Source organism: Gadus chalcogrammus, chromosome 7 (assembly GCF_026213295.1).
Source record: "Gadus chalcogrammus isolate NIFS_2021 chromosome 7, NIFS_Gcha_1.0, whole genome shotgun sequence".
Taxonomy (NCBI): Eukaryota; Metazoa; Chordata; class Actinopteri; order Gadiformes; family Gadidae; genus Gadus; species Gadus chalcogrammus.
In genome coordinates, this window is record NC_079418.1 from 3,148,442 (window position 1) to 3,220,251 (window position 71,810).

The following is a 71,810-nucleotide window of genomic DNA, read 5'->3' on the forward strand; positions in this document are numbered from 1 at the left end:
TGAAATTTGATTTGAGTTAGATTCCTTGTTTCAGATTACATATCTATTTCTATGTGTAAAACTAAGGCTGAGTTCATGTTTAGGCCTACAAATAAATAAATCTTAATGTTTGGATTTTCAATGAGAGAGGCATGACAATTAGTGTCTTCTTTATTTTATTTTGAAAATCGATCTGAGACTCCTTGTTTCAGATAACATATGTTTAAAACTAAGGCTGATTTCATGTTTAGGCCTACAAATAAATAAATCTTATTGCTTGGATTTTCAATTTGAGAGGCATGAGAAGTGTCTTCTTTATTTTATTTTGAAATTTGATCTGAGTTAGATCAAATCACATATATATATATGTGTGTGTGTAAAACTAAGGCTGAGTTCATGTATAGGCCTACAAATGAATCGATCTTATTGCAATAGCTAATAAGCCTAAGCTTTAGGACACTTTCAGATTCAATATGGGTAAAACTTAAGTTCATAATAAATATTGAACATGTCCGGCCCTCGACTTGGACCCATTTTTTTATTTCGGCCCACTGGGTATTTGAGTTTGACACGCCTGGTCTAAATGATCACTGTATAAAACAAAAGTTGAGACATATGGCATTTACTTGGCATTTACTTTACTACTTGACTATATTCGATGATGTGATGGTAATGACACATTTACTTGACATAGTTAAGAAAGTGGCAAAAAATCTGAAATTCCCTTATCTTTTGGTCTCAACCCAGCTCATAACGTTGCTTCTGACTGAAGGACAATTAATATTAGGATAATTTAATGTATACCAATTAGTCAAATTTGGAATTTTAATTTTCAAAATTTCAGCAACCCAATTTGGCCCTTAAAGGGGTAGTTCGGAATTTTGGACATAGGGCCTGATTCCCAAGTGAGCATTGGTATTCTATATCACTGGAGACAGTTTTCAACCCATTTTATTCAGTCCTTCTAGTTGCGGAGTTCTCTCGTGCTAGGCTAGCGCAAGTGAACGGGAAAAGCTAGCCTGCTATTAAAAACAGTCTTACCCACTCCACAGTACACCCGAGGTCAATCAATAATAACACCAGACTATAGATTTAAATGTCTGTTTATAGAATAATGTTAGAAATAAAACCAACCTTGCATTGCATTGCATTTTGAGGGAATTGCTGGGTCTCAGCAGCAGTGTTATATTCCTGGTAGTAGGCTACGGCAGCGGCGGACTGATACCTAGGTTACCGGTTAGCGTATTCAATTAAAAAGATATGGCCACGTTTGGATGCATCGCTAAGCCCTCCAAACGTGGCCATATCTTTTTAATTGAATACGCTAATTCCTTCGTTCACTGTACTCGGCGTTTGTAGCATTGACAGCGGCAGGTAAATAAACTAGAGCCGGTAACCTAGGTATCAGTCCGCCGCTGCCGTAGCCTACTACCAGGAATATAACACTGCTGCTGAGACCCAGCAATTCCCTCAAAATGCAATGCAATGCAAGGTTGGTTTTATTTCTAACATTATTCTATAAACAGACATTTAAATCTATAGTCTGGTGTTATTATTGATTGACCTCGGGTGTACTGTGGAGTGGGTAAGACTGTTTTTAATAGCAGGCTAGCTTTTCCCGTTCACTTGCGCTAGCCTAGCACGAGAGAACTCCGCAACTAGAAGGACTGAATAAAATGGGTTGAAAACTGTCTCCAGTGATATAGAATACCAATGCTCACTTGGGAATCAGGCCCTATGTCCAAAATTCCGAACTACCCCTTTAATCTGAGAAATGCCCTTATATTGATTTTTAAATTAAATGTTTTAATTAATGTAAACTTTTCTATCGTTTCAGATTGTGAGACTTGAAAATGGATCTAAACTGGGATCTCTGTGTTATTTGCCAGCAAGACACTCGAGAACCATTGAAGTGTCCCCTAAAATGTCCTGGAACCAGTAGTGACAAGAATGATGCATACACATCATTTCTGACAAATGTAGAAGAGTTCGGGCCATTGATGATCTTCCAGTCAAACTCTGTTTTGGGAGTGATGAAACGGCTGATAGTTTTGCTTCACATTCTGCTTCCTGGCACAAATCTTGCCACCTGAAATTTAACAATTCCAAGCTGTCCAGAGCAATTAGAAAGAAAGATGGCCAATCAGATGAACCTGAACAGAGGCGGCCCACAAAGCGTCAAGCATTGGACTTGCAAAAGTGCTTATTCTGTGGAGAAGAAGGAAAAGAAAGCGATGTGCTCCATGCAGTGTCAACATTTGATGCTGACAAGAATATCCGGGCCATGATTACAGAACTAAAAGATGCCCAGCTCATGAAGAGAATAGTTGGAGGAGATCTAATGGCAATGGAAGCAAAATACCATCTGACATGCCTGACCAAGCTTCGAAATCGCTACCGTAGTCACACTCGGAAAACAAACCATACACCTGAACTCACAGATCAGAGGATGAATGAGTCAAGAGCATTTGTAGAACTGACCAGCTATATAGAACATTCTGTGGACTCTGGAACTCTCCTTTTTAAGCTCTCTGAAATCCACTCCATGTATGTGAATCGTCTTGGGGAACTCGGCATCAATAAATCAGTTAATAAAACCAGACTGAAAGATCATTTGCTCGAACACTTCCCAGAAGCACAAGATCAGTTTGATGGGAGAAACACTATTATCATTTTCAAGGAAGGAATGAGAGACATGTTGACGAAGCACTGAAGAATCGAGACTTCAATGAAGATGCTGCTATCCTGGCGAAAGCTGCTATAATAGTAAGAAAAGACATATTCTGCCACAAAGGTTTTAAATTTACTGGTTCCTTCCCAGCAGAATGCCAAGAACACTCTCTGCCCTCAAGCCTCAAGTCCCTTGTCTCCATGATCTTGAATGGCCCGAACATCAAAGATCAGGACAAGCATGAGTCCCAAGCTAGTCTCACCATCGGGCAGGGCATCATTTACAACACAAAGAAGATAACCTCTCAGACTTCTGTTAAGAGCAGACACACCCTGGAGCGCGAGCCACCCCTTCCCATCTATATTGGCATCAATATATATGCACTGGCTAGGAGCAAGAAACTCATACAGCAGTTATATCATATGGGAATCAGCATTTCGTATGACAGGGTTATGCAGATTGAGGACTGGATAACAAATTCTGCTTGTGAACGCTTTGATGATGATGGAGTAGTGGCTCCAGCCTGTCTCCGGAGAAGTCTCTTTACGGTTGGTGCCCTTGACAACTTGGACCATGACCCCAGCTCAACCACTTCCCAGACCTCGTTCCATGGGACTGGAATCAGCCTTTTCCAGTTGCCGACCAAGAGTGAACCTGCTGAGAGCAGACCTCCTCTTACAATACCACCTTCAGGAAGTGGAAAGAATTATCTTCCTGATAATTACGCCACAGTCCCTGCCGTATCTCTGAAGACCACTGCTGTTGATGTGCCGGAGTGTAAGGTGTTCCCAGTCCGGAGCAACTTGGAAGAGGCTGTATCAAAGGAGGACAGCTGGGTCAAGTATGCACTGCCACTTTTAGAGAGGGGAGAGCTCATTAAGGGAGATCCCATCGCATGGGCTGCCTATCACTCCTCTATGCAGCCTCCGGACGAAGACCTTCCAGCACACTGCGCCCTCCTTCCTTTGTTCCATGAGAAATCTGCCACGCCCGCTATGATAAAGCATGGCATGGACGTCGTGAGGCAGGCGGTCGAATATCTGAACCCAGGACAAGTCCCAGTCACTACTTTTGACCAGCCCCTGTTTGCCCTGGCCAAATGTGTACAGTGGAAATGGCCAGACACACATGGCGAGAGAGTGCATGTAGTTATGCTAGGTGGTCTGCACACAGAAATGGCCCTCTGGAATACCCTGGGAGATGTTTTGGAAGGTTCTGGATGGACATCAGCCCTTACAGAGGCAGAAATAGCATCTTCTGGCACAGCTAACTCATTTTTAAAAGTTGCACATCTTGCTCGAACAAGGCATGCTCACCAAGTCACACTCCTGACCCTGCATAAACTCCAGCGGGAGGCATTCCTCCTGAGTGACGGCCCCAAAGATGAAGACTCTTTCAGGATTTGGACAAACTGTATGAAGGAGAAGAGTCCCACTTTCATGTATTGGGACTTGATCATGAGGTATGAAACCCTGATTCTCATCTTTGTCAGGGCTCACAGAGAGAAGAATTTCCCGTTGTATGTAAGAGTCTTGGAGGAACTCACACCACTGTTCTTTGCATTGGATCATGTGAACTACTCCAGATGGATGCCCGTTCATATCAGAGATATGAAGTCCCTGCCTACTGCAATCAAAGAGGAGTTCAAGGAGCGTTCTCACTGGGTGCTCTCCAAGACCACCAATACATTCTCTTCAATTCCTTTCGAACAAGCACATGAACAAGAAAACAAGATTGTCAAAGGTTCAGGTGGTTCTGTTGGGCTTACAGAGAATCCTGCTGCCTTCAGACGGTGGATGCTCTCTGGACCAGAATTAGCCAGACTAGTGAAGCAGTTTGAAGGAGTATACCTCCCTGATGAGGAAACAGAGATCTCCACGAACTTCCAGCACCATGAGCAGGGTCTCTCGACACAAAAGACTTTCCAGAGACAAGTTTCCAGCCTTTCAGAAACCATCAAGCGAAAGTGGCAATCCCTTCTTGGATGACTTCCCTGATTTAGTAACTCTTGACAATCGCAACTGCACAGATGAATCAGTAATAGCCACAGTGCGCACTTTGGAGTCCACAGGCAAGGAAAAGTACCAAGACTTTGTCAAGAAGGTGCTTGATGACCGCACCCACTCTATCCATGACCCAATCAAGAGAAATTCTCTGCCGCTCTTCAGAAAATGTCATCACAAGCAAACATCTAAGCAGGGAAAGAAGATCAAAGTGCTTCAGAATAATGTAGCCCTCTTTGGCAGGCTGTACATTTCAATGCAAAGCCGGGATGGAAACTTGGATGATTTCTTTGTACATGAGATACAATCTTTCCCACCTTCTCTGTCAGACCTTGGCACACTTCACTTACCAAACACAAAGTCTCAACTGCTCCAATGTCTTGACCAGCCTGGGCAAGCAGAGCCACCTTCAACCTACAACTGCAAAGTCCTAGATGGTGCCGTCATCGTCCACTGCTTGCCCACAACCAGAGTAAGCACATTTGATGAGTATGCAGATGCAATATTCATCCCTTACCTAGAGAGTCAGCTTCGGGATGCAAAAAGATTGGATCTTGTTTGGGACACTTACACCACAGACAGTTTGAAAGAGTCTACCCGAGAAAAGCGAGGCACAGGTGTACGAAGGAAAGTATCAAGTCATACCAAGCTTCCTGGCAATTGGATGGACTTCCTTCGGGACTCAATGAACAAGGAGGAACTGTTTGGTTTTTTGACTTCCAAGATTAAAGAGTTTAGCTGGCCACAAGACAAGGCTGTCTGTGCCACATCAGGGCCAGCTGTGGTATCCATTGGTTCCAGCAGCCCCATGAACAACTGCAATCAGGAGGAAGCAGACACAAGGCTTGTAGTCCACATTCTTCATGCACTGGAACAAGGGGAGACGAAGTTCCTGGTACGTACAGTGGATACAGATGTCATTGTCATACTTGTTGGCACCTTCCATGACATGCTTGCGACTCAACCTTTGGTCGACATCTGGGTTGCTTTTGGTATGGGCAAGAATTACAGGTTTTACCACAGCAACACCATCTGTGCAAGCCTCGGGGAGTCACGATCAAAAGGCCTACCTGTGTTCCATGCATACTCTGGCTGTGACACGACCTCTGCATTCAATGGAAAAGGCAAGAAGTCAGTATGGCAAGCCTGGCAGTCTTATGAAGATGTTACAGAGACATTTGTATTTCTGGCCAACCATCCCTTCCAGCAGCTCGAACTGGATGATGAATCATTCCAGAAGCTCGAGAGACTGACTGTTATTCTGTATGACAAAACCAGCCCTTTGACCTCAGTCAATGAAGCAAGAAAGGAACTTTTCTGCAAGAAGAATCTGGCAATGGACAAATTGCCACCCACCCAGGATGCACTGCTCCAGCACCTGAGACGAGCAGTGTATCAAGCAGGAATCTGGACTACCAGCACACAAACACAGCAGGTGGTTCCTTCTCCACAACAGTATGCCTGGAACAAGGTATCCAACTTATGGGTGCCTGTTTGGATGACAACTCCAGAAGTTTCAAGAGCGTGCAGGGAGCTCATTAAATGTTCCTGCAAAGGAGACTGTTCCAACTGCAGCTGTGGCAAAGCAAACCTGGACTGTTCACCACTTTGCAAATGTAAATGTGTTCTGGACTTCTGAGAGTGTTAACTGTTTTTGAATAAATTCTGAGTTCTTTCCTGCATTGGGTCTGCGTTTGAGTCCCTTCCTGCAATTCTTAACACAGGCTGGACAAAAGCACCAAACATGCCCTGCTGCCCCCACCCCCCAACTCCCCCTCCCCACGGACTCTCCCCCACCCTCTGGTGATAAATAATGTTTGAGATATGGCACGACATGTGAAAACTATGGTGGCGGACAACACCAAAACACAGATATTGTACCACTAAACACCAATAAAATGTGTTAAAATCATTAGTAAGAGCAACCATAAAAAAAGTCTAGGCTTGTTTTTGTTTATACTAATTAATGGATCTAAAATGTATTAGATGTAATTCGTTTTTAATATATTTACACCCTGTCTGTGGACAGAAATGGGCCGAATTCTGAAAAATGGGCCCAAATTCTGAAAAATACCCTTAAATATTAAATAGGGAGGGGGGAGGGGTGGCTCCTAGGCTAAAAGTGACTACCAAGCCCTAAGGAAGCCTCATGCAAAATTTGGTGCTTTTGTCCGCCCGGTAACGGTAATGTCGAAAATACTCGTTTAGCCACATGACTATCTACCATGGTTAACAAATCACAATAATTTAATAACAATTTCTTTCCCTTAGCACCTCACCATGGTGCAGGACCGCAACAACCGTTGCCAAAACAACTCCCTGCATTTAACATGCGGAGAGTTACTCAAGGTAAGGACTGATCTCTGAAATATTAGTGAATAGAACGGTCCCATGTGTATTATCAGTCATGATTAACGGATGACTGATTTAATGCAATTCTTTCCCCCTCTTGCACACCGCATGCCATCCTCCACTATGGGCCAGGAACGGCAGTCCCTCCTCTCCTCCCTCCACCTCCGACATCAACCCTGAGCCTGCGGCCAACAGAGGAGCCTTCTTCAATCCCCGCCATCGGACCAACATGGCGAGGGGGAAGAATGAATGAGTCCATTCCCTGCTCTGGTAAGCAATAACTGGCAAATACTGGAGGATCATTCTATGCTACAGATTTTGGAAGAAATTATGACAACTCTCACATATTTTCTTCAAACTTTATCAATAACTAAAGTCAGTATTGTGAGTAATGAGGATAAGCACTGAAACGTGATGTATTTCACACACTACATTTTAGCTATATTTCATGTTTGTCATCAGCGGCTGATGACAAACATGAAATTGAAAGAAATTGTTATTAAATTATTGTGATTTGTTAACCATGGTAGATAGTCAGCTCCTTGGTTTAAACCAGCTCCTTGGTTTAATGCAGAAACTCGCATTTTGAAGCGAAATTGCAGGATTCTTGAACGCAAATGGCGCTCGACTAAACTTGAGGTCTTTCATCTTGCATGGCATAATAGTCTGATCACCTATAAGGGTGCGCTGACTATCGCCAGGAACGCCTACTTTTCTAGTATCATTAATTTGAATAGAAATAATCCTAAATTTCTTTTTGACACGGTGAGGAGTCTCACTCAGAAACAGAATCAGACCGTAGGCTCCTCGATCTCGGCAGGTGAATTCATGGATTTCTTTGAGAATAAGATTCAATCAATTAGAGAGAAAATTGATGCTTACCGGGCGGCTAATCCTACACATCCTGTGGGGCAGGATGGGGTTCTGCCAAGTAGGATGGTGAACTCTGACGCAACTCTTTTGGAGTTTAAGGCGATTTCCTTGGTGGAACTTGAAAGGGTGATAGAGGCCTCAAAGCTAGGGTTGCCAACCGTCCCGTAAAATACGGAATCGTCCCTTATTTGGCAATTAAATGTTGCGTCCCGTATTGAACCAATACGGGACGTAATTTGTTCCGTATTTCCATAAATCTCCAATACACATGTCTGTCACACACACAAATACTAAATCTAACAATGATCAAAACAAAACACAGGGAATACGGTACTACGGTCAGCAAAATTGTCGCGGCGGGATCTACGCAAGACCCGCTCCGGTCATCTGTGTGTATGCGCATGCGTGTGGTGGTCACGGTTGCCTAGCGACAGACACCACACACCGGCGCTGCTCACAAAACCCGCGCCTTTTAAAAATGCCCACTACACCCGGTACTCCACCACGTCCTCAAAAGCGTAAACGCTTGCAGAAATACGGACGTGAGTGGGAAGACGCAGATCCTTGGCTGGACAGCGTCAGTGGAGATGTTTACAAGGCAAGTTGTAAAATATGTCGGCGAGTGTTTTCAGTGGCGCACGGTGGTCTGTCTGACATCAGACAGCATGCAACAGGAGAGCAACACTGCAGACACGAAAGATCACAGAAGACCCAAGCGTCAGTGTCACAGTTCTTCATACCCCAATCATCTCCTGAGGTTGATACGGTATGAGACATTATGTTGTGATTGATTTCCTATCTGGTTGTGCTTTTGCCAGAACATCGCAGTGCATGGGCAGAGCCTATTTTAGTAAACTGTTGTGGTTTGATTGATGTTTAGGATGTTGAGTTTCAAAAGTTGAATGAACGACCATTTATTTAATATACAGAAGTATATAAATAGTATATATGGCCACTTAAAGAACAAATCATACTAATGGATTAACAGTTAATAAATAAATAAATACATTTGTTAAAAGAAAACCTTTATTCTTTAATATACATACATTTCCTAGATCATCCCAGCATCCACTGGATGTGTGGAAAGGATCTTCTCCAGAATGGCCAACAAATGGAGTGAATGCAGGAACAGGTGCTCCACAGAGCTCATGAGAAGTGAGCTCCTGATCACTCTCAACTTTGAGCAGTCCTGTTCAGAGTTTTACAACAGCGCTTTGAAAGACAGAGTTACTCAGTGCTGCAAGGAGTAACAAGAAGTACACCTGGAAAAAGAAGTAACAGTTTTGAGGGGAGGAGTAATGTTGAGGGAAGGAGTAATGATTTGCACTTTCTTTTTTTACATAAGTTTATAAGTGTTTTTGTTGTTTATTTGTACTGGTTTTTTTTGTACAATTTTTCAAAGAGAGTCCCTATAGTTATGCACTTAAAAAGTAACATGAAGTTCTCAGTTTATTTAGTTTATATTTTAAAAGTTCATTGCTGCACACGCCACACAAAGAGATTTCATTCAAGATTTAATTGACTGCACTTTATAAGAGAATGTTATGTGGTAATAAAGCATTTCAAGCTTTAAGTATGACTAATTGCTTTCTTGATCAACCCTTTACTAAAAACACCAGCACAAAATAAAACATACCACTAATGCGGGCGCCCCGCCCCACAGGAGTCGGCCCGTGGTGGGCGTCCCTTATTTTAATTTCTGAAAGTTGGCAACCCTACTCAAAGCCAACAACTTGTATGTTGGATCCGCTCCCTTCTAGGGTTCTTAAGGAACTTTTTCCAACGGTGGGGCCTGTTATCCTCTTGCTTATGAATCTTTCGTTTTCAACAGGAATTGTTCCTTCCAATTTCAAGGCTGCGGTGTTAAAACCGCTACTCAAAAAGCCTGGCCTAGATCCTGAATTAGTCAGGAACTATCGGCCTATATCGAATCTGCCCTTCTTGTCTAAGGTACAGGAAAGGATTGTAGCAAAGCAAATTGTTGACTATTTGACGAGGAATAATCTCTTCGAACCTTTCCAGTCGGGGTTCAGGAATTTCCACTCAACTGAAACTGCTATTACAAGAGTTGTAAATGACATCCTTCTTGCTTTGGATAAAAATACAAGCACAATGCTTGTGATGTTGGATCTGAGCGCTGCGTTTGATACGATTGACCATAGCACTCTTCTTCACCGTCTTGAACACGATGTTGGTTTCGGGGGTACGGCTCTTGGTTGGCTTGAATCGTACCTCACAGATAGAACCCAATTTGTGCTTCATGAGGGTGCAGAATCGAAGCATTGTAAATTGCGCTTTGGCGTACCACAAGGGTCGGTTCTTGGTCCATTGCTTTTTGCAATTTATATGCTTCCCCTCGGTGACCTTATCCGCGGCTTCGGAATTAGTTTCCATTGCTATGCGGATGACACCCAGCTCTACATTCCTGTAGATTCCGGGGATTCTGCCCAGATTCAAAAGGTTGAGTCCTGTTTGGCTGCTGTGAAGGGCTGGATGTCACAAAACTTCCTACAGCTTAATACTGGGAAGACAGAGCTGATGATTATCGGCTCGAAGCGGGACCGGGAAAAGTTTGAGGATGTCTCTCTGTGGTTGGATGGCTTCGCCATCCCACAGAGTGCATCCGTCAGAAATCTTGGTGTCTTGTTTGACCCTCAACTATGCTTTGATCAGCATATAAGAAGTATAACTAGAATTGCCTTTTTCCATTTGAGAAACATTGCAAGAATCAGATCAATGTTATCTGTAGTGGATGCAGAGGCACTGATTCATGCGTTTGTCTCGTCAAGACTGGAATATTGCACTGTTCTCGGGATTACCGAACTCTACTACAAAGAGTCTACAGCTGGTACACAATGCGGCAGCTAGATTGCTGACCAGAACAAGAAAGTTTGATCATATTACACCTATTCTCGCCTCTTTACATTGGCTACCAATAACTTTCAGATCAGACTTTAAGGTGCTATTGCTAACCTATAAAGCCTTGCATGGACTATCTCCATTGTACCTGAAGGACCTGATTATTCCTTATAGTCCTTCTCGGTCTCTCCGGTCTTCGGGAGCCGGCCTTCTTTCATTGCCGAAGGTTAAAAAGAAATCGGCTGGACAGAGAGCGTTTGCCTATCGAGCCCCCTTTTTATGGAATAGGCTGCCATCAGCGATCAGGGAAGCTGACTCTGTGGAGCTATTCAAAGGGAAGCTCAAAACGCACCTCTACAATCTTGCATTTGGAGTGTGAAAACAACAGATGCGTAGTGAAGACTACTCTGTTTGCTTGTGCTTTTCTTATTACATTATACATTCCCACTATGTACTTTTCCGTTCTAATTCACTATTCTGTCAGTTGTAGCGTGCTGCGGGTGCTGGACTGGATGCCTGGACTCTCCTCATGGATAACCGGCCAGAACCCCATCACCATTTTAATATAATGTACATGTATCTACCTGTATGCCAATTGTGGCACCCATTGCACTCCTGACCATCCCTGGAAGAAGGGATCCCCTACACTGCGTTTCTTCTCAAGATTTCTTCCTTGCTGATTCAAGGGAGTTTTTTCTTGCCCGTGTGGGGGCATGGGTAAAGGGGGGTGTCACAAATATTTGGCCTGTTAAGCCCTTTGAGACTGTAATGGTGATTAAGGGCTATACAAATAAAATTGAATTGAATTGAATGACAAACCCCCCCCCCCCCCCAACATCTATCGACTGTTTTGGTAAACATGGCCCAGCATCACAATAGCACTTCAGTTAGACTTTTCGTTGCCCCTTCATGGAGTATGGGTTTGTGTGACTTTAAATAAGGGTATGAACTTACTTATTAAACGTATTTAATTCAGTTAGTGACATCATGTAATTCAAGTAATAAATTAAGTATTTATAGCCTACTGTCTTTTAGCCAGCAGTCTTATACATATTGTCCAATAGCTGCTTAAACACAATTTTACAACAATGTCCTTCTCTCATGCTAAAATTGGACTTGACCCAGTTTGGTTTCAACACATCAACTTTTCAGCAAATCCAAACACACTGTTTTCCACACAACACAAATACCTATGGAAATCCAATGGAATTTTGTGTTGAAAATAAAGCTGTGTGTACAGATTCACAAAGACAGAAATTTGTTATGCTAAAATTGTCTGCAAGCAGCTGTACTACAATTGTCAGTTTGATTATTGGTTGCCCATTCATGTAGTTAGTGACCTTGCTTTGTAATTGAGAGTACATTACAATGTTAAACCAGTACATGGCAGCATAAGCCTGTGGATGCTTCACAGCCAGAGCCCCAAGAAACCATAAGAGTACTCACAATTTCATACCTTGTATAACTGCAATAGTCTTTTCAGAAGACATGATGCACTGCAAAAAAAAACACAGTTTCTGTTTACTTTAAACACAAATTTATTATGCAAGTAAAATTTCAAATATCCATAAATAGTACATAAAAAATATACATTAAAAAGATAGACTCTTATAGGAACTGAATTAACATTACAATTGCTTGACATCAACACAAATATTTACACTTCAGCTTCAAACAATATGAAAAAAAATCTCAATTTACACTGTTCATGAATAAAAAGTTTAATTGCTGAAGTCTAAAGTGCAAAAAATAGCTCCAAGTAACAATCAAAATGTAAACAAAGAACAGAATTTACAGTGCAATTGCATACAATATCAATGGATCCACATTGTAGACATCAATAAAAATATACACTACTGCACAGTTTCAAACAATATGAAGAAATCGTTATGTAAACTGTTCTTATAGAGCAGTAAAGACTTAAATTGCAAAGTCTAGACGCCGAGCCTTCTTGGTTGCAAAGTCACAAATCAAATCTTTGAAATCTAATGAGCGAACCAACTCACTTTCAATTGAAAGTATTGCAAGGCTATTCAACCTCTCTTGCACCATGGTCGACCTGAGGTAGCTCTTGATCAGTTTAAGTTTACTGAATGCCCTTTCCCCACCTGCAACTGTAACGGGCAGAGTGCAAAAAATCCTTATAGCTGTGCAAACCTCTCCAAAAATGCTATGCATCTGCATTTTATAAATTGCATTGAGCAGATCAATACCAGAGCAATCAGATGGGAAAGTGGCAGAAAATACATAGTTTAGATGCCTGATTTCACTCTCAAACTGAGGTGTGAGGTCCTTGTTGTATTTGTGTATTAGTGGCCGGCACACAGCAGCAACATCACTCTCCCTCAACTTTCCAACTTTAATGATGGCAGCAAATTCCTCAACAATATTTGCTGTGCTTTGGAATCTCGTGTCCAAGTCACTAATTATGTGATCCATGGCACGGTAGAAGACAGTGTTTCGGAATGTGTCTGCCGGATTGCCCTGAACGTTTTCTTCTGTGCGTGCCTCATCAAAAAACCTCTTTTGTTTTCTCTCACGGCTAACTTCCTTTTTGAAATGGGGAGGTATCCCCAGTTCAGTGGCAATGAGTGTTGCCTCAGGAAGGAGGGAATCCCACTCATTTCTGAGATTCTGCATTTCAACTTTGAGGGACTTTGTATTGGCTGCCTCCACCTCCAGAGAAATTTTCCCTGACTGCAGTATCACATTTCTTTGGTCAATTGCATGCAAAACTTTCACCCAAATCGTGAGGAGCACAATGGCATCAAATGTCATGAAATACTTTTGCAGACCTACAGCTTCTGCCCTGGCATCATTGGTTAGGCTGCATGTACTAAGTATTTTACCAAGGGCCTCAATGACACTTGGTAAGTGTTTGGCAATGGGCTTCACTGCATCAATTCTCACACTCCAGCGAGTGTCAGACAAGCTGTGGACAGAGCAGCCAGTAGCTTGCTTATATATGGCCCATCTGTGTGGACTGGCACTTACAAATCTGTAAAGACAGTTGATGAAGCCAAAAAAAGTTGACACTTCTTCGCTTGATCCTGCAGCATGTACCCCAATGAGATTCAAAGTATGGGAAGCACAAGGTGAAAACGTGGCCAGATTGTTGGTCTTGAGAATTTGGGCTTGTACACCTTTAACTTTCCCAGACATATTTGCGCCATTGTCATAGCCTTGTCCCCTGCAATCACTGATATCTATGCCTAGTTCCTTAAGCATATTCTCTATCATTCCAGCTATTTCACTCCCAGTTTTTTTGTGAAATTGTTTAAATTCGGTAAACCTTTCGGTTATCTGCCATTCATTTTCATTCTCATTGTAGTGGACATATCTAATTAGCAGAACATTTTGCTCTGCATGAGAAATGTCAGGTGTGGCATCACAAATAATAATGTAGTAAATGGCATCCTCCCTTTCTTTCAGAATAGATTTCAAGACCCTTTTTGCACAAAGCTGAATGAACTCATTTTGAGAGTCCGAAGACGAATAATGAGCAAGTCTGCTCCCCTTGGTATTGTTCCTGACTTTGTCGAGGTGGTCCTTTAAAAGGGGGTCATAATGGGACATCAATTCCAATGTCCCCAAGTAATTAACATTGTGGACATCCCCTAATGTTTGTGTTTTGCCCCGAAAAGGCAAATTCCTGGATGCCAAGTGCAGTGTTACATCTAAGAGGCGTGTCAAAAGAGCTACATTTTTCTCGATTTCTGACAGCATCTGGCTCTGTTTGTGGTGGTCTACACCTTTTGCAGCATTAATAGAGCACTGTAGATTTTTCCATTTTAGATAACAATCTCTGTGTGCCCTATTGTTCTCATGGCTTGGTAATTTGTTATACATGCGACGCCATTTTACATCACACATTTTGTATCCACATCCACCCAGTGCGCTTTGAGAGGGCTTTTTTACCTCAGAGGCAAAAAGGACACAAGGAATGCAGAACAGTGTGCAGAACAACTTTCACTGTAAATTAGCCAATCCCTTTTTGTCTTTTCCCTGCCATTTGCTGCCTTTGTGTACCTCAGGTACTCTGGAAAAGCTTTCCCTTCAGAGTCTTTTGGAAATGGCTTTGACTCTGTAGTAGCTAATTTCCTGACAATACCAGTTCTGTCACTGTCCATGAGCTTTGCTGGCCACAACCCTGGATCATTTGACAGTAGATCCTCGCTTTCAGACTGGCAAACTTCCATTAACCCTGCCCCCTCCTGCTCTTCCTTACTCTGTGTTGCGCTGTCATCTGTACTGCTGGTACTGGTCCTGTTGTCCTCATCATGGTCTGATGAGGGGCTTGGCTCTGTATCAGTAAGCTAACAGATTGGTAATGTTAAATGTATGCAGGTTACAGTTATGCATGCAAGTTAGGTGTAATTCAAATTAACTCCATGATTTATAGTTTAAAAAGTGGGAAACATCACCCTTAAAAGAAGGGAAACATCTTATTGTGAATAAATATGAAAGTGACATTGTAATCTGTGCCATTTCCTCACCATCTGAACCGCTGGTCCTCGTCCTGTCCTCCTGCACTTCAGCACTGGTGTCTGGACTGGACGCTGCAACATCAAGGCCTGATGTGGGGGCTGGCTCTGCATCAGGGATGTGGTTTAAGATGGGATTTAGTTAAATGCATGGCACATTTAGATGCATGCAGGCAATGAGTTACAATAATGAATATGCAAGTTATATGCATTCAAATTAACTTCATTCTTAATAGCTTTAAAAGTATAACCCTGTGAATAAATATGAAAGTGACATGGTCCTCTGACATGGTCACCTTCTGCACTGCTGGTCCCTGTCCTGTCCTTCTGCACTTCAACATTGGTGTTTGGAGGAACATGGCATGATGAGGGGCCTGCCTCTGTATCAGGGATGATGCATGCAAGATAGTAAATAGGTTAATGCAGGAAAAGGTTAGAAGAATGCAGGTTTCAATTAGCCTATACATGCTTGGATGCATTTCGTTAACTCACACTCACTGGCCTTACAAGTAACAAGAGTTACAGTAAAAGAAAGAAAAACATTATGTTTTCTCGAACCTAACGACTGACCGTTATTAGCAATACTGAAATATGATCTAGCCTAGAAGGCACCCTCATTCAAAACTTTCATCCTAAAGCAACTAACATCCTACCAAACTAATGTTGCTTACCTCCTTCTCCGAAATGGGATCCAGTCGTGGTGGCCGTGGGCGGATCTTGTCCTCCTCCTGAAGTTGAAAATGCACATATTTAAGACACCACCCCGTTAGGTTATTTTGAAAAAAATATTTTGCATTAAAAGACTAGTTTATCACGGTCGTTCGTCCACATTTGCCGTTTGTTCGCTGTGACAATAAAGGTGGAGTTTTTAAATAGGAAACTATGCTAACTAGCATGCTCTCTTGGAGGCTAATCCAAGAATTCTGCTTGTTAGCCTACCATTTCATAGAGTTTGAAAACGCAAGGTCATTGAGTGAGCATACCTTCTTTATCGGCGAAAAATTGAGTGACCAGTTGCCTGCCTCTTTTGGCCCTCTCCTCTTTCTCCCGTCTTTCCTTCAGTTTTTGCCAACCTGACTTCATTTCTGTAGCTGTCACCACCAGCTCACCATCATGTGGTTAAGACCTGACCTCAGCCTGCCCAGCCGCTCTGTACACCTGCTGCCAGTGCCAACATCTCACATTTCAGATGCTGTTCGATTCAACGCATCGCGCGTTGCGGCTGAACCATTTCGCAAGAGCTCAGGGGGAAGGGCAAATGACAATATGTTAAATAACTAACGAAAACGTTATGGAAATCGACAGTTGTGAGTTTAATAAGTTTATTTCCAATTACCATTTCTTTGTAATGAGACATTTAAAAAAAAAAAAAAAAAAGCCAAGAATATTAATATTATATTATTAATTGCCATCCGCGGGCCGTGGGCCGTGCTGCGTTGGGCTGGGCCCTTAGAATCAGTACCACTTTTCCCCGCCAGGCAGCGCCCCTGCTCGTGGCAAAGGTCAACTACCTCTGCAGCAGGATGAACAGCACCCCGGGGCCAGACGTTGAGATGCCTGACAGTATTAATCTCCCCTTGGAACACCTGGAGGCAGTGGAGGCATTTGAGGTGTTTCTAAAAGAACCCTCTAACTACCCAGCTCGACAGAGAGTAGTGAGTCTTCTTAATATGAATGGTCCATGCTATAATGCTATTAGGTATATTGATTGAACCGCCTTTTCCCAGATTGTGTCAGTGAGCGACAGTCTACCTGGTATGACATTGTGTGTAAGGTGGCACATGTCCATGAGAGTGTGAGCCAAGTACATGTTTAGAAAAAATAAAATTCAAGGCAACAGGATTTTTTTCTTTAGAGCAAAAAGTACAAATATAGACGTTTTTGTTTTTCTACATTTCGGGATGCATAAGCTTAGAATTGTTTACCTTGCTGATATTTAAAAAATATATGTATATTTGCCTTTTAGATTGCTTCTTTGGCCACAATTGGAGGCCAGGATTTGAAGAGGGTGACTTGGAACATTCTTGGCCGGCTATACACAAACGACGTGTCCCACCAAATCAACTGGAAAGGTGTGAACAACAAAAAGGCCTTCAGCCAGATGTCGGCAAAGAGCTTGCTTTTCACTAAGTATATAATTCAAAGTAATATTGATTGTCTGGCCAAAAAATGCTTCCTGACCTATTCTTTCACAAAAAAAATAATAAAGGGCCGAGGCCAAATTCTGGCACAATCTTGGGCAAAACAGTGCAATTGTGCCAAGTAGCGCATTTATGGTTTAAATTGTGAGAAATCACAGTAGTCATGTCAAGAGAAACACACCCCGCCGTTCGGCAGTGGTGTGTTTTGGATTTAGTCTTCTCCAAATAGAATGTAGCCTACAGTATGTCTGTTGGACCCTACAAAATTCAAAACATTACAAAACCACCCCGATTTATCCATGTACAATATATGTGCTCTGATCAGGGAAACATTTAATACAACTGATATTGTTTGAACATTTTGGATGTCCTTTTAATCATGGCACACCTTGCCCTGATCACAAATTCTTAATTTACCCAAATTCTCAAATTCTTAGTTTACCCACTTCTTATTTTGATCCCCACAACCTTCATAACTTTGCAAGTCAGGTTTTTTTTTTTTAGGTGCATGAGCCATGCACCTCGTAATTTTTTTAATTATTATTATTTAATCTCCTTACCTATTGTATTGTGTTAGCCTACTTTGCTTTGAATGCTACATACCATAAACATATTTGTCTGATGGTCTGAGGTGCTGTGAGGAAAAACTCTATCACAAAGTCTGTCACCGATGCGGAGGTAACCAAGCACACCATCAGGTGGTTTAACCTGGCCATGGATCGGGCGACAAAGAGACGAGGAGGTGTCCGTCCCCCGACATGTCCCTCACAACATAATCAATAAAAAAAAAAATATTGAACGTTTGATTCTTGTTGTTAACCAGTTTTTAATTTTCTGATATTTTAGCTGTGCATTGCACAACATTTCATTGAATTTCATTGAAGATGTAGCCTAATATATAAAATGTATGCACTATAGGCCGGTAAAGCACTAAATGAGTTTCTCACCACAAAATGAATGTAGCCACATGCATTTAACAGGTTAGCAAAAACAGAATAGGCTGTAACCGGTAACTTTCTATAAATGTCCATTTTCCATTGAGAAGTTATTACTTTTGTACAGTAAACTGATGTTTTGAATTGAACCTTTTCTGTTAGGCCTATTGTATTGTAAGGTTGAAAATATGCAATGCAGATTTAAGCTTTAGGGATATATTGCTGTAGTAGTCCTAGTTCTAGCGATAGTTTTTAGTTTTATCAAATAGTTTAGTTTGATAAAACTAAAACGTACCCGTCACGGAGGTAAGGTTTTAAGGCCGATTTATGCTCAGTTACGTAAGCGTAAGCGCAAGCGCAAGAGGCCCTTGCGCGCCCTTGCGCACCCCTTGCGCGACTTCTCACGTCTTGCGTGCGTCGGGCGATTTTTCTAGACTTGCGTCATTTTTTACGTAAGCTTTTACGCGAGCCGCGCAGCCTGCAAGGCTGTGATTGGTCTGCTGGTCTGGTTACTACTTCCTGTCTGGAGTATCACATTTCCTGTTTTCATAGTTAGAGTTAACTTTGCTGCCAACACATTATGTCGTTTTAAAATGTAGAGAGATATGCACATTTATACAACCCCAATGATCAACAACTTCATCACCCCTGTTCCTCTGTCTGTTGCCATCATTCACTGTGTATGGGGAGAACACGATCTGGCACATAAACAAACCAACGACTCCCACAGACAAAGACGTCATTCTCGAGGTCGTCTTCAACGAAAAGCTTTACTCCACATATTACTCCACCTACTGTTCTGGCTGTAAATTGCTTGGCAACACGCGCAACACGCGCAACCTAAAAGGGAGCATGAATTGCTTTGAGTAAATTTTGCGCAACAACGTAACACCAACGCTGAAGCATGCAGCCGCCTTTAGTCGTGGATGCGGAGCGGAGGCAGCGCGGAGCCACGGCGGGTCCGCGATCCACCTCCGTGGCGGATCCAACGCGGCGTGCAAGTGGACCCCGATACGGGTCCGTTTTGCGGGCCCGTTCCGGAAGCCGCAATACCTCCGCGGCGGATCCGGCGCAGAGTACTTTTGCTATGTGGGTACCATACAGTAATTGAATTGTGTAAAAGTGTGAAATTACTGCACCTTAAAAATGACCATGAATTAGCTATACTCTCATTTGCATAGTGATTAACATTATGAATTTCAATTGTGTATACCAACTGTATGTTGGCTGACATTTACCTAAAACTTTTTTTCCCTCCATTCTAACCAAGGATGCCTGTTTTTAAATTCCCTAGCCTGACACCCAGTCTGAAAGGCTGGCCAGGGGTTCTCATCTAAAAGTAACAAGCAGATATAAAGTGGGATTAAAACATTGTCTTCTGTTGACTACTTATTATGTGGTTTACACATTAATATGGGAGGACTGGACACACACACACACACACACACACACACGCACGCACGCACGCACACACACGTGAGAAGGAGGGGCTCGGCCCGCCAACTAACGTGCAGAGATGCAGGGGCAGCTTCGCGCTTCATAACAGAGACAGGGCAGAGCGCGTAGCGGGAATTTTATGAATGGTGAATGTAGGAGATAACTTCCCCTGCTTTAAGTATTTTATTGCAGTTATACCCAACCGATATTTCCGAAAAATAAACACAGAAGTGAAAGATCTGTCACAAGACGATTGATACGTATCCGTGCACATTTTTAAGTGGGTATACGCAAATCCTGGTGCGTTCCTAGTGGGTATACGGCGTATACCTGCGTATCACGTAGACTACACCACTGGCTGAAACCTTACTTGAGGGGAAACAGAAAGAAGAGCTTTGTGACCAAATAAAGCAAATACCCATGTCAGCATCATCAGCCACAAAGAAAAGTGAAATGTTAACCCAGGATGTGCTAGCCCAGCTGGATGAAGCCATTCATAAGGTGTGAATGCTTAGCTGTAGATGAGTCTACTGATGTGTCGGACAATGCTCAGCTGTTAATTTATGTAAGGTTCTTCAACCAAGAAAATAAAGAGTTCTGTGAAGATGTGTTAGGTGTAACTCCCCTTGAGACCAGTACAAAAGGAGAGGACATCTACCTGGCCATTAGGTATTTAAACTCCCGGCAGGACAAGCTAGAGCTCAGTTCTCTCACTGAACAACAGAAAGTGGGGGAGTTGGATAAAAGAGGGAAAGAAAGAGAAGCTAAAACTGTTCAATTGTTAAAGGGACACTGTGTAATATTTTGAGTAATGTATTACCTCAAATCAACATATTCATTCATAAATAAGTCCTCATTGGTGTAAAATGATCTCTGCCAAAAATCTCACTTATCCTCCTGAGCGAAGAATAATTAATATTAATATCAATATGGTTACATAGGACGGGTAAGCTTCATGGAGGCTTCCATTTTCTTCCGGTCTATGAGCTGCCGAGAGGGACAAAAAGCACAACGTTGTACAGGAATTGCAAACGCGTTTTCACTCTGAGCCAGCGTGACGGTGGAACTTAGTTTAGCGAGACGAGTTTTACCGGCAAATTTGAACATGCACCGCATTTTTTTGAAAGACCATAGTTATGCCACGCCACAGGAGAAGGAATCATCGTCGCCAAAAAAACGGAAAAGAGCGTTAAAAATGCAACGTGACCAGCGAATACAGAAAAGGAGGGTAAACATCGGAGTCGCTTTTCCAAGGTGGAAAGAGCTGATGAAGGAGAACGATTTTGAAAGGGATGCCGATGTTGCCTGCTTTCTTCTCGGCAGGTAAATCGATGTCACTGTCTAAAGTACAAGCTTTTGTCATTGCTTGGTTGTGTAATTCATTACATAGGCGGCACAACAGTGGAACACTTGAACACTAGCCGCGTTTACATGGACACATCTATGCCGCATAGATTTCTATGCGGCATAGAAAATGGTCATGTTTACGCCTCATTCGGAATACAATTATCTGTTCGGCATAGATTCTATGCCGAACAGAATAGGTGGTGTAGTCCGTTTTAAATCGCCATGTATACACTTATTCCGCATAGATTGGGGTTTAACTTAGAGCAGCCGCAGTTCACTGAGCTCCGTCGGTACTTTTAAGCACACCAAACTTCACCGCTATCAAGGAAAGTGGATTTATTGCCTGATTCACGTCTTTGTTATCACTCCGTAAAAGTAGTCCGGCAAGCGTGTCCAGTTGCTAAGCGACGGGACATGGGTGTTTATTAATGAGGTGTCCGCGCGCGTCCGAGATAACTGTAAATGAGTAGGCTACTACTAGTACTTTTGCAGGCTGAACGTTAAAATACTTCTTTACTTAGAGAGATGGCAGCTGCAGTAGTGCGCAATTGGACCTTCGAGGATTCCTGGTCACTAAATTCCCGTAAGACCACTTTCTCCCACCAGTCTTGGCTGCGGACTCGCATCCAAATTCCTCTTGTTTGCGGCGGAGCATAGGGTAAATATAAAGATCTGACGAGAAATTGACGTTGCTGCGCTGTCCTCCTCCTTCTTAATTTAAGGAGCAGGCAGAGAAAAGCTCTCTCCTGCTGTGCTTTCATTAAAATCACATTTAAAATCCCCGATAGTGATAAGACACTCATTATGTCGCCGCCGGTCCAGAGACGTGTCAGGTGTGCACGAGAGACATAACGGACACTTTTGTTACTACCATGTATACAGTACATTCGGAACACATTTAAGGAACAGATCTATGCCGCATAGATCTGCCATGTAAACGCGGCTAGTGTTTGGGAGTAACAGAATACATGTAGGGCCTACCAGCGTTACGTATTAATTGTTTGTATGTTCAGATTTTAATTGGACCCCAGGAAGACTAGTCTGCTGCTTCTGAGACAACTAATGGGGATCCATAATAGGGAAAAAGGGCAAAAGGAATAAACAAATAAACGGCAATCCTATCAAGATCTTCTCTTGACTCTCGTTCTCCTCTTCCTCGTCATCCTCCTCGCCTAGCTCCCACCGATCCACTGCCTCTCTGTCCTCTCCCTCTCCCTCTCCCTCTTCCTACCATTACTAATAAGCACATAGTTCATGCGTTCTAGTAGAGTAATATAAACTCTAGCCTACTAAAAAAAAGTTATAGGCCTGCTATTGCTGATTTAGATTGAATTTTTCTATTTCTCAACTGATTGCCTCGACAATGCAACATTAAAAGTTACTTCCGACGGGCCGTTTGTCCGACTTTTCAAAAAGGAGGCGCATTAGGCCGACGGTTCAATATGCCGAATAGGCCTACAAATAAAAAGTATTATACCTCTCTCTCTCTCTTTTATCATTTTTGCTCTCAGAGAGAGAAAGAGATACACAACTCTTTATATGTAGGCCTATTCGGCATATTAAACCGTCGGCCTAATGCGCCTCTTGTTTGACTTATCGGACAAACGGCCCTTCGGAACAATGGGTTACGTTTTCGTAACATTGTTTAAATAATGACTATCGTGAATGATGACTGAAATAATTCACTATCTTACACCAATGATTCAATGCCGTTTGAAGTTTGTTAAAAATAACGAACCTCATCATTATCACTCGCATGACTCGATGAGGTAGTAGGTGTCATGTCACAGCTTCTTGGCACATACCGCCCACCGTAGTTTTTGGACAAGCGAGCACTATTAGTTTGAATGCAATATACAATTGTACCACTAGATGGGAGTAATTTTTACACAGTGTCCTTTTAAGATGTGTTGTGTTATGTTTTTGAAATTGGTTGAAACTGTTAAAACATTCACAAAGAAAGAAACAGGGGAAACTCAAGCAGCTGCTATACTTTATTTTATCTTTCAAAAGAAAAGTATATATTTTATCTATATTTGAAGATTGTTATATTTATTTTCACCATTTTGATTTTTAAATGTAGCCCTTCTTTTCCTTGAAGAGATTAGCTTCAGTTGAACTTCCTTTTATAATACATATATTCAGTATAATTGAGTATAATTGTATAAAAGTGACAATAAACATTGTCGAAATGTTATTGAATTGTTCTACCTCTATTGATCTGACAGTCAGTTGCTGATTACATGCAGACGTTGATACAACTACTAGGCTACTTCAATATATATCACACTGAATGATAACGCAAGTTAGACATGATGTTCCGGACCTTTGCTTGAGGAAATTTTCTCTAACTGGACCTATTTGAATTTTAGTTGAATACCCCTGGCCGAGAGCATGGTTTCAGACCTTCACAGATTCAGGTGCATGTTCAGTCTGTGTGTGTTTTTATTTTTATTGTTTCTTGTTGCTGTTCCAAAATGCTCTCTCTTTCTCCAGATCTGCTGTTGCAGATGATAATGTTCCGTTTCATGTCTGCTGTTGCAGATTGTAATGTTTTGTTTTATATCTGCTGTTGCAGATTCTCTGTTCTTATATTTTGTTCCTTAAAGATCCCATGCCATTCTATTTTATGGATGCTTTAATATAGGTATTAGTGGGCCACAAACACAGTATTCAAAGACGTCCCCGAAATTCAGCCGTGGTGCAGAGTTACAGTCACTCCGAAACAGTCGCACATTGAGCTTCCCCCAAACGCGCTGTTTCGGTGGGCGTGTCAAGGCAGGTCAAGGAGGGGGGTGGGGGTGTGGCCCTGAGCAGCTTGTAGCCACAGTACCATGCGCTCTGTATACGGTGGGCGTGTCAAGGCAGGTCAAGGAGGGGGGTGGGGGTGTGGCCCTGAGCAGCTTGTAGCCACTGACAGTACCATGCTCTCTGTTTACGGTGGATGTATCGCAATGGCTCGTAGAACTCATATTATACATAGTTATCTATATCATATATAATATATATAGGCTATTATCACCTGGCCCTGAGCAGCTTGTAGCCACGGTACCATGCGCTCTGTTTACGGTGGATGTATCGCAATGGCTCTTAGAAACCCATACATAGATATCTATATCATATAATATATAATATATATTATCACGGCCAAAAGCTGTGTGAGCCTCCAGACGATAGGTTATTATGAATCTCAAATGACCGCGTCTACTTCAGATTGATGTGGAAGTGGAAGAACCAGAGACGTCGGAGAACCCGACGAAGTCCTTTGTGATTCACTATATCGTCTGGACGCGCACACAGCTTTTGGCCGTGATAAAAGCTGCCGCCGGTCGTCTCCGGCGGGAGACGACCGCGGTCAACAATCCCTTTCTCCTCCATGTCGTGGTTCATGACTTCAGGGAGTCAAAGCCAAAGTTCCTTTCCCCCAATTCATTCTCAACCATGGCTGAGATAACCCCCACTACGAGTCTAGTTGTAGAAATACCATAGACGAGAGTCCGACGTGTTATGCGCCATCACACCAACAGCAGAACGGTTATCCAAATAACAAGGAAGTGTACAACACTTGCGTTACAGTCCTGGAGCTCTATATCTAAATAATATCATATAATACATAGATATCTATATCAAATATATATATTATCACGGCCAAAAGCTGTGTGCACGTCCAGACGATATAATGAATCACAAAGGACTTCGTCGGGTTCTCCGACGTCTCTGGTTCTTCCACTTCCACATCAATCTGTAGTAGACAGAACCGTGCGCTGCCTGCTGCCTGCTGCCGGCGCGAGGCACCACCGCCCGGCTGCCCGCTGCCGTGGTGCCTCGCGGCAACCGGCGGCAGGCAGCATGTCGCAGTTCATGTAGTTCGATGTCGCTCTGCCATTGCATTCAAAATTCTGTAACTAGCCTGTTACTACGAACTAAGCAACTACCGTACACGTATTAGCATTTAGCACTAGCTCAATCACGACTCCTTCAGAATTCTTGTGGGTGGTTACGAACCAACCAAGTGGGCAGGGCCATGAATAATAATTTGACAACGCTACGTCACAGTGTCACCTTATCCAGATCGGCTCATTTCTTCTGCCTTTTTCCTTTCATTGCCTATTGCATTCAGCAGACAAACTGCATAGATTTCAAACTTACCACAGCTCACAAACTTATTCAGACCTATGTTATTTAACAAACAACAGGAAAAATGTGATTTTAATGGCATGGGCTCTTTAATCCACTGATGTTAATGTGTTAAACTGTGTTGTCTCACAATTTACCTTGTGTAAAGCAAGGTGTGTATATATATATATATATATATATATATATATATATATATATATATATATATACTCAACATATAAACAAAGCTACACATTTACTGGGACATACACTTGACCTTATTTTATCATATGGTTTTTCTGTTGATAATATTGTAATTGAGGATGCCACTTTCTCTGATCACAGACCTATTATGTTTGATGTTACCCTCTCCAATCATCTGCCAGCTACTAGAGCTCAAGGCCATTACTCTCGCCATATAAACTCTCTTACTGCAGCCCAGTTTTCTGATAGCTTTCTCAGTCAAACTGTTGCTTCTACCATTGCAACAGCAGCATCATCCTCTTCCAGCCCAGATTAATTAGTCAGCCTTTTCCACTCTTCCTGCTCCTCCATACTTGACTCTGTAGCTCCTCTCACATACATCCGCCCCAAACTAAAATCTCGATATAGGTTGGATGAGGCCACCCGCTGTTATGTGCAGATCTGCTCCCTGTTTTGCAGTGCTCCTGGAGCTCCTCCTTCAGCCCCTCCTTCGCTTCGTTACCTGGCACCTGCTGTTGCCTATAAAGCCTGGGAGGCTTTATTCACTCGGTCTCTAGCCAGAGCCAGCAGCATGGTCCTCATTCACCCGTCGGTTCAACCTATTGTATCAATAAACCCGGTTTTCATATACTTAATCCTTGTTTGTCGACTATATGTTACTTCCCTCGAGCCGGGTCGTAACATATTGGGGGCTCGTCCGGGATCAATCTGGATCAGTTAATTATTTCTAGTTTTCCCCTAGACAGGGTAACTTGGTATGTTTTTGGAAGTGTGGCTATGAGCAGCTTCCTTTCATGGTGAGTAGGGTGAGTATTGAATCTGAGTGCTATGATTTTAAGTTGTGAGTGATTCCCCCTGGTTAGTTAGGGAGTGTACCAGCTAGGCGGAGCAATCTGTCTTTCCATCGGTACCATTTGTTATTTTGCCTTCCTTATTTTCGAGGTAATCCTGGGTGGAGACGTGTTCTCTGGTGGGGGCGAGCATTTCAGGGCCTTGGTCACATGGCTGAGGTTAACTGAGCTTTGTTTTAAAGAAGCCTCGAGCCCGGCACGCCTCAGAAGAACATTAGGGTTGGTTTAAAGTTAGGCAGATACCAGGGGGTTTGCTTAGATGATCATTTGCACTCGGAGGCTTGCTCACTGTGCTCAGCAGTGATTGATTTGTAAAGTTGCTTTAGTGACTGCTTTATGGGCACAGTTGTGGTAACATGTCCAGGGTCCTACAGCTTGTGGATTTGTCAGCTGTAGTGTTGGAGGAGGTGTGTACATCAGTGCGGGGCGTACTGATGTAAGTTAAAACCTTGGGTGAAAGTGATTGGTGTATTTTGTATTGCTTGGTTATTGAAGTTATCTAGTATGGCGGCTATCGATGACTTTATTAGTGCACCTTCGGAGGAGCTGCTTGATCAGCTCACTAAGGAACAGCTCCTTAGTCTTGCCAGTCATTATGACATTGAGATTGCCAGTGGTGATAAACGTCTTAAAGATAGTTTAAGAGAAGCACTTAAGGCAAGCCTAGCAGAAGGAGGCGTCCTGAGGACGTCGGCTCTACCAGCATACCAGCATCAGCGTGTTCTTCCTCAAATGTCAGATGCTGTGCTGGAGTTCAGGTTGAAGGAGTTGGCGTTTCGAGAATTAGAACTGGAGGATAAAGAAAAAGACCGTATCCTTAAGGAGAGACAAATGCACCTAGAGGAAAGACAAATGCACCTAGAACATGAGCGTTTCTTGAAAGAGTTTGAATTTAGGCAGGCTGCTTTGAGCTCATCCAGTTCTGCCTCGGCTCAGTTTAACGTAGCGAGAAACATCAGACTTGTACCTCCATTCGCGGAGAAAAATGTTGAGCGGTACTTCGCTCATTTTGAACGAGTGGCTACCGTTTCAGACTGGCCAATACATGCCTGGACATCGCTTTTGCAAAGCGTTTTGGTGGGAAAAGCACAAGACGCTTACGCTTCTTTAAACATTGAGGATGTCAAGGACTATGAAAAAGTTAAAGGCGCCATTCTAAGAACTTATGAGCTCGTTCCTGAGGCGTACCGCCAGCGTTTTAGAGGCCTCAGTAAGCTGGATGAACAAACTTATGTAGAGTTTGCAAGGGAAAAGGACATCAGTTTTAGTTCTTGGTGCAAGTCAGAGAAGGCGGAAACTAAGGAGGATTTTAGACAATTAGTTCTGCTGGAGGACTTTAAAAATTGTCTGCCCGTTGCTGTGTGTACTTATCTCAATCAGCAAGAAGTGTCCACTCTTGATGAGGCTGCTGTTCTAGCAGACAAGTTTGTGTTGACGCTCAAGGTAAACTTTGATAGCGACCAAGGTGAGCGTAGGGGAAGGACTGGTTCTAGTAGACCTTGGGTTCCATCCACTTCCTCCACCTGCTCAGAACCTCCTCCCACCGTTTCTACAACTTTCGCTAGAAGAGCGGCTACTGTGAGTACTCCGTTGGAGAAGACTTGTTTTTATTGCAAGGACAGTGGTCACTTCATTGCCGATTGCCCTGTCTTGAGTAGGAAACATGAGTCTTATCAGCCTGTGGCCTTACTAAAAGTGGTGAAAAAATGTGCTGCCATCCAAGACATGGACCAACCTGCTCAAAAGGGTGAGCTGCCTGGTTCTTCGTCTTTCCTTATGGATGGTTGTGTTTCTGTTGTCACGGATCCTTCAACCAAGCATCCGATTAAGATTTGGAGAGATACTGGAGCTTTTCAGTCTTTGATTCTGCAGGACCTCCTACCTTTTACTGACCAGTCTAGGTTGGGTTCCAGTGCCCACGTCCAAGGGTTTGGGGGGGGGTATCTGTCTCTGCCTATGCATAAACTTACCCTGGAAACTGGTCTCATCTCTGGGGAAGTAGCTGTAGCTGTGTGCTCCAGCCTTCCCATTAAAGGGGTGTCATTCATCCTGGGAAATGACCTAGCCGGTGGTAGGGTGCATATGGCTCCTGAGGTCCTTCGCCCTTGGTCCTTCGCCCTTGGTCCTTTACCCTTGGTCCTTCGCCCTTGGTCCTTCGCCCTTGGTCCTTGGTCCTTGGTCCTTCGCCCTTCGTCCTTTGCCCTTTGCCCTTCGTCCTTCGTCCTTCGTCCTTAGACCTCAGACCTTAGACCCCAGTCCTCAGACCTCAGACCTCAGACCTCAGACCCCAGTCCTCAGTCCTCCGTCCTCTGTCCTCTGTCCTTCGTCCTCAGTCCTTCGTCCTTCGTCCTGTCCTTCGTCCTCTGTCCTTCGTCCTCCTCCGTCCTCCGTCCTTAGTCCTTCGTCCTTTGAGTTCAAGGTCATGAGTGTCAGAAGCTTCTGTGGTATGTTTATTTGTTTTGTTGTTAGTTTGTTTGTGTAACTTGGCGGTTGCCTAGAGCAACCGTTTTAAGGGGGGGGGGTGTTATGTGCAGATCTGCTCCCTGTTTTGCAGTGCTCCTGGAGCTCCTCCTTCAGCCCCTCCTTCGCTTCGTTACCTGGCACCTGCTGTTGCCTATAAAGCCTGGGAGGCTTTATTCACTCGGTCTCTAGCCAGAGCCAGCAGCATGGTCCTCATTCACCCGTCGGTTCAACCTATTGTATCAATAAACCCGGTTTTCATATACTTAATCCTTGTTTGTCGACTATATGTTACTTCCCTCGAGCCGGGTCGTAACACCGCTCTCTCAGGCAGGCCTGTCGTAAAGCCGAAAGAAAATGGAAAAAAAAAATTTAAAAACTGCTTTAGCTGCTTTCCAGGCTGCAGCAAAAAAAAGCCAGGGCAAAGCACCTCTCTGATTTGATCAGTAAACACTCAAACAGACCAAACATTTTATTTAGCACTATTAACTCTGTTATCAACCCTGTTAACTCCCCAGCTGCTGATGTATCTACTGCTACCTGTGAGGAATTCCTTAAGTTTTTCATTAACAAAATAGAGAACATCAGATCACTGTTTACCCCCTCCCCATCACCCACTCCACCTGATTACTTTGGTACACCAGTTATTTTTAACCAATTTCAGCCCATTTCTCTCTCTGAACTGCGGGAATTAGTATTGCACATGAAACCCACTGCATTCCCCCATGATGCCATTCCCTCCTCTATCATTAAGGATGTTTTTGATGCAGTTGGCCCTTCAATTCAAATAATTCTAAATTCATGCCTTACATCTGGCACTGTCCCCTCATGTTTTAAACATGCGGTTGTCCAACCCCTGTTAAAGAAACACAACCTTGATGCTAAATGCCTGAATAATTACCGTCCCATCTCTAAGCTTCCTTTTATCTCCAAAGTCCTAGAAAAAGCTGTTCTGTCTCAGTTGACTCCCTTTCTGACCACCCACAACATACTTGAACCTCTTCAATCAGGTTTTAGATCCCTTCACAGCACCGAAACAGCCCTGCTCAAAGTAACCAATGAACTCCTCCTCACTCTGGACTCTGGTGATAATGCCATCTTAATACTACTTGACCTCAGTGCTGCTTTTGATACTGTAGATCACAACATCCTCCTCACCCGCCTGGACCAGCAGGTGGGCATTAGGGAGACTGCACTACTCTGGTTCAGCTCTTACCTTAAACATAGGACTTTCTCTGTCTCTATTGGTCAGTTCTCGTCATCATCCGCCCCTGTCTCATATGGGGTCCCCCAGGGGTCCATCCTGGGTCCCATGCTCTTCAGCCTGTATATGCTCCCACTGGGTGAAATTATTAGAAAGCATAAGATCTCTTTTCACCTCTATGCCGATGATTCGCAGCTGTACTTGCCCTTAAAATCTAGGGACTCCATCCAATCTCTCCTGGTCTGTCTTGAAGACATCAGAAACTGGATGGCTAACAACTTCCTCCAGCTAAATGGTGACAAGACTGAAGTCATAATTTTTGGTCCCTCCAAGGCAAGACACACTGCATTGTCAAACTTAGGTCACCTCACGCCTCTTGTCAAACCCCATGCCAGAAACCTTGGTGTCATCCTCGACTCTGAACTCTGTCTTGACAAACAGATCAGCACTGTAGTCAAAAATAGTTTTTACCAGCTCAGAGTGATCTCCCGCCTCAAATCCTTCCTATCCCACAACAACCTCGAGATAGTTATCCATGCCTTTATTACATCACGGCTGGATTATTGCAATTCCCTCTACCTTGGCCTCCCCCAATCCTCACTCAGACGTCTGCAGCTGGTGCAAAATGCTACCTGGTGCGTTTTAACTGGCACCAGGAGGCACGAGCACATCACACCCATTCTGGCCTCCTTGCACTGGCTCCCAGTTATTTTTAGGATCCAATTTAAAATTGTTTTATTTGTTTATAAGGCACTCAATGGGCTGGCCCCGGCCTATATCACTGAGTTTGTTCAGCCCCACTCTGCCCAAAGGTCCCTCAGATCCTCTAACAAAGGGCTTCTGTATGTGCCACACTCACGGCTCAAGCAGAGAGGTGATAGAGCCTTTGCCATTGCTGCTCCACGTCTGTGGAACCAGCTCCCCCTGGATATTAGATCCGCCCCCTCCATTTCTGCCTTCAAATCTAGGCTAAAAACCCACCTCTACTCCCTGGCCTTCCTCGCCCCTTGACCTTTTAGCCTACCTCCTGTTCATGTCTGTGTGGTATGCCCTGAATGAATGTTCCCCCCTTTGTATTATTATGACCTCTATGTATTGTTGTGTTGTATTTTATTCACTTTTTATTATTATTATTTTTAATTATCATTATTATTTTTATTATTTTTTATCTTATTGTACAGCACTTTGGTCAGTGTATGCTGTGTGTAAATGTGCTCTATAAATAAAACTTACTTACTTACTTACTTACATTTCACTCAGAATGGCTTCCAAAAAGGCGTTGTTTGAACTCTGTCCGGAGACAAAACAAAGGTGTGTGGCATTCAAAGGCAACCAGAAGGATGCAAACAATATTAAAAGTTGCTTAAAAGTGCTAAATGAGTGCGAAGACATCCCCCGTTTTGTCTCTCACTACCTGAACGAGCTGCCACCTGTGACGTTTAGCAACCTGGATGTGTCTAACCTGCTGAGCAGAATGGAGCGTCTGCACAGCGAGGTTTGCGCACTAAGACACACAGTAGAAGTTCAGGCAGAAATCAGCGAGGACCTGCGTACTATGGCTGTAACAATGGACAACAGAGTTGCTGCCGTGGAGGGCCGATTGAAGCCGGGTGGTGGCGGAGGACTGGCTGTATCGGATGGCCCTGCAATCGGCGGTGGAAGTGCTCCGCACGATGGCCCGGTGAATGGCGCAGCACATGTTGCGAGCGCACCCGGCACCTCCGTTGCAGGTGAACCCACCTGTGTTGAACCTGTTGCTGCAGCAATAACCGTGACTACCTGTGTGAGTCCTGGAAAAACAGCACCGAACTCGTCAAGATGGAGTCAAGTCGTGAAACATGGCCGAGGTCGGAGGAATAATCCCGAGGGCCAGTCTGTCTTATTAAAACAGCGTGCTGGAAAACCTGAACGGAGGATGCCAAAGCCTATTGTTGGCACTGCTGTGCAAAAGGATATAAAAGTGGTGCGTACGAAATTGGTAAGTGTTTTCGCCACCAAATTCTCCCCAGACCTAGATGCTGTGACAGAGTATATATCTTACTGAACAACTTGGCCGCAATGTTAATTGTCAGCGTATTGTTACTGCAGGCAATAGATATAGCTCATTTAAAGTGTGTGCTGAGTGCGATGAAGTTGCAGAGATGTACAACCCAGAACTTTGGCCTGAAGGCTCGCTTGTGAGGAGATATTATGAACCTCGTAAAGTGGGAGTAATAGGTGCTGGCGCAGCTAGGTCGGTTTCTGGTGCAATTGTACCAAATGGGTCTACGGATGCAATGCTCAGCTAAACTGTAAGCAAACTTTATGCAAGTTGGATCATATAACTGTCGCGGGCTGCGCCTGGGTAACAGCGAAGGTGATAGGAGCCGACGTATAGTAGTGGACAATTTGCTGCATCATTGTGACATTTTATGTTTGCAAGAAACTTTTCTACCAAAGCAGTATTTGGGAAAGTTGAACTGTTTTAATGACAATTTACCACGGGGCTGGCGAGTCCACAACGGACCTATCCTTGGGAATAGTGAGAGGGAGGATAGCAGGGGGCGTGGCTATCCTCTGGCACAAAAAGCTGGACTCTGTCATTAATGTCATCAGGCTTGAAGTTGACTGGTGTATTGCAGTGCGCATACAAATAAATAACATTGAGTTCTGTATTATAAATGTAGACACACCATATGAGTCGCAACAAAATGAAGATGAATATCTGAATAGGCTTGCTTTTATAAATTATTTTATTTCTGATAATCATTCCACAAGCGTCCTTGTAGTAGGTGATATGAATGCTGACCTTACAGACAAACGTTCCTTGTTTGCTAAGCATATGCTACAGTTCTGTGACGATAACAATTTAATTGTATCCAGCCAAATGTTTTTACCTGCTGATAGCTATTCTTATATAAGCGAGGCTTGGCACACAACATCATGGCTTGACCATTGCATTAGCAGATCTATTAAGATTGTGTATGAGGCGTCCATGTCTGATCATATTCCTTTTGTTATGTCACTAGATTGTGAGAGTTTCCCTGAGATGTCTCAGGAGGGTAAACAGGCCTGTAAGGCCAAACTGGATTGGGCCAAGCTCACAAATGAGGATATTTTAACATACTATAGGAAAACTGATATCCTTCTTAGTGCTGTATATTTACAGAGAGATGCAATTATGTGTTCTGACGTAAACTGTAATGTAATTTCTCACTGTAAAGATCTCTGTGCTATGTACAATGATATTGTTGGAGCTGTGTATGAGGCCAGCAGGTCATATCATAATTATTCTAAAAGGGGAAAGTCTGACACCAAGCCAGGTTGGAAAAAGCATGTTGCTGCTCATCATGCAGAAGCTAAAGAGGCATATAAAGCTCGGGTTCAGGAAGGCCGACCTAGACAGGGGCCTGTCCTGGATTATAAAAAGTTATGAGGGCAGACTCTATGGCTGAAAAGCTTCTAAGTAAGAATGTTGTTGAATTTTGGAAGGATTGAGAACTCTTAACAGGAGCAATACATTGTTGCCTAGCACAGTAGAGGGAGTCTCTGGAGCTGATAAAATCGCTGATTTGTGGAATCAGAATTACTCGGCTTTATTTAATTGTGTAAAAAGTGACCCTTATACAGTTGGCAATATTTCCAATTAGGATGCAGTAGGAATCACAACACATGAGGTTTTTGAAGCTATCACAAAATTATCTGTGAATAAAGCAAGTGGCTCAGATCAGATCACTACAGAGCACCTTGGGTTTGCTAGCCCGAAAGTGGCCGCTCTACTTGCCATATGTTTCACTGGCTTTATGATGCATGGGCTGTAGCCCGACTCTATGTTGGCCGTAACTCTTGTGCCTGTCATTAAGAACAAAGCAGGCAAGATTGGGAACATGGACAATTATAGGCCAATCGCACTGGCAACTGTGATTTCCAAAGTTCTGGAGAGGATTATTTTAGATCGATTGGGTAATTATATTAATACCAGAGACAATCAGTTTGGTTTCAAACCGAAGCATGGCACTGAGTTGTGTATTTATAATTTGAAATAAATAGTAGAAATGTATAGAGGGCAACATTCCTCTGTTTTAATTGGTGTTGTTAATGCCTCTAAGGCCTTTGATAGAGTCAATCACCAGAAGCTGTTCACAAAATTAAATTAAAAAAAAAAATTGTTAAGTACCTCGGGCACTTTATAACAGATCAAATGTCTGACGATGACGACATTTTAAGACAGTGTCGTACATTATATGCCCAAGCCAATATGTTGGCAAGAAAATTTCATGTGTTCTGATCATGTTAAAATATGTCTCTTTAGAGCATATTGCACTCCCCTGTATACTGCCCCCTTATGGGGTAAGTTAAAACAAAAATCAAGTATGCACAGACTACAGGTTGCTTACAACGATTGTTTTAGGATCTTACTTAAAAGACCCAGGTGGAGTAGTGCAAGTGAGCTATTTGTGAATGCAGGAGTTAACACCTTACAAGCTTCATTGAGGAACCTTATGTACAGATTTATCTGTCGCCTGAATAACTCAAAGAATGAAGTCATAATGCTGCTGTCGAACCCAAGTTATAGCGCAGTACGCTACCAGTCATACCTTTGGAGGCATTGGTATAAGTGCCTTTTATAATTGGTCGTTATGTTTTATTCTTATTTATGTGTGTGTTGTCTATTTCTTGTATTGTATGTTTTTAAATGGACCTTGAGTCTAATAATAAAAGGATGATGATGATGATGATGATGATAGACAGACGTGACTAACACTGACTTAAGTGTTGCTACACTGACAATATGATTTATGTGCTGCCATCTTTTTTCTTTTTGCTCCAGGGGATTCGCCCGGAACCCACTGACCAACTTGTGGTCAGGAAACCCAAGGTTTGGGTTAGGTGTTTTATTTTAACACGTACCTGGACACATACCTCCTGAATGCCAAGTTAATATGGCCGAGGGACACACACACACACCATTTCATTTATTTATTTCTGTTAAATGTATATATGTAAATTATTTTAATCAAAGAATTGGAAACGAACATTCCTGAACATTTGTTTAAGGTAACACACTCTGAGCACCTTTAAAACAAGACTGAAGACTTTTATGTTTGCATTTGCTTTCTGCTAAATCTTAAATACATTGCTTTTTTAACTTTGCCTTTATTTTCTATTTTAATACTAAAATGCCTTTTTAACTTAAAGGCATTTTTTTTGCATACGTTTTCTTTTACATATCTATTTTATTTTATTGTATGACAATGTTTATATGTGAAGCACTTTGAGTCTGCCTTGTGTATGAAAAGCGCTATATAAATAAAATTGCCTTGCCTAACAAACACAGAAAATTTAATTTATTTCTGTTAAATGTGAATATGCATATATGTAAATGTATATTTATAAAAAATAACCGGAAACGAACATTAAATAAACATTTGAAAAGGACGGACACACACACACCACTTAATTTTAATTTATTTCTGTTAACTGTAAACAAAGAACATTAATAAACGTTTGAAAATAGTCATGTGATGTCATATGTGTGTTTTAAAGGCCCACTATGCAACTTTTTTAGCCAAAATTACATTATGCTGGTTGAGAGTTATTCTGAATCCGTGTATGGTTCGTTCTTTGAATATTTCGATTTAAAACAAAATCAGAAAAACCAAATAACAGAGTCGTTTTTTGGTTATCTGATTTGGTTTTGAATCGGAAAAAGGGCAAAAGGAATAAACAAATAAACGGCATTTCATTTGTGTTTGTGTTTTTTTTGTTGGTTTTACATTTTTACAAAAAGAAGACCCTACCCAGTTCCAAGATCACTTTTATGGCTATGTAATTAATCACACACGTTCTCAGTCATCATGCAGTTCTATTATTACAATTATTAGTAGGCTACTGTAGTTATAACACAGTTATAAGAAATCTATTTTGCTCGGGATGACTTAAAACCTTTGTCAAATGATTCGTTCTCTACCATGAGCTCGGGAGATATTTATGAACGGCACACTCACTGAAATGACTTTAATTCTTTAACGTTTTGATGTTGTACGAAGCAAACATCACATCATCACAGGAAACTCTTTCTTTCATCATAATTTCATTCACCACTAGGTGTCCCTAGCGTACTCATTTGAAGCTTCGAGGTCGAACCACTTTGATGGTACACCTGGCTGCGAGGCTTTGACGTTTCATGAGGCATCATCTCGCCACCACTATTCTGTTGTTTAAACCCGCAACAGAAAAACAAAAATAGATACATTTGTAGGCTACACCAGAAGGCAGAACGCAGCGAGCGAAGAAATAAGACCCTACCACCAAAACCAGCAATAGACTGTCCAATTATATTTAGCCTTAGTAATAGCCGCACTTGAACCATATGGGGATTTTATTCGTGAACTATTTGACAATAGAAAGGCACACGACGAGATCAGTACCGCTCTAAAGCAATCTGGTGCACCGAAGTGCTCCGTTATGACGGTGAGGAGGTTCTGTGTGGAGCACAACCTTCGAAGAAGAAATCTAGTTTCTTTCTTCTTCTATGTAGCTTATTGTACAATATGTAGGCTACTTGTCATTTAGATGTATTTTAATGTTTTATGACCAGCTAGGTTTCTTAGTAAACAGCCACCTGGAATATCATGGCGATCTTCTCCACAGTCATATCGTCCACTCGCAGACTAAGTCGCCGGCTCCCACGGAAAACAATAAAGCTGGCCATCGTAGAATGCGAGACTCAATGGAAAGTTTGAAACCACGCGCCCTTTTCCCGGCATTCATTGTGGTTTTATCTAAATATCACAAAAACAAAACAAGCAACTGCCGTTTATTTGTTTATTCCTTTTGCCCTTTTTCCGTTTCAAAACCAAATCAGAAAAACCAAAAAACGACTTATTTGGTTTTTCTGATTTTGTTTTAAATCGGAATATTCAAAGAACAAACCATACACAGATTATTCTGATGGTTCTGCCACCATTTCTGGGTCGTTTGGTGGGTGTGTCATTGCCCCATGTCGCCTCTCCAAGGAAAAAGTGCATATGCAACTTGCTCTGTTCGGACCGACACAATCCGGATGTGACGCAGCGGAAGTATCCAATCGCGCCTCGAAAATGTAGTCAGATTGTAGTTTCGAAAATGCTGTACGGCACAGACACACACCCAAACATGGCACCGGCTAGATATAAACAGCCAGTTGCGAGGCAATTGTTGCATTCATCATGGATCAATCGACTGATAAGGGACCCAAGAGGCGACTGTCGGTGGAACAAAAGAAGAATGGACCAGAAAAGAGATCAGACACGAGTGAAAGGGGAACTATGCAACTTTTTTGGCTTGATTTTCCTTAATACAGTATAACAGGCTAAGAGTCATTGCGATGGTTCTATTATACATTTTTGTTCGATTGTTCGTTGTTTCGACTCCCCATTGCGCATCTTGGCGGAGAAAAGGAATATGTTTCTGCCGGCGACCCGCCGCCCACTCTCGCGGGAGTCTCGGGTCCCGAGAAGTAACGAATTGCTTTACGGCACAGACCCCCAAACACGGAACCGGCTCGATATAAACACAAGTAACTAAGGGATTGTTACATTCATCATAGATCAGCCGACTAAAAAGAGACAGAGAAACCCAATGTCGGAGGAACAGAAGAAGAGAAAAGGGAGATTGACCGACAGAGAGGCCAGACACGAGTAAACGTTGGGCAAGCTTTTCAGGAATAGCGTGAACTGAAAGAAAAAGAAGACTGCAAATCAGACGCCGACTTGGCCGTGTTGCTTTTGAAATTGAAAATACCCTTGGGTGAACTTTGTCTTCGTGGTATTCTTGATGTTGATAGTCTCTGTACAATTGTACCGGGGGCGAAAATTGTACCGGCCTACGTCATCCATAGTAATCCATTCTAAACCTGCCTGGTAACAGACGATCGCGTCGAACAACGTGGAAGGTTCTTGAACATCCGCAAACTCGTTCATTGAGCGCGACAAGACAGATAACACTTATTTTACAAATTACATTTATTAGGGTTCCTAACTTTATATTTGTATTGTATTTATCTATTTCCCTACACAGTAATAGCTAAATGTTATGGGGATAACGTGAATTATAATAATAAAAAACATTTACCAGTAAGTAAATGCCTGTCCACCTATCTACCCATCTATCTATCTATTACCTATAATCTAAATTTAATTAAGGAAATTAAATTAACACAAGCTAGCTAGACTATGATACACATTAAACACTCAGTTTACTAGCTCAATTCGATTAAACAATTAAATGCAACACAAATGTAAAGTAAAAACAAGTGTTATCTAGCGATCCGTTATCTGGATTATATTATTTCGTCTTCGGCAACATGAGCGCGATTGAAACCTGCCTGGCAACGGACAACCCCTTACGTAATCTGTTGTCCGTTGCCTGGCAACGGACGACTGATGACGTAGGCCAGTACAATTTTCGCCCCCGGTACAATTTTAACGTGACAAGCCCTGTAAAAATTGTTTTCTCAACCGTTTTGTTGTGAGCCCTGTATGTTTCTAGCTTGCAACCATATAAACACCTTTCTTTCCATGGTTGTTTTGCTGTTCGTCTGTCTCGTCCCCCAGATACAGACTGAATCTCCGAATCCAGGTTCTTGTTTATTTCGATTATTATGTTGGCCAACACTCTTACACTGATTGTTCTGTTCAACCTAAGATAAAACAATTATAATCTAGGATATACATTCTCCCTGTCAACTATAAAAAAGGATGGATTCATGTTTATTGCAATACAAATACACCATTTTAAAAATGTATAACCTTGCCTACACTTTATGAACATCTACTTCGGACATGGATCCACCCATTCGCCGGCTTCTTTGAAAACAAATGCACATGGCTCGCGTAGAAGTGCATGGGGAAGGGTCGTCAACGAGTTGTTACGACAGTGTTGTAAAATATCTACTACGAAGCTGTAGGGGGCGCTATGTAGAGAAATGTGCGTGCCAAACCAAGAAAACAGCGAAGAAATGCCCGATCCTGCATAGTGGGCCTTTAATGTGTAACACTGGGACATCACCCTTCACATCTAAAGGACCTTGATAGTGAGACATAAAGCAACAATTTACCCACAGCTGATTGACAGAGCCTGAAAGGGTCAGAGGAATGGTCGTGTCCCAGATATAATATTCTTTGACCCTTCTGATGGCCCTCTCCACCGAGATTCTAAGCCGGGCGATACTCTGTTTTTTTTTCGGTGTCCTCTCTGGTGAACCTGGCGACTCTTTTAAATGGCGGGATTATGAGGGTGGCCCCAACTTCAGAAAGCATCTTGTCGATGACGAAGCCTTTGTCAGCCAAGCATGCATCTCCTGGCTGAAGTAGACCAAGGATTCCTGACTGCTGTGTGATTTCTCTGTCTGATATGGAACCAGTGTACAGCTTAGAAATGAACCAGCCGTGTGCCGTCCATGGGCAGGTGGGGCGGCGAACTCCCTGCAAAAGCATGCTCCCAAAAAAAATAGTTCCTTTGTACCGTATTGGTCCGAATATAAGACGGCCTTTTTCCCCCTCGAAATAGGTCCGAAAAAGTCGGGTCGTCTTATATTCGGGGTCTAGTATTCAGAGCGCAGTTTCTCTTCTTCGCCTCTCCCTTTAAATGTCAATAAACATTCGCGGCCGCAGGTGGCGCCAGAAATTGGTTCCGGGAAGAAGTAGTCCAGCGCCCTTAACAACCAGACCGTTACCGGTGTTTAAAGACAGGCTGACCATTTAGAGACAAGTGGCTCAAAAGTGTGTCAGGTCAATCAACAACAGCGGAGGAGCTATGATGCCAATTTTAAAATAATGGTCGACAATAAGGCAGAGTCAAGTAACAACTGGCAAGCTGCCAAGAAGTTCGGGGTCACGGAGTGTAACGTAAGAAGATGGCTTAAGAAATAATGTCTCAAAGATGACAACAGTCAGCGCAAATCCTACCGTGGTCCTCAAAGTGGTCGTTTCAGTGAGGTTGACTGGAAAGTCTTTGAATACGTCAGAGAAAACGCGCTTTGGGAGGAGCCGGTGGAAGGGGAGCAGCTGGGAGCGATGACAGCGAGAGCGAACACAGCGGGGCAGAGGACGTATGCGAGGGATAGAGAGACATCGGAGGAGAAGTTTGGCGAATTTTAGTTAAGTTTAGTTCACAATGTTGCTTGATTATTGCTTGACATTAATTTTGAATCATTCTGTAGATATTTTGCCTTGTAAGTGCCGTGGCCTTTACTGGCATTATTATTATTGTCATTAATATAACAAGTGTTCAATTCACTGTGTTTTTAATATTGTTATTTTAAAATAAAATGAAGTTCTTTGTTCTGCAAATCTTTTTTTCTAAATGTGTGTTGAAAAACGGGGGGTCGTCTTATATTCGGACCAATACGGTATATCATTGGTCCAAGTGTAATTTTAATAATGTGATAGTCTATTAACTATCTATAGTTTCTGTAGGCTTTCCGATTATTTTTGGTCTGTTGATATCAAATTGATGGTGGCGATTCTAGTTGAGTTTAACGTGTCATGCAATGTGGGGCGGCGGAGCTCAACGATCGCGTCCCTCCGTATGTTTCTCGCATAACCCTGCAGGCTGCAATAAGAATTGCAATCAGCGCTGTAAGACGCCCATATGGTCGTAAAGTAGTCTGCCCCATGGTCATATTCTAGGACTGTTGTTGTTTAAAATTGAATTACTCCGCCTGTATCTTTCGGCATTGAAGACTATAGGTTGTTTTCAGATGACGTCACACCTTTCCCGCGCTTTCAAGTGGAGGGCAGGAAGTGCTGAGCCAGTGTAAGAGCGCGGCAACAATGCCTATGTTTTGCTCGGTGTATGGTTGTTCTAACCGATCCAACAGAGAGAGAGAAAAAAGCTATTTTCGCATCCCCAAAGTTGTGCACCATAAGGGTGATAATTTAAAAAATATCACGAAGAAGCGCTGCCAGGCATGGATTAAAAACCTTCGCCTGAAGTCTAGTGGAGTGGAGTCTGGCAATGCTCGTGTTTGCGGTGATCACTTTGTGACAGGTAAGTGACATAGCTTGCAAACCTTAGCTTAAACCGTACATAATGCAGAACATGGGGGTGATATTACCATCTGGATATCACAGGGAATAAAGCCTTCTAGCTACATCTGTGATATATTTTATTATGTTAGTTAATAGCTACATGTTACAGAGTAGCTGCAGTAGATGTCTCCGGTGTACCTTTAGCTAGCTAACGTTAGCTTCATGTGATATCATCATCGCCCAACCTGTTCGGCATGGTTTGTCTTCTTTTTATGCCAGAGCTTTTTTTCTAGCTATTGCTTTACACTTAATACAATATCGTTAGTACAAGCAGGCTAGGCTAGTGTTGCTGGTCAGCTAACCTTCTGCGCTTTCACTGGGTGTTTGTTCTGCAACAGTCCTACAGTATGGATTGACAAGCCACTATTTTGATAATTGTTCTATTCAGGCTGCCCGAGTGCTGTCAAGGATGTAGAGTCGACAGACTGGGCTCCTACGGTCAATCTCGGCTATGAGTCTATGACACAGGTAAACCAGTGACTGAGGCATCTCATAAAAGAGAGCAGAGAAGGCAGTCCAGAGAAGCTCAAGTTACCTGCACCAACATAGACGAGCTACCAGAACCAGAGTGCTTGAAAGGTAAACAATTTTAATGACTATGTTGCCAATGCTAGATTAATTATTTCAACACTTTCCTCTTTTTTACTTTAGAAGCGGTATTAAACTTGTTTAGAACTAACCTATTTCTCTCAACCTTTGCCAAATATACTGTGTAAATGCAGCTGCCTGCGCCAACACAGCTGCATTGCTGGACCTTGGTGTGACGGAGAACCAAGATCCAGAACAAATGAAAGGTAAATTAAATGTAAATGTAGAACTGCAAACTCTAAAACTATATATATATTTAGTTGTGTGGTTGATAACTTGTCTTTACATATTGTATGTGTATATAGAGCATATATATACAAATTTTATTTTTACATTGCATTCTTACATCATATATCTGTAATGAATTGTAAATGTTAAACTGACCGAAATAAAGTAAACTATCTCTTTTAATCTTATCCCCTTTGCCAAATATTTGATGTAGATGCAGAATGTCAGACAGACCTGAGCATGGACGATCTTGACAAGATGGAAGACGCTATGAACCAAGCATCAGCAGAGCTGAGCGACCTCAGAATTAAGGCACTGGACACACAATTTACCCAAGAGGCCTTTCAGAACAACCAAGACAAGACTAAGTTTTACACAGGTCTGCCAAATTTCTTAGTTTTGATGCAAGTGTTTCAACTATGTGAGCCATACATCCCCTGTAGCCCTTTGTCTGCACTCTCCACATTTGAACAGCTCATTTTGGCTTTACTAAGATTGAGATTAAATCTTTCACTCCAGGATTTGGCCTTCAGGTTCAAGGTTTCCTGTTCCACCGCTTCTAGAATTTGGCACAAGTTAATCTGCGTCCTTCATGAAAGGCTGGAGTTCCTAATAGAATGGCCAGAGCGAGAGGTACTGCAAGCGACTATGCCAATGTCATTTAGGCAAGCATTTGGATGCAAGGTTGCCGTGATAGTTGACTGTTTTGAAGTGTTCATTGAAAGGCCTTCCAATTTACTTGCGAGAGCACAGACCTGGTCTAGCTACAAACACCACAACACAGTTAAATTTCTCATTGGTGTTGCTCCTCAAGGATATATCACCTACATCAGTCATGCGTGGGGAGGAAGAGTTAGTGACAAGCATATTACTGTAGAGAGCAGCATTCTAAAGAATCTGTTGCCTGGAGACATTGTTCTTGCTGACCGTGGCTTTAATATAGGGGATAGTGTAGGATTTTACTGTGCTTCATTGAAGATGCCAGCTTTCACAAAAGGGAAGAGCCAGCTATCTGCATTTGAGGTAGAGAAAACAAGAACATTTGCTAATGTTCGTATTCATGTAGAAAGGGTCATAGGATTAGTGCGAAGAAAATATCAAATTCTGCAGAGCAGGGCAATGCCCATTGAAAACATGTCAGTAAAAAGAGGTGATCAGCTAGCGTTGATTGATAAGATTGGTGTAATTTGCTGTGCATTAACAAATCTTTGTGACTCTGTTGTCCCACTGGAGTAAATATCTTCTATTGTATTCTGAAATGTAAATATGCCATATCTAAATGTAATATACCTTTTTATATATACTTGTTCATTCTATTGTGTAAAGAATTGTCAAGGAAATATATTTCCTCATTGGTTGTATAAAATGCAGGGTTTTTTCTAAACAAGGGAACAGGGGCGCTGCGCCCCGATACTCCCGGCGTGCGCCATCCTACCGAAATGCCGACTGAACCTGTCAGACTTGGATCTGTACTTACATGCTGCTGTACAACATACACTATTTCTCAAAACGATCTTTTCTCCGCGAAAATATCCCAACACCGCCTCGGCCGAAGCATCACGGCCGAGGCGAAAACATGGGTATTTTTTCTTTAGTTCGTCCGTGAACTTACATTTACGTTTAGGCATGGCTGCAGATGTAATGTGCTGTTGTAAACAGAGTGGAAGCGGCAAGGTGCTCAATGTTGCCAGATTGGAAATGGCAAAGTAACGTACCAAAGGCTCAAAATGGTCGTATTTGGAGGATAATTATCGTGGCTCTGGCAACCCTGAGATCGGTCGCCCAATGACGGACTCTCTCTACAGTCAGCTCGCGCAAGAAGGTGGAACGTAAGGGAGATACCATTTCCAGAACTTGGAAGGCCGTAATAACCATCGACATATACAATGGTAATAACTAGTAGGTTATGTGAAAGACCCAGAAACACAAATATGCGACGAGGCAAAAACAAATATGCGACGAGATAATGTCCGAAAACCGGACATTATCATCAATTAATAAAGAAAACCCGGACGCCCCGGACGGGACGTAAAAAGTGGACATGTCCGGGGAAAAGAGGACGTTTGGTCAGCAGGCTCAACCTGTTTGACGCATGAGGAGCGTGTAACAGCGAGCGACCAAGTGACGTGTTTTTTTTTAAAATCTTTTTATTATAATAATTGCAATACAATATACACAAACATACTGACAAGTGCTCATCACATCAGCCAAAAAACAACAATAAATAAATAATATGATAAAATGTAATGACGTGACACTGGCGCGAACTACAAGTCAACCGTTAGACGCATAGACTAGATAGACTAGATAGAATAAAGTACCGTTAGACGATTCGTTTATAACGTGAAAACATGTCATCCCACGGAACGAAACGAAAGGCCAAAGAGTGTCCGGGGCAGAGGAAGATGACATCTTTTTTCTGTCACAATGTGGAGGAAGATAATGCCAACAGCGAGATCGCTTCAATAGAGGCGGGGGAATCCGTGACCATCGACGAACACCTGTCTGGCTCGGATGAGTGTTCAGTGGAGAGGCAGAATCAGAAAAGGGCAGAGTTTCTGGAAAAGTTCAAGTATGTGTTTGTTTAAATGTAATTTAGTTGTATTCCAACTTTACAAAACATCCTTGAACAACTAACTTTACCGTGTAGTATAACTATAAGAAAACATCAAATGTTAATTTTTTTAATAATATGAAATGAAGGCCCCAGAAGAAAAATAATTCAGGACACCTGGTTGGATACCAGGAGGCGTGGGAGAAGCAATACCCCTGGCTTTATTGCGTCAACAACAAAACAGGGATGATGTGCAGCATTTGTAAGCGGCACAACCAGCAACAACAAAATGGCGAATTCATCTGGAGCAAGATACCCTGCACCAGCCTGCGAGTTGATAAAGTAGGTGACCACGCCAAGTCACAACAACATGTCAGGGCGCAGGCCAAGGAAAACAACCGCATTGCAGCGGAGGTGAATGGAGGCATCCGCCAAGCCATGGCAAACACTGTAAGTAAAAAGTCTTCATTTCAGTGTGCAACAATCTCAACATACACTTCTCGTCTTGCACATGTTTGCTTGGTTTAATTTGAGTTAATCTTGACATGTTTTCCCCTGCTGATCTTCCTGTCCAGGTCTCCTTGAACCGAGAAGCGGTGAAGGCGGCATTGAAGGTGGTCTACCACCTTGCAAAAAAGGAAATACCTCATCACACCAACTTCAAGGACTTGGTCATGTTTGCGGCGACTGAGTTAGGTAAGGAGTACCCTTACTTTAAGTAAATTAATTATTCCATCTGTTGTGTCTAAAACACTTTGTTATTATTTCAACACTGCTAATGATGGCCTTTTTCATGACTTTCGTGACAGGTTGTGAGGTTTTCAACAGACTTAATGTTGGTAGGAATGCCACATACACAAGTAGCACAGTTGTGGATGAGTTTCTGAGTGTCCTTGGCACACAGTTGGAAGAGGACCAGCTGATCACCATCAGGGCCAGCCCATTCCTAGGACTGATGTGCGACGAGACCGTGGATATCTCTACAACCAATGAGCTGGTTCTATACTGCAGGTATATAAACGTTTAATGTAAATTACTTATATAATATGTGCTACATAATACGTCATAGGGCAACATTCTATATTTGTTCTAGCTGCTCACATGTAACAATATTATCTACTGACTGTTCCAGGTGCATCGATGGCGATGGCAAATGTCAGGCCAACTTTCTGAAGGTTGTGGCCTTAAAAGATGGAAAGGCCGACACTGTCAAAGGTGCCCTCATTCATTACATGGAGGAAAATGATCTGTCGATCCAGAAGGTGGCTGGTTTCGGCTCAGATGGAGCAGCATGTATGAAAGGTGAGTTACCGACAATTTTGTAATCGAAATTAAGTATATCTGCAAAGACAAAAAAACAAAACATAAGTGCCAGTAGGGGCAGCGCTATCAGCTAATGAAAGGGAACAATTGATTTTATTTCCTCTGCAGGAAATCGAACTGGTGTTGCCACTCAGCTCAAGGGGGACAATGCAAAGATACTTAGTATCCACTGCATTGCTCACAGACTCGCCCTTGCTGTCGGACAAGCTGGTAACAAGGTGTTGGCGAAGTCTTCAAGCCAAACCTAATGACCCTGTTTCTCTACTACAACGGCAGTGCAGTTCGATCAGAAGGCCTGAAAGAGATACAGGTAAACCTTATTTATATAGGTGTCTTACAAAGCAAAGTGACATCAAACCTTGTTTCACCTTCGATCGATTATTTTTTACAAAAGCCATATGTCCCAGAAAATGCAATTAAGTATTTTTTTTTTTCAAAGCAGTTGTTCAATTCATTACAATGTTTATTGTATCTATTCCTACAGAACATCCTACAGGAGATGGAGTTGAAGCTGAAGCAACCAAAGGATGTGAGGTGGCTGTCCCATGATGCTGCAACAAAAGCCCTTTATAGGTCACTGCGTAGCGTTTTGGTACATCTCAATCAGGAGATGGGTAAGGGTGTTGTAATGGCCAGAGCTCTTTGGAGCTGGCTACGCACCTACAAGGCCATAGCAACCCTCTACCTGCTGTGTGACGTCCTTCCTCACTTGTCAGCCCTCAGCAAGTGTTTTCAGCAAAAACAGCTTGATCTGACAGAAATCCACAGGGCAGTAGAGACCAAGAAGCAAGTGATACGGCTGGCCAGGGATCAGCCAATTGAAGGTGGACGGCTGGCTAACCTGGATGTGGACCTGAGCCCAGGGGGACGGTTGGATGGTCTAGAGATCCAAGTGTTTGACCAGCAGCGGCAGGAGTTTGCAAGTGTTCAGAGACAATTCATAGATAACCTTGTGGAGAACATGGAGGAGCGGTTCCCCCAAACTGAACTCCTGGCAGCATTTGGGGTGCTTGACCCTGGCTGCCTACCAAACTCCATGACTGGAGACTATGGATGGGAGGAGATGAACCAGCTGTCCACCTTCTATTCTGATGGCCACTCCCCCATTGACCGGGAAGAACTGCGGGATGAGTGGATCTCCTTCAGACAGCACCTGGGCAGTTACCGTCAGAAGACACCAAAAGTCATGTGCCAGGTGCTGTCTGCCAATCCAACACTTGCATGCCAGTACCCTAACATAGCCTCCCTCTACGCCAGAATGGTGGTCATTCCGGTTCACACGGCTGACTGTGAAAGGGCCTTCTCCACCCTCAAAAGGGTGAAGACAAGGCTAAGGTCTACCATGACTAACGCTACCCTGAACCACCTCCTCAGGATCAGTATTGAGGGGCCTGCAATTGACAAGGCAGTGAGCCGTTGGGGCAGTCTCAGGAACAGACGGCTGCTGTTGTGATTTGTCCTACTTAATAAAAGTTTAGCCAATATTTTTGAAATTTGTCGTGTTTATTTACAGGGTAAAGTTGTACAAGTCTACCAAAAGTTGATAGTATTTTAGTTTTTCAGGATGACCACAAGAGCTAGAATTTCTCTCTAAGATAGCCTCAGAATGTACCATTTAATCATTATTTTTTCAAAGGCTTCGCGCCACACCATCCCCCGCCTCGGTCGCGTTGCTCCCTCGGCTTTGCGCATGGGTCTGCTCCCTGCTACTTTTTTTTTCTAGAAAAAACCCTGAAATGCATTGCTTAAACATCCATGCTGTTTGCTTTTTTTGTGTCCGTAAACTTAAAACCCAATATTTTGTTCATCTTCACAAGTTTTTGCCCTGCTGGCAAGTAAAAATAGACCATGCTTTGAAATCTGACTCTGGTTCATTATTTGAAACCTTATCAGTTTTCCTATCGAATCAGAATATTTCTCTAACAAGAATCCATAAATATTTAATGCAATATATCTTTGTAAATATACTTTTCTCCCCCATAGATAGAGTAATGGTGTGTTTTTTTGGAAGTGACGGGGAAACAAGTATACGGAAGTATACGGAAATGCATACAGCAAAAAACAGTGTGTATTGTACTCTATGGGTGTACATTTAACACCCATTTCGGGGTATATATAGGTCCAAGAGTTCAGTGTTGACTGAACACTGTTAGAAGAGCAAAATATGTACTCCAAATTTAGAGTTACATTTGAACACTTTGAGAGTGCAAATGTACTCTATTAGTGGTACTTTTGGGCACTCATTCAGTGCTTCCTTACACCTGCAGTGTAAACCTAGAACCCCAGAGAGAAAAAAGATTTACTCCAAGTCAGTGTTTTGTAGCACTTCGCAGAGCTGATTATTTAATACTTCTAGAGTGAGAATGTACTCTGACTGGTGTACAACCAACACCTTTGAGGTGAATTATCAACACTTCATGAATGAATAGTCTACACATTAGATTCTTGAAAACATTATATTTTTATTGATGCTGCTGTTGTTACAGTGCATACATTTATAATATAGTTAACATTATAATTAAACTTAAATTATTTTACATCAAGAACCATATGTAGTTTTACATTTATATGATGGAACCAACAACTTGAAAATAAATGTGTCCCTGTCAACCAATTAAAGTGGAATTCCGGTGTATGTTTTGTATGATAACGAGTTGAAACGTTAGTTTTGGAGCACAAAAAACGTACAATAAGGGTATAAACATATAAAACGAGGCATTGACAACTTTGTAAGTGCACAGATTGTTTATTAAAAAGTACATTTTATACACACAATACCATCAGTAGATCACCCGTCGACGCCATAAGTAGATTGAAAATCACAGAGATTGTGACATCCATCAGCAACACACAAGCTCTGGCGGCATGCCATGGGACCTTTAAAAAAAATATATATATTATCAGTATACAATTACCTTGTGAAACTTCACTACAAGATCCACAGCTTCCCGGATACTGATTTTGACAGCTCCCTTCTTTCCACTTGGAGGTGGTGGCAGGAGGTAGACCAGCAGGAGAAGTGAGGCCATGTCACTATCCCAACCTGAAAAGGGAGAGCACATACTTTGAGCATGAAATACACCTGATGAAAGCACATGACACAACATAAAAGGTTCAAAAAGTTCTTGTCAATAAATAGTCAGCATCTAAAAAGGTGGCCAAATCCAAACAGGTTATTATCATAACCTGTTTGGACCCTTTTTTTAAAAAAAAAGGGTCCTATGTTCCCCAGTCTCATACAAAGAGGGGAACATAGGACCCGGGGAACATAGGACCCGGGGAACATAGTCACGCTCCCACTAAATTGAAGCCACGTGCCTTGTTAGCATTAGCTAAAAAATGGTAAAGAGGCGTTAGCTAAATTGAAGACATGTGCCTCATTAGCATTGGCCATTAAGTTTGACATTAGCTAAAATCGTTAGCATTTATAAGTTGGTTATCAGATCTAAAAGACGAAGAAATGCTGAATATTCTGCATTCAGGGTTTCTGCAGGTTTGAACAAGTTAAATTTAAGACTTTAATACCACATTCCTTGGCGATATTGATTCGATCCTCTCTAGTCAACCGTCTCTGCCGAAACAGTTTGCCGCGTAGTGTGGAAGAGAACAAACGGTCACATGTCTCTAGATTCAACCAATGAGAAGTCATTACTCACCCGGGCAAAAACAAGTCGACATTTATTAAATGCCTCTTTGGTGCCGAGGTCATTGACCCATCCACATACAAAGTAATTAAAAAAAATGTGTGTGTGAACAACATACATGTAGGTGCACCTACATACATGTAGTATAAAACTGCCAAAATCAAAACTAAACTGCATCCCAAAACAATCCAAAATGTGTTGTTTGCGTGATAAGTGAATGTATAGGTCCTCAACTGTCATATTTTTCACCGCTGATTCAGCTCAGAAAAACATGCATCTGAATCAGTGGCGATTTCTCTAAGACTGCAAGGGAAGCTCAGCTTCCCCTAAAATTTCGAACATTAAATTGTCAAATATGTATTGTTGTGTTAACATTTCATTGACTACAAATTCGTTAAAATACGTTAATGTCGAAGACGAGTTCGATAAGAATCCTATCCAAGACTGACTCGATTTTGTTAACTTCTCATACATTCCCGTAATGTCAATGCATTAGACCGTAGAAGCCGAGCGTCCATTCACTTCAATGAGACTGCATGGAACAGTTTTTTTCATTGCCTCGAAACTCGACGGTCATTGGATAAATGCCCAGATTTGTCCCGCCCCCGGACGCTCAGCGTCTCTGGGGGTGGATGGAGCAGTGGGCTGGCCTGGGCTAGCCTGGACGCTGGGCTTCCGCGTTATGATTGGAGGATCAGTCGAAAGTCTGAATCACTTTTTGATTGACAGCTATTTGAGATATACACAGTCACTTCACTATCGGAGTTCAGTCCCATCGCGGATTTTGCAAGTGAAGTCTCATGACAAACTGCAACGCATTTCTTGGTATTTGCTTGGCGAAATTGCTTCCATTATTAATTTATTACACTGTGAATAAAACACATTTATTGTATTTCCTTGTTTCAGTTTAACATACTTTCCGCATTTCCTTGTTCCGAGATTAATATCGTTTCGTTAGTTCGTTCATTTATACTGTTGGCTAGGTCGGAGTGAACTAGCCAGCTAGCATTTTCTTGAAAAGGAACGGAGGGCCGAATTGAGGTATAAATAAATTGACAACTATTTTGATGTAGGCCAAAAATGAGCTTCCCCTCTTTAAAAGACCAGCAGCCGCCACTGATCTGAATACCTTTTTGACATGCGATGGCATGAGCCATTTGCACTTTTCAGTGGTGCAGGATGCAGTCTCTCTCATCTTCACACCTGCATCTATAGCGAACAGAACCGCTCCAACATGTGAGCAGGATTCTGACAATCTGTATAGACAGAGACATACAGGTTGATTGGATTGGCTAAACATTTATACAACATGAATATTATACCAAGCATTATTTTGTTTGAGCTAAAGTGTTGTGTTAAACATGCCTTGGGTTGTGATATTTATTAAATTACTTACCCAGCCATACAGTTACAGTGTGCTGTAACAACCTCTCCATCTTCTCTAGCTACAACCCAAGTTTTCAAGGGTGTTTCTCCGGACCTCTGGGAGTGGTTGACCTACAACATTTTAACTACAGTTAACTAGCTAGCAAAATACACTTAACAACATTGAGGTATACATCAGGCATGCAAACTCTCTAACGCTCTTAATGAAGCGTTTTATAAAATGGTTGCAACATTATTTAAATGTGGGCTTCTTTCTGTTCATCTTCATACATTATTTTTACTCAGCTGTTAGCAAGCCTAGTAGCTGCCTGACATGAGTCGATGTTGCTATAGCAACACGGTGGATTCGCCAAACAGTAGCCGAACGTTATATATATAAAGAAAACACATTTACTCACCCGGGCAAAAACAAGTCGACATTTATTAAATGCCTCTTTGGTGCCGAGGTCATTGACCCATCCACATACAAAGTAATTAAAAGCCTCTAGACTCTTGTATGCCTTCATTTGGTTTGCCGTATAATAGGAGGTCTGAAGGACGAGGAATTTGGTAATGTCCATCGCTTCGACGGCGGGCAAATCGGCTAAATCCCGAGAAAAATCACTCTTCTTCAGTTCGTATGGGTCATATCCAATGTGTGCAGCGATTTTTTCGCGATACCTGCTGCGGGCAGGTTCGTCGAGGTGCTTCACGTACTCTACTCTTCACGTACGCCTAGAATTTCCACTTCCTGCCCTCCACTTGAAATTCCCGCGTCATAAAAGTCACGTGATTGAAAACAAGCTATTTATTTATTTATTTCAGCAGGTATTCAAATTGCATACCTGATTTAAACAGCTGTTATTGAGAAATATCTGATTTCAAAAGTGTTGTTATTGAGAGATTTGCACACATCGTCGGGCCAAGTTCCAAATCGAAGGTCTGCTTGATTGATGACTTGTATTTCTACTTTTCATGTATTTGCAATGCACTCGCTAAGCCTGTTGTTAAAATAAAATATGGAAGAAATAACTTCCCTATAAGGGACATCATATGAAGAGTGTTGCGGATGGCACTTCAAAAGCGTGCAGTAACATTAGGCTATCTCATCTCATCTTCGTCCGCTTATCCGGGGTCGGGCCGCGGGGGGAGCAGCTCAAGCAGGGGGCCCCAGACTTCCCTTCCATTAGGCTATTCGTTTATTTTTAATTCTTACTCACAATGAGTTTAGTTAACATGTTTTAATGTAGCTCAAAATATATATGTAAAAAATATACATAAATTGTGGGTGTGGTCATACGCCAGTAGTTTCTGCCCCACCGAAATGAAGGGGCACCGCACGCTACTGGTGATAACTCCACATGGAGCAATGCCAATCAGACCTTTGAAGGTGTTGGTATTCTTGTAGTGGGAGAATGTCTTAGACTGGAGGGTGAGTGATGAGGGTGCCTCACACCTGATTTCTGTGCAGTCTAGAATCACTCGCACGTTAGGACAGTACTTGGCAAAAATTAATCCCACCCAAGATTCATTTAGTCCTTCGGGAAAGCGTGGAAGCTGAGGTATGGCTGTCTACGTCCTGATGTAGAGCAACACGGTACACTACAAGAACAACTGGGGGCTGCCATTGTTGTAGCTGCTAGACGCGACCGGAAGTTGGATTACCCTACTACGCGTTCCGGAAGCAGGAAGTGTGACATAGGCTATATAGATTGTTGCTTTGGCGCCGGTGAGACGGCAGCCTGTTGCATACAGCTCTGTGTAGTGTGTATGTTAAATGTCGATTTAGTATTATTATTTTTTGTATTTTTCTAGACTTATTTTTCTAGACTTCCTATAAGTGTGTTAGCTACAACTTTTGAGTGTTGTTAAGTTCTTAACCAAGACTTAACCATACTATCTGGAACGGGAGTGGAATCTATTATTATTATTATTATTATTATATGTGCCTAATATCGGCCAGACGGACGGAGCAAACTGCCGTGGTATACACCCGTTGGGAACTGATAAGCCTGGTACATGGCTCAATATTTGGGATTCGACATGACATACCGAAGGAACTCTTACAGAGGAGACATCGGGGAACCCGTGCAGGGATGAAGAGAAACAAGAGGAGGTTGGCGAGAACATGGAGAGAGACTTTTAAACCAGCCCTACCATCTATCACAATGGGAAATGTTTGCTGCCTAACGAACAAATTCGAAGAATTGGAAAGCCTGGTGAGGTACCACAAATTGTACCGGGAGAGCAGTATTGTATGCCTGACAGAGACGTGGCTGACGGAAAACACGCCTGACTCCCTGATCAGTTTCACCGGCTTCAAGACAATCCGAGCGGACAGGGACACCGGAGCGAGCGGTAAGCAGAAAGGAGGGGGGCTTTTACTGCTCGTCAACAACAAATGGTGTAACCCTAATCATGCCACTGTCAAAGAACAGATATGCAACAAGGACATTGAACTTTTAGCGGTTAGTTTACGGCCATACTACCTACCCAGAGAGTTCACTGTGGTGATAACTATTGTCGTTTACATTCCCCCATCTGCTAAGGCGGAAGTCGCGTGTGACGAGCTTCACACCACTATCGCGAGACTTCAGTCCAAGTTCCCAGAGGCGTTCATTGTTGTGTCTGGAGATTTCAACCATGTCTGTCTCTCTAAGACTTTGCCCACTTTTAAACAGTTTATTGACTGTGCAACTAGAGGTGTTAAAACACTTGATCTATTCTCTTGTATGCAAATGTAAAAAATGCATACAAATGTACAGCACTGCCCCCTCTTGGTCGATCAGACCACGACATGCTACATCTCTCTCCCTCCTACACCCCAGCTGTAAAGAGGCTGCCTGTCACCACCAGAACATCAAGAGTCTGGCATCCTGAGGCTGATGAAGCCCTGAGGTGCTGTTTTGAGACAACAGATTGGGATGTGTTCTGTGAGGACTATTGGGGAGACATCGACGGCCTAACAGAATGCATTACCAATTACATCAATTTCTGTTATGATGACATCATGCCATCCAGGGTAATTCGTTGCTTCCCTAACAACAAACCATGGATAACCAGCAGCCTGAAGTCCTTACTAAATGAGAAGAAAAAGGCTTTCAGGGAGGGCGACAGGAATAAAATCAAAGAACTTCAAAAGGAACTTAAGGTGAGGATTAAGGAGGGGAAAGAAGCATTTCGGCTCAAACTGGAACAACAGTTGCAGCAGGATGGAGTGAAGCAGGTATGGGCTGGAATGCGAAAGATCACGGGCATGAAGCAGAAGGGCAGTACACTGCCTGATGGTGAACTGAGTCTGGCCGATGATCTGAACAGGTTTTTCAACAGATTTGACTGCCCCACACCACCACTACCGCCCCTACCTCGTCTGCTGACCAATGCTGCTTCCTCACCACCTCCCCTCCCTCTCTCCAACACTCCTGAGATGTTACCTGCACAGAGTCCTCTTCTCACCTCCTACTCCACCAGCAACCCCACCTATGACTTTCCATACTGCCCAGGTTAAGATGATGCTGTACAGGCTGAAGCCAGGGAAAGCAGTGGGGCCCGATGACATCAGCCCAAGGCTACTGAAGACTTGCTCTTCAGAGTTGTGTGGTATTCTTACACACCTGTTCAACCTGAGCTTGCGCCTACAGAAGGTCCCAAGGCTGTGGAAAACATCTTGCCTAGTACCTGTCCCAAAGAAGACCCATCCCACAAACCACAATGATTACAGACCAGTAGCTCTCACTTCACATATCATGAAGACATTTGAGAGACTTGTTGTCCTCTCCTCCCTCTGCACTAGTGTGTCTAAGCAAATGGACCCTTTACAGTTTGCATATCAGCCTAACATCAGTGTTGAAGATGCCCTCATTTACATGCTGCAGAGGGCATACACACATCTGGACACCCCTGATGCATCTGTAAGGATCAGGGGCGGCGCCAAACGGTTGCTTGCCGTTGCTATAGCAACTCCAAGCAATTACTCAGAAACCCCAGAGCAACCCCTGATTTTTTGTCAAACTCAAACAACATATTTGAAATAATGCCATTTTCCGTAAAATGGTATTAAATAAGTTCAACTAAACCTATGGCCGAATGCGGTACCCGTCACCATACCGACCATTCCTGTCATATGAATCACCAGATTAAGTGCATAATCAGTGAGTAGCGTCAACATTTCAGGGCCGTGACTGGACTGTCGTTCAAATCAACACGAGTCAGCCTGGGACTCTCCTCTCCTCCCCTCCCCCTCACCGTGCCCGGTTCCCGAGCGTTGGGCATGCGCACACTCTGTAAGTGACATGAACAGATTAAAAAAAAAAACATACACACAATTAACACAAACTATCCCAAGCAATATGTACAATATTAATTAATTATTATTTAATGTACATGAAACAATAATTTCATTAATAGCATAGTCTTACGAAAAATAAATAACATTTCAAATATGCGGACATCTCGCGGCGAGATTATCAGTCAGAGATGTTCGTTGCCGGCTCGTTGGCGCTTAAAAAATATGGACAAGTTTTTACTATTTCGAAAGAAATCAAGTTCAAACACGACTCGCGATGGCGAGGCTGAGGATGGGCTCGTTAATAGCCAGACTTGTGTTGGACTTGGCAGTTGTTCGGAGGGGGGTTATGCTGAGGTCAAGAAACGGAAGAAAATATTGTAGCCCACACAGTTCTGAATTAGCAATACAATGTTAGCACATGCTTGCTAGCAATGTTGGTGTGTTAAACCGTATGGATTAAAGTGGAATATTGCAAGACGTCCTGTGATCAAGACATCGATTTAAGGTAGGCCGTTTGGTTATTAAGTTTGCCTGTCGCAGCATATTGACTTGGGGCCCATGTGATTTTGTTTTGAAGTAGAACTAGATTCTAGGTTTGGCTCATGCCAAAGGATGGGTTTATCGTAGGCTGGTATGATCCGCCCTTAATAGAAGTATTATGAAGTATAATAGTATCAACAATAATAGCAACTATTGTATTAATGTTCCACATAGGCCTACATTTGAGACGTATCGCGCAACTAATGTGAATGCTTTGGAATGTACTGTGGCGACGGTGGGTCTGAGATGTGCAATTCACCACTATTGACAGGACAGCTAACCTTGTAGTTGGGGGACTGCTGACGGGCTGTTGATTGAGAGAACTATGTTGTTTGTTATATGTCGTGTGGCCGCAGTGCCACCTGGACTAGCAGTGAATGTGTACATGCCGCTGGGCTATTTTCATGTTGGCCTTCTTAAAGATCTTCCTCTATATTGTTCTATGTCTTTATGTCTTTATATCTGTGCGTGTGTGATGGAGAGGGAGAAAGATAGCGCACATTGAACTGTCAAATGATCCGATCACACGCAATCACAGTGGTGCGATTAGTCTGTGTTGTTACTGTACTGTAAACTTGCCTCGTACGGGACCGCAACCACCCCAACCCGTGCCGAAAATGTCTTCCCGGCCGTGCCTCTGCCAAATTCAGGTATTTTGATCAAGTTTTTTTTTTTGACCAGCAACCTCTTGAATTCATACAGCAACTGTTAAGCAACTGCAACAAATTATTTCTGGCGCTGCCACTGGTAAGGATAACATTCTTTGACTTCTCATCTGCCTTTAATACCATCCAGCCACGTCTGCTAGGGGAGAAGATGGAGATGATGAAGGTGGATCCATTACTGGTACTGTGGTGTTTGGACTACCTTTATCTCAGACCACAGTATGTGCGCCTACAGAACAATATTTCATGCACCATCCTCAGCAGCACAGGGGCTCCACAAGGAACTGTGCTGGCTCCATTCCTGTTCACCATCTACACAGCGGATTACAAATACAACACTAAAAGCTGCTTCTTGCAAAAATATTCAGACGACACAGCTGTTGTTGGCCTCATTAAAGGGGGAAATGAGGAGGAGTACAGAGACACCATAGACAATTTTGTGGAGTGGAGTACACACAATAATCTCCATCTCAACACCACAAAGACAAAGGAGATAGTTGTGGATTTCAGGAGGGGAAGGTGGAGGACTCAACCAACACCAATCAGCATCGGGGGCACTATGGTGGAGATGGTCGCCAACCACAGGTACCTTGGTGTGCAGCTCGACAGTGAGCTGGACTGGAAAAGTCATATGGAAGCGGTGTACACGGTGTGACTCTTTTTCTTGAGGAGACTAAGGTCATTTAACATCTGCCAACCCCTACTGTGCACTGTCTACCACTCAGTGGTGGCCAGTGCTCTGTTTTTCGCTGTGGCATGTTGGGGAGAAGGCGCCTGCACAGCGGACAAAAAGAGACTGGACAAGCTGATCAGGAAGGCCAGCTCAGTGGTCGGGGCTGAGCAGCTAAAGGTCCAGCAGGTGGCAGAGGCCAGAATCCTCAACAAACTGGCCTCAATAATGTCTAACCCCACTCACCCACTCCACGCCCTGAAGGTGATCAAGAACAGCACCTTCAACCAGAGACTAATTGCACCAATATGCAAAACGGAGCGGTACAGGAAGTCCTGTATACCAGCTGTCATACGGTTTTACAATGCACAAAATTAACTTTGCACCTTATAGTATTTAGTATTGTATTTATTGTAGTATTTAAGTATTTTAGCATATGAGGGAATGTGTTTTTGTTATGTCTGTCCACGCTGTTGTGACACTGTAATTTCCTGTAAAGGATTATTAAAGGATCTATCTATCTATCTATAGGCCTATTACAGCTTATATCTTCGATCCTGTTCCCATGTGGCTATGTGGAGGTAATGCAGCTTGTGGGTTCGATCTTGCTCCCATGTGGCTATGTGGGGGTCATGCAGCTTGTGGGTTCGATCCTGCTCCCTGTTGCAAGAAGCCTTGGAGTCCTCTTTGACAGTAATTTATGTTTTGAGCAACACATCACCAAGATTGTACAATCTTGTTTTTACCAACTCCGCAATATTTCTAAAATTCGATCAATTTTAAATCTCAGTGACGCTGAAACTTTGATACATTCTTTCATCTCCTCACGACTTGATTATTGTAACAGCCTTTTTACCTGCTTGAGCCAGAAAACACTCAAACGGCTACAGACTGTCCAAAACTCAGCTGCCAGGCTTTTAACAAGATCAAGAAAGTATGACCATATCACACCTGTTCTAGCGTCTCTACACTGGCTTCCCGTTTGTTTTAGGATTGATTTTAAGATTTTATTGATTACTTTTAAGGCTCTACATGACTTGGCCCCAGCATATATCTCAGAGCTTTTAGTCCCCTATGTGCCGTCTCGTAGTCTGAGGTCCTCAGGCAGTAGGCTGCTGTTGCTCCCAGTGTCCAGGCTCATAACTAAAGGGGACAGAGCTTTCTCCATACGGGCACCGAAGCTCTGGAATGACTTGCCTGAGGAAATTAGGTTGACTGAGTCACTAACCATTTTTAAATCTCTCCTCAAAACCCACTTTTACCGGAGAGCCTTTCCAGATTTCATTTGAGCCTGCTTTTGTTTTTATCCTGTCTTCTTTCTGTACATCACATGTTTTTTTATGCTCTTTGTTTTAATTTGTGTTTCTATTGTTCAGCACTTTGTAACTGTGTTTTGAAAAGTGCTATATAAATAAAGTTTATTATTATTATTATTATTATTATTATGTGGGGGCAGCTTATGTGCTTAAAATACGTAACAACTTACCCGTGGTTAGAGAGCGATTGAGAAAGCAGAGTAGCAACGGACCATTTAGCATTTAGTTTCCAGGCACCTTCTTCTGATGAGGCAGCTGACTACACAAACATGATACTTTTAAGACTAAGCCATACACAAAGTATCAAATATAATAAAGAATAACAAACATTTCGCTTGGATCAATGAAATAGTATTTTTATTAAACGATGAGTGAGACAACGTGTGTGTGTGTGTGTGTACGCGCAACTTGGAAAAACAAGAACAAAGTGAAGGAACAGGGATGAATATTGTGTATATAGAAGTGTTAAAAAGAGAGGAATACGGCGAGGAAAGGAGACAATTAAAAAAGCAATACAAATAAAATGGACCACTGGTTATAAAACCCTCCAGCAAATGCAGATTCCACTGCCTAACATCTGCACGCTGCAAAGGAAGATAAGATAAGATAGTCCTTTTATTAATCCCCCTTGGGAGAAATTCACAGGTGACCAGCAGTACAGTGGGAAAAGAGAAGTGCGAAAAACAGTATATATACACAATAAATGTACTAATTTAAAATAAGATTATATTACATAACTATTTGAATAAGAAAAAATAAAGATAAGATAAAACAAACATACTATATACATGTAACTGTCCGTTTGTAGGTGACCTGTGTGTTAAGTAAATAAATAAATATATATGATGAAATATGATGTATAAGTATAAATATAAATGTGCCAAATGGGCAGGGTTCCTGAGGTAATGGAAAAATAAATTAAATAAATAACAAAACAAGGTTAACAACAGTCAGTCCTGAGGTGTGGGGTTTAGTCCTTAATCAGGTCGGGCAAAGGGAGCTGTTGGGGCTTTGGAGCGTTGGGACCGGGGGTTGAGGTGTTATAAATTCTGATAGCTGATGTGATCTGAGTGAGTCTGTGGCTGACTGTGCTCCTCAGTTGCCTCAGCTCGGCGTAGAGAGGGTGAGAGGGATTGTCCATGATCGCCTGCAGCTTTCCCCTCTCTATCACAGCCTCCTCCCAATCCAGCTTCATCCCCACCACAGAGCTCGCCTTCCTCACCAGCTTATTCAGCTTGCTGGCACCTCCACTCCTGATGCCTCCTCCCCAGCACACTACAGCAAAGAAGGTGGCACTGGCTACCACAGACTGGTAGAACATCCGTAGTAGCCTAGTGCACACAATGAAAGACCTGAGCCTCCTCAGGAGGAACAGCCTACTCTGTCCCTTCCTGTAGAGTTGTCTGACAAGTCCAGTTTATTTGTCAGATGCACCCCAAGTAACTTCTAGGTGTCCACCATCTCCACCTCCTCCCCGTTTATGGCAACCGGTATTGGGGTGCTCTTTGTGCGCCGGAAGTCCACCACCAGCTCCTTGGTTTTCCCGGTGTTGAGCTGAAGGTGGTTCCAGTCACGGCATCCCATAAAGTTCCCAACTAGTTCCCTGTACTCTTCCTCCCTATTGTCTGTGATGCATCCAACAAAGCTTCTGCAGGTGGCATGTCTGGGAGTTGTAACAGAAATCTGAGGTGTAGAGGGAGAACAAAAACGGTGAAAGTACAGTTCCCTGGGGTGTGCCGGTGTTGCTTGTCACCACGTCTGACAAGCAGTGTCGCAGCCTGACTGATGCTGCGTTCGAGTATTTTCTGCGGACCGACTCGGATCTCGGATCTGACGCCACGCCCACACTTCAAGCGTTTTATTATTTCGCTCATGGAGGAAAACATGGACGCCACCCGGAAAGCTGTTGTCGCGGTAGCATTGGCAGAGGACCAGGCGCTCCAAAATAAGTAGGCTATAGGCCATAGGCAGAGATACGGACGCAATAAGGTATTGCAGTAATACGAGTGATTGAAATTGCCATTTAAACCACCAAAGTGGTCCAAGCACAATGAAAACAGTTCATACTTCAAGTCACATTGGGCGCAGCCATCTTGAATTCTGTCTCGGAATTTTGCTCGGTCACCACTGAGTACAACCGAGATGGCGAGTTCGCCGTCCGAGGAAAAGGGGCGTGTTTGTGCGTGTCGCTAGGCAACGTCCTCGGACCTCCGAGACGGATGGATATTAAAACGCAGAAATACTACGGCCTATCCGTGAGGTAGTTTGTAATCCATGCCACCATGTCAGGATCCACCTGCATCACTTGGAGCTTCTCCGCCAGCCGGACTGGCTGGACGGTGTCGAAAGCACTGGAGAAGTCGAAGAACATGATCCTCACCATGCTCTGCGGCCTCTCCAAGTGTGTGTCAGCTCTTTGAAGCAGGCAGATGATGGCATCTTTCACGCCGATGTCGGTCTGGTACGCAAACTGCAGCGAATCCAGGCAGTCACGCACCAAGGGCCTGAGATGCTCCAGGACCATCCTCTCGAAGATTTTCATGACGTGTGACGTTAGACCCACAGGTCTGAAGTCTTTTGGAGCGCTGGGTCGTCCCTTCTTCGGCACAGGGACTACGCAGGATGTCTTCCAGAGTGTTGGCACCTTTTTCAGCCTCAGGGAGAGGCCGAAAAGATGCGTGTGTCTTAACAGGTAAAGCACAGGAGGTCTACTCTTCATTAGCACTTGAACAATGCGCTGACTACGAAATTGTTAAAGCAGCCATCTTGCGGGCCTATGAGCTCGTCCCAGAGGCCTATAGGCAGCGATTCAGAGGTAGTCGTAGGGAAGACAAGCAGACCTTTGTAGAATTTGCCAAATTCTGTTTAATAGGTGGTGTGCATCTCAAAAAGCTGAGACTAAAGAGCAACTTCGTGAGTTGGTACTTTTGGAAGAATTCAAAAACTGTGTTCCTGAAGCAGTTGCCACCTATCTTAGTGAGCAGCGTGTAGCAAGAATTGGGGATGCCGCTGTGCTTGCTGATGAATATGTCCTCGCTTACAAAGCCGTCTTTAATGATAACCCTTGTGAAGCTAGGAACCATGCGTCTCCTCGTCCTCTTCGCTTTACAGCTGGCAGTGACGGTACTGGTTCCTCAGGTTTTTCTACCAAACCTGCTAGTTCTGGCTCTGGAAATTCTGAGAGAGTTTGTTTCTTTTGTTAAAAGCCTGGTCATGTAATAGCTGACTGTTATGATACAGGATAGTAGGATACAGCAGGCTAAGCCAGTGGCATTGCTAGCTTCTGTATCCTGTCTGCCTGGTACCAAAGATGGTCTCAGTCAGCTTACTGAAAATAGGCCTGGGTTGGGGAAAGGTAGGAGTGAGCCCAGTGAAGGCAGCATTGAGCCTGATCTTTTTGCACCTTTCTGGATGAAGGGGTTAGTGGCCACCTCGGAGTCAGAGACATTGGTCCCGATTCGTATCATAAGAGATACAGCAGCCGCTCAATCTTTGTTGGTGGAGGGAGTACTGCCCCTCTCTGAAGAAACCTCTACCGGTGAAAATGCTTTAGTGCGGGGGTGTGGACTGGCTTGGTTTGAAGCCCCATTGCATGATGTTTATTTACAGTCTGGCTTGGTTACAGGCCTTGTGACGGTGGCAATTCGCCCTGAACTTCCTTTAGAAGGTGTGGACATGATTCTGGGTAATGATTTGGCTGGTGGGGAGGTGTTCCCTAAGCCCATTGTTGTTAACAACCCAGTTGGCTCTAGGGGTGTTAACCAAGGTGATCCGTTATCTCCGATGCCAAAAGTGTTTCCTGTTTGTGTTGGGACTCGCGCTCAGTCAAGGAAGGTTGAGGACCTTTCAGACACGTTTATTGTTCCTTGTGAAGAAACTGTCGAGATTGTGTCTGCTGGTCCCTCTGCCACTTCTGAGTCAACTGTAGCTAAGCAGTCCACTGATTCCATTGTAGGTGAGACTATTGAGGTTACATTGTTCCACCCTGTCACCTTGGCTGATGAGTCTGAGACTCAGTTAAAGGTTGGCAGGGAGCAGCTGATAGAGGCTCAGAAGGCAGATTCTTCCTTGACTAAAGGCTAGATTCCACCGGAGGCGTACGCGCCGCGGTCACGCTGCTGATCGCTTCCACTATAATCAATGAGACCATTTCCACCGGGCGCGCCGCGGAACGTTTCAGCAGCGTCCCAGGAGCGGCGTGCCGCTCCACGGCGCTATCTTTCCGTCCAATTCTATTTTTGCCGCGAGCCGCTGCTAAACCGCGTCAATTTCGACAGAGCAGGTCGAGCCGGGCAGGAAGTGAAAAGTAAAAGCCATAGAGCATCCGGTCAATTTTCAAAATAAAACACAATACTCAGCTCATGTAACTTCACATCAACATTATTACGTCATGACCGGTGGGTCTCAGAGGGTCGGCAACATTGACGACGAGAGACTCATTGTCGAAGTTCAGCAACATGAAGTCATTTATGTACCAAATCATCCTTTTTATAAGGAAAATGTCAGAAAGGACAAAGCATGGCATTTAATTGCAATAGTTTTGGGAGTGGAAGGTGAGTACATTAGGTTTAGAATTATCGCGTGATCTCGTGATCTCGCGTGAATACTGGCTGGCTGGCTGGCTCGCAAGGCAGCGCTACGCTGCCGTTACGCGCCCGGTAGGAATGGACGCAGGGCAGAGGACGCAGCCGTTCCGCGGCGCAGCCGTTCCGCGGCGCGTACGCGTCCGGTGGGATCCCGGTGTAAGAGTGTAGCAGCAGCATTGCCTAAAGATGAGATTGGTGCCTCTGGTGGTTTACTACTGGGAAGATGGTATTCTCATGCGTAAGTGGGCTCCTTCAGCTGATGATAGTGGGTGTAATACTGTATATCAGATTGTTGTCCCTGCTGGTTACCGTGAACAGATATTGAGCTTAGCTCATGATAGTGTTTTGTCTGGTCATCTAGGGGTAGCTAAAACTTACTATCGTATATTAAAACATTTCTTCTGGCCTGGTTTAAAAAGAGATGTTTCAAGACACTGCCACTCGTGTCATACATGTCAGGTGGTTGGGAAACCAAACCAAGTGATTCCACCGGCTCCACTTCATCCCATCCCTGTGATTGGGGAGCCATTTGAGTTGCCGTTACCGAAGTCAAAATCTGGTCACCAGTATCTCCTAAATTCCGTTTGTGACGTTTAATTTGGAGGTTGATGCAAGTGGGACTGGTGCTGGTGCTGTCCTGCTGCAGGAAGATTCTTCTGGTATCGATCATCCTGTTAGCTATTGCTATTTGCCCTAGAATGTTAATGCTGACAGCATGGCTGTCATCTTAAGGGAGGGGGTGTTACGTGTCAATATTTATTTGTCTGTCCCGATGTACGTGTCTGCCATGTCTCTTTAAGTTACAGCCTCCTGAGTGGTGATTGCGGGCACCTGCTTGAAGCTGTGGGTGCAGCCTATAAAAGTGGATCCTCCCTCTCGCTCTCAACTTCCTGACAGGATCCCAGCCTTTGTTTGTGTTGTACTTCTTCTTGGTTGTAAATAAACACCTTTTTGCATCATACTTAGTATGGTGTCCGTCTATGTGTTGTGGCCTTGAGCCGGTCGTAACAGTCGGGGTGATTGACGAGAAGCATGTCAGAGTCAGAGCTCCAGTACGATCGGGAAGTGACTTCCATAATTACAAAGTTTTTTTTTTCAATTGCCCTCATGGCTGCTGCTGATGCCAACTATAGGTTTATTTATGTAGATGTTGGCGCATACGGGCGTGAGAGCGATGGAGGTGTCTTGGGTCGCAGTGCCTTTGGATCCAGACTGGCAGAGGGCGACCTCAATCTACCCGCCCCTGCTGTCCTACCAGGCACCACAACGCCCAGTCCTTTTTTTTTCCTGGGGGATGAGGCCTTTCCCCTACAGGTGAACCTGATGCGTCCCTATCCAGGTGAGAATACAAATATTTAATAGCTGTTGGAAATAAACGCAGGTAGCCTTTGAATAAAGCCCAGAAGCAATGAGAAAGAAAGCGCACACGGGTCTTGGCTGGCATAGTTGTATCTCGTTTACTGATTATTATATATTATATATAATATTGTCAAGGATGATCATACATCGGTCTAACGAAAAAACAAAAACTAAAAAAAATGCATGCCCGGGCACAAGCAATGGCACTGTTTACCTGCTGTGCAATATATCTAACCTTATGGCACTGTAGGCTACTCAGTTGCCGTGAGCCTATAATTCGCACCCCGACAACATATAATCGTAGGCCAGGTGCCTTTCCACAGGATAATCTGATGCGACCTGTGCAGGTAATTAAAAACAAATTTGTAGCTGATGGAAATAAACGCAGGTCTCTTGGATAAAACACCCCAGGCTACATTAAAGCAATCTGCATGTCCAGAGAAAGATTCGCGCACGGGTCTTGTATGGCTGGCTTTTGGTGTGTTAGCTCGATTATAGATTTACATATTTATTGTTTTAATTACATTAATTAATTATACATGAATTTGTCTAAAGAAAAAAAATGCTTAGCCTACCCAGGCAGGCACGCAGTGCGCGCAATGGCACAGTTTACCATTACTATTCAAAAGCCGTGTAAAGTTGGAGCCAGCCAAGTCATCTGTTCCGTCATCTGTTCTGTGTTCCTGCATGACACTTATTTGTCTTCTCATTAGGTACTAACCTGCAGGATAGGAAGCGCATATGCAACTACCGACAGGCCAGGGCGAGACGCGTAGTGGAGAATCCCTTTGGCATATTGGCTGCGCGCTTCCAAATTTTTGGCCGTCCAATTGACTGCCAACCTGAAAAGGCGGTGAAGATTGTGAAGGCGTGCGTGGCTCTACACAACTTCCTGGCATCCACCGAACGAGCCAGATGCATGCCCGCCTCCTTTGTGGATACGACCGCTGACACCGGAGAGGTCCAGCCTGGAGAGTGGAGGCAGCATGTTGAGGGGGACCGGAATATGGTCGACGGACCACGGTGTTCGGTCGGCAGAGCCAGACCATCTCAGAGAGCGGTTCCTGTCAGGGAGCTGCTGGCAGATTATTTTTTGTCAGATGTTGCCGTGTTTCCCCCCCAGTACAATGTGCTAGGATTGGGTATGCGCGCTGACCAATAAATGTATATACATTGGTCACTTGGAAGCATGACTTTTGATTTATTAGTTATCACATTACACAAGTTCACTAATTTGGTTTACGTCAAACTCATTAATTCATATCCATATAAAATGTTTATACAACGAGCTACTGCCTTGACAGATGAATGAATTATTTAAGTGTAGGCCTATAGCCAAAGCTATAGCGCATAATGTCCACAGAAATTATATGGTAGGAAACATTTGAGAAAAGGGGTTTATTTATCAAATACAGAAACTTGACCCACCATACACGCACACGTTTTTCATTCACTCAAGTTTTCAAATTTCATTCACTCAAAGAGGCTACTGAACTTATGTTTCACACAGAACATGAACACTTATGTTTCACACAGAACGTGAACACAAAACATTACGTAATTAATTCAAACACTAAAACAAATAAGGCCAGTAATAGAACGAATATCGGGTGACAAGAAGATCATTAAAATGGCTCATAATCATGCATCAGCTGTTTGATGTCGCGCACCAAATAGCACTTTGCCCTTGTGGAAGGGTTCGCATAAATTGGCACAGGTAATTAGTAAGAGACGTGAATGTCATTCTTATCACGTTCCCTCATCCTCTCTCTCTCCCGCTCTTCCACCCTTTCTCTCGCCTTCTCCATCTCCTCTCTTTCCTGCCGAATTTCCTGCAGCCTATCGAGGAGGGCAGTCTCGCATGGATCCATATTCGGCCTGACTCTTTTTCTCTTTCTTTTACCTCCACAGGAGGCTGATGATGTCGGGGTAGGGGGATGAGATGGTGGGGTAACTGACTGAGAAACTGTCGAAGCCACTGCAGTCGGGGTGGTGGGAGGGTGGGGTGGAAGAAGGGAAGAGGTAGAGGTAGAAGCCATCAGAGTGGTGGTAGGGTCAGATAGTGGGGAAGAGGTAGCAGAAGCCACTCGTGTCGCATTGGGAGGGTGGGGTGGAAGAAGGGAAGAGGTAGAGGTAGAAGCCATCAGAGTGGTGGGAGGGTGAGATGTGGAAGAGGTAGAGGTTAGAGGGTTAGATAGAAGTTGAAATTGGGATAGGGATGAGGCGGGGTTGAGGGTTGACAGAGGTGCCTGATCTGCCTGATAAACCTGCAAATTAGGCCTAGGCCTTTCCTCCTCCTCATCATCGTCTCCCTTGCCTGCCTACAGAAAGACACTTGTTTTCAAACATCCTGACCAAGTGAATAGCCTACCATTTCAAAATACATTGAAAACATAGTCTCTCTCTTTCTCTCCACACACACGTTGATCATGCCTACATACCGGAAAATTAGACTCTGTTAACATGTGCCTGATGAACTCGCTCAACCAGCTAAGTTGGGTCACGACTTTTGGATAGCCGAACGTTATTTGCCCTGCACCACTACTGCACGCTACCTCCCACTTTTTATGCGCTCTTCCGTATTTGTCCCGGACAGCTTTCCAGTCCGTTTTCACTTTAACAACAGATTTTCCCATTGCACTTGCAACCTCCCTCCATGCATTCTCCAAAGCAATCTTGTTGGAATGTAATAGTGAAGAAGTATCATATAAATGCTTATATAATCGTATTTGCTCGCACAGTTCTTCCTCTTCGCCCGCCATTTTATTAAAATTTTCTTCTGTGATTATAACCTATAGTTGAAATAATAATGTATCAAAAATTAGGACGACGCATTTTGCTACGAGTCATCACATCGGGGGCAGTTGCAGTGGGCGCAGCAGGGGCCGGAGCAGGGAGATGAGGGAGGGAGGATCCCTTCCTGCTTCTGGTGAGGGAGGATATTCTACATCAGCGGCAGGCGGATGAGAGGAGAGAGGTGGAGTCAAGGGAGCGGTTTGACCGTTTCTTCTCTCCTTGAGCGTTTGGTTGAGAGGGGTGAATGAATGAAGGATGGTATGGATGTAATGTATGCATGTATGAGATCAGATATTATCGATAAAAATAAATACATGTTTATCAACACTTTCTTTGTCTTTTTTCCCCTGCATAATTGGCCAGGGGGCCGGAGGAGCTCCACTCTGTGACTCCGTGCCACATTCTCCTTCAGGAGGAGGGTCATCTCCCTCCATGGCCCCATCCTCCACTGGGAGGTCATCGCCCACACCAAGGCAAATGTTGTACAGTACTGCATACGCAGTCACCACCTACACAAGTAAAAGGTTTAGAGAGACTAACAGGAATGTTAATGTAAATTAAGGTGTAATAATTAGGTTAATCCATTAAAGTTTTTTTACAATTATAAGGTACAATAAGAAAGTTAAACAGACACATATGGATAATTATGGAATTACATATACCTTTGGAACAAACTCAATATGTACTTCAAGTGCCTCTAAAAAGATGCACCTGAAGCGGGTTTTCATCATCCCAAAGGCACGCTCAACAATTGAGCGGTCCCGAGAGTGATGAGTGTTAAAGGAGTATTTCACCGGTGGAGGCATGAATATGTATTGAAATTGGGTCCTATATGTAGTCGAATAATAAAATAAAATTCTAATTTGGTGCCGTCTTGACCGAGAAAAGGCAGAAAGTGACTTTTTGGCGCTTGTGGATTGAAGACAACAACTCCCACCATGCACAGCTTCGCTGGCGGCCACTCCCGCTGATCATCTCCGCCTATCGGACACCTCCTTGTTCCATCTACTAATGGAACAAATCAGCGTGGAGCTTGACCCGACGTCACTGGCAGAGAGTAGTGACGCTTGCACAGAAGCATACGGCCGACATCTTTCTTTATTCTGGGTGGAAATAGTAACATAGTTACGCCATTAAATGCGTTTATGTAAACATTTTTAGTGAGAAATGTGCATTATACTTTCATCATGTTCGCTCGTTGAATGTGAAGGATGTTTGGTTTGATAGTTATGACGAAGAGGGAACGCTCCATTCACTTGCATGGACAGCGTCTCTGGTTGCTAAGCAACCTCAACGTCTTGGCGGACTATCTGCTGATCAACACTACGAATGCTGGAAACACACCAGACACACCATGTGAAGTTATTTAACCCGATTATTGTTATTTATATCCGAGATTATTTAATCTAACCCGATCTAAACTCTATCATGCACCCAAACACGGCGGCGTTTGGGTTTCCTACCTCCGACTCCTAAATCCAGCGCAGCCACAGGCGCGTTGGCGCGTTGAACCATTTTTGTGACACACAATGATCAAGCGTCAAGTTAGGCACGTTACACACGTTTGGTGTGGCCGTAGCATTATGCGGTTTCACCCAAAAAATCGGCTTTGTGTGGACGGGGCCAAGAAGGCGAACATCACGTCACCCAGTCACCAAGACAGCGCCAGGCGACTTACGCCACCATCTGCCAATGGATCGTGGATGCCTGGGCTGATATAACAGTCTCAACTGTGGTCCAAGCTTTCACGAAGGCAGGAATAATCACTGAACTGCCAGGCAACAGCAGCGACACTGACTCGGATAATGACGAGAGGGATCCGGGCATGTTGGATGCCGTACTCGCCCAACTGTTCAATTCGGACACACAAGAATTTGAGGGATTCGTAGACGGGGAATGAACTGAAAAGTGAGCTTATTGTTAAGAGATATTGATGAGATATTGTTAATATGCACATTAACGTTTGAACATCGTTACCATGGGAGTGACCGGAGTTGTCAGAACGCTTAATAAAGTTTGACTTTATCTGACTGTTTTGTTGACATTCCCTTTAGCACAGCTCGGTCTAGTCGATGCATAACGCAACCCCAGTCAAACGTTTGACTGCAGTATCTTCTATTCTATGCGCCTTATAATCCGGTGCGCCCTATATATGAAAACAGTTCTAAAATAGGCCATTCATTAAAGGTGCGCCTTATAATCCGGTGTGCCTTATAATGCGGAAAATACGGTAGTCCTCGTTTGTATTTCTTTCGAAATGGTGAACTTTTGCATGGAGCCATCTTCTATGTCAGATCCAGTACCCTCCGCCAATGTACTTCAGTTTTATCAACAGCCTCTGTTATCTTAGCTTCAGACGCTGTGGTTGTTAGTTTCTGCTGGTGAAGTCCCACCCACTGGCACTGCTCTAATAGGTCTGTAGCGTCAGTGGGTCCCACCCCCCTCTAGGGGGTGGGACCCACTAGTGCCCACTAGTGGTTGTAGTCTTACGGCCTGATTACACCGGACGCGTTACGGCAACGTTACGGCAGCGGCACGTCTTGGCCGCGGTCACCGCAGCAGATAGGTTCCACTCTAATCAATGAGACCATTTCCACCGGGCGCGGCTGCCGAACGTCTCAGCAGCGTCCCAGGAGCGGCGTGCCGCGCCGCAGCGCTATCATTCCATAGCATTCCTATTTTTGCCGCGAGCCGCTGCTGAACCGCGTCAATTTCAACAGAGCAGATCGATCAGGGCAGGAAGTGAAAAAGTAAAAGCCATAGAGCATCCGGGCAATTTTCAAAATAAAACACAATACTCAGCTCATGTAACTTCACATCAACATTATTACGTCATGACCGGTGGCACCAGGTCAGCAGTCAATCAATCATGGACATATTATAAAGCAATCAATCAAACGGTCTCAGAGGGTCGGCAAGATGGACGACGAGAGGCTCATTGTTGAAGTTCAGCTGCACGAAATCATTTATAATAATAATAATAATAATAATAAATTTAATTTAGAGGCGCCTTTCAAAACACCCAAGGTCACCTTACAGAGTCATCATACATTTTTTAAAAAACAAGACATTGTGGAAAAAAAATAAAATAAATAAATTAATGCAACCACACATCCTTTTTATAAGGACAATGGCCGGAAGGACAAAGCGTGGAATTTAATTGGAGTCGTTTTGGGAATGGATGGTGAGTACAAAGTACTGCTTTATTGTTTACTGTTTAGTGTTTGTAAATATCGTGCGCGCTGAAGACCAAGACAAATTCCTCACGTGAAAATGTATTTGCCAAATAAAGCTTTGATTCTGATTAAGATTATGAAAATGTGACTTTAAATGAACTGTACAAAATCTACCTTTGTGTATCTGTAAAATATGTCCTGATCAGTGCAAAGTTACAGAACATTTTCAATTACTTTAAATATTAGTTTTCTTTGGAAGTACTTGACTGAATAACTTTAAAACTTTTGTACTTTCTGGAAGAAAAGATAGCCTACATTACAAAATATTTCACACAGCTATGGTATTACATTTACATGTAGGGTATTTAGCAGACGCTTTTATCCAAAGTGACTTACAATAAGTACATTTGTCATAAGAAGTGCATCAATATATCGTATTATAGGTGTATACAAATATGTAATACTATTATAACTACCTATTGAAAATGTAACTACCCAGTGTTAAATACTGATCATATAGTTAGCTGTGAGGGAAGTGTGTGAACTTTCAGGAGAGTTGAAGATGAAAAGAACAGCGGACTCATTTTGAAATGTTTTATTCACAATGATTGATGACATCTTTAGAATAGAACAATAAAGCATGAGCATGTAAAAAAAACCATCTAAATACATTGCACTTTCTAAAAAAGCTTTTTTAACTTTCTATTTTTTGCATGTTTTTCTTTTACTTACCTATTATTTTATTTTATTGTATGACAATGTTTATATGTGAAGCACTTTGAGTCTGCCTTGTGTATGAAAAGTGCCATACAAATAAAGTTGCCTTGCCTTGAATAACCAAAAAAACATCTATTTACAAATATATACATTTCCACACTTTTTGCAGAACTTTCACACCATCCTGTCCTGCCAAGACACACTGCCTTGTGGGGAGTTGAAATAGGTGCAGAAGATCTCCCTGATATTACAGGCCTCTCTCGAGGCTCTGTTTCCTCCCATGTTGCGTACTGCTGGCAGGTTTCTCCCCTGTTGCTCTGCCTCCTCCAGCAACCTCACATTCTCTCTCGGGGCGAGCAGGAAGTTATGGAGAATGCATGCAGCCAAAACAAGGGTGTCCACATTTTGTGGGTGCAGGTTGATCCTGCGATGCAAGATTCTCCACCTGGAGGAGAGAATGCCAAAAGCATTCTCAACCACCATCCTTGCCCTTGAAAGTCGGTAGTTAAATACCCTCTTATTGTGAGTGAGGTGATGTCCGGGGTATGGCCTCATTAGATACGGCTTCAGTGGGAAGGCTGCATCACCCACCATGACATGTGGCACATCACCCAAGTGAGCAGCGCCAGGCAGAGAGGTACTGGGTGGGACATGAAGGGTTTTGGTCTCCATTCCTCTTCCGAGAGCCGACCCAGCATATACGCCGCCATCACTGGACCTTCCGAAGTCCCCCACTTGAATGACCCTGAACCTGTAGTTCGAGTCCACAAGTGCCAAAAGCACTATCGAGAACGTTTTCTTATAATTAAAATACTGACTCCCACTCAGTGCTGGGGCTTGGATGGTCACATGCTTCCCATCTATTGCTCCCAGGCAGTTTGGAAAATTCCACTTGTCCCAGAAGCCTTGAGCCACTTCCTCCCATGTCTCTTGTGTTGGCCTGGGTAGGAACCTCTCCATCATCGTTTTTTCGATGGCAGCACACACCATGTGGACTGAGTTCCTGACTGTAGTGTGCCCCAGGC

General features: G+C 43.3%; 5 protein-coding genes across 16 annotated transcripts in view; 3 read left to right on the top strand and 2 right to left on the bottom strand.

The window, feature by feature from the left end:
* Positions 1-12,502: 12,502 nt before the first annotated feature.
* LOC130386706 (zinc finger MYM-type protein 1-like) lies at positions 12,503-16,749 on the bottom strand. 4 transcript variants are annotated; one of them, XM_056595719.1, is made up of 4 exons: positions 15,893-16,749; positions 15,518-15,601; positions 15,234-15,329; positions 12,503-15,053 (listed from the first exon to the last, which is right to left on the bottom strand). In XM_056595719.1, the coding sequence occupies exon 4, from the start codon at positions 14,608-14,610 to the stop codon at positions 12,658-12,660; it is 1,953 nt and encodes a 650-aa protein (XP_056451694.1). In that variant the 5' UTR covers positions 14,611-15,053; positions 15,234-15,329; positions 15,518-15,601; positions 15,893-16,749; the 3' UTR covers positions 12,503-12,657. The 4 variants fall into 4 exon arrangements, with proteins under 4 accessions (XP_056451694.1, XP_056451695.1, XP_056451697.1 ...); XM_056595720.1 differs by having other exon boundaries at positions 15,518-16,749; XM_056595722.1 differs by lacking the exons at positions 15,234-15,329; positions 15,518-15,601 and having other exon boundaries at positions 12,503-15,040.
* A 9,106-nt stretch (positions 16,750-25,855) lies between these two features.
* On the top strand, positions 25,856-28,649 carry LOC130385464 (uncharacterized). The gene is made up of 3 exons (XM_056593971.1): positions 25,856-27,999; positions 28,255-28,388; positions 28,488-28,649. The coding sequence occupies exons 1-3, from the start codon at positions 26,757-26,759 to the stop codon at positions 28,647-28,649; spliced, it is 1,539 nt and encodes a 512-aa protein (XP_056449946.1). The 5' UTR covers positions 25,856-26,756.
* Positions 28,650-41,169: 12,520 nt separating this feature from the next.
* On the top strand, positions 41,170-43,943 carry LOC130385761 (uncharacterized). The gene is made up of 2 exons (XM_056594445.1): positions 41,170-41,764; positions 42,001-43,943. The coding sequence occupies exons 1-2, from the start codon at positions 41,758-41,760 to the stop codon at positions 43,020-43,022; spliced, it is 1,029 nt and encodes a 342-aa protein (XP_056450420.1). The 5' UTR covers positions 41,170-41,757; the 3' UTR covers positions 43,023-43,943.
* On the top strand, positions 43,938-47,326 carry LOC130385760 (SCAN domain-containing protein 3-like). Of its 6 annotated transcripts, XM_056594444.1 has the most exons (5): positions 43,938-44,790; positions 44,916-45,036; positions 45,150-45,351; positions 45,473-45,642; positions 45,772-47,326. In XM_056594444.1, the coding sequence occupies exons 1-5, from the start codon at positions 44,587-44,589 to the stop codon at positions 45,909-45,911; spliced, it is 837 nt and encodes a 278-aa protein (XP_056450419.1). In that variant the 5' UTR covers positions 43,938-44,586; the 3' UTR covers positions 45,912-47,326. The 6 variants fall into 6 exon arrangements, with proteins under 6 accessions (XP_056450419.1, XP_056450418.1, XP_056450417.1 ...); XM_056594443.1 differs by having other exon boundaries at positions 43,938-45,351; positions 45,473-45,973; positions 46,148-47,326; XM_056594442.1 differs by having other exon boundaries at positions 43,938-45,351.
* Positions 47,327-69,972: 22,646 nt separating this feature from the next.
* The window catches only part of LOC130386647 (uncharacterized), a 5,751-nt gene continuing 3,913 nt past the window's right edge, over positions 69,973-71,810 (bottom strand). For 2 of the 4 annotated variants that reach the window (XR_008896150.1, XM_056595669.1), the window contains one exon: positions 69,973-71,792. Coding sequence is in view for 3 of the 4 variants with exons in the window: in XM_056595669.1 (XP_056451644.1) it covers positions 70,960-71,792 (833 nt within the window). In the remaining variant the exon portion in view is untranslated. The other 2 variants (XM_056595668.1, XM_056595667.1) reach the window with 1 other exon arrangement.

Excerpts from the sequence above, each read along its gene's own strand:
- LOC130385760 (XM_056594439.1), top strand. The coding sequence starts at position 45,911 with ATGACCCTGTTTCTCTACTACAACGGCAGTGCAGTTCGATCAGAAGGC.
- LOC130386706 (XM_056595722.1), bottom strand. The coding sequence starts at position 14,610 with ATGTGTGATGTAAAATGGCGTCGCATGTATAACAAATTACCAAGCCAT.
- LOC130385464 (XM_056593971.1), top strand. The coding sequence starts at position 26,757 with ATGGCGGCTATCGATGACTTTATTAGTGCACCTTCGGAGGAGCTGCTT. Across the intron at positions 28,000-28,254 it reads GGACCAACCTGCTCAAAAGG|CTGTAGCTGTGTGCTCCAGC; the intron begins GTGAGCTGCCTG and ends CTGGGGAAGTAG. Across the intron at positions 28,389-28,487 it reads CCCTTGGTCCTTTACCCTTG|ACCTCAGACCTTAGACCCCA; the intron begins GTCCTTCGCCCT and ends CTTCGTCCTTAG.